Source organism: Ovis canadensis, chromosome 15, assembly GCF_042477335.2.
Source record: "Ovis canadensis isolate MfBH-ARS-UI-01 breed Bighorn chromosome 15, ARS-UI_OviCan_v2, whole genome shotgun sequence".
NCBI lineage: Eukaryota > Metazoa > Chordata > Mammalia > Artiodactyla > Bovidae > Ovis > Ovis canadensis.
The window spans coordinates 63,168,677-63,226,164 of NC_091259.1; the positions used below are offsets into that span (position 1 = coordinate 63,168,677).

Below are 57,488 nucleotides of genomic sequence, written 5' to 3' on the forward strand. Positions count from 1 at the left end.
ACACCTCAAGGGCCCCAAGGAGACTGAGTTCTATTGGTTTTTCTCCTCACTTCCCCATTGCCTAATTTACTTCTAGGATCACCCTCCAAAAGCACTGCAGACGCACAATAAAAAGAGGCTATGACAAACCTAGACAGTGTATTGAATCAGTTCTGATGAGATGGATGAAACTGGAGCCGATTATACAGAGTGAAGTAAGCCAGAAAGAAAAACACCAATACAGTATACTAACACACATATATGGAATTTAGGAAGATGGCAATGACGACCCTGTATGCAAGACAGGGAAAGAGACACAGATGTGTATAACAGACTTTTGGACTCAGAGGGAGAGGGAGAGGGTGGGATGATTTGGGAGAATAACATTCTAACATGTATACTATCATGTAAGAATTGAATCGCCAGTCTATGTCTGACGCAGGATGCGGCATGCTTGGGACTGGTGCATGGGGATGACCCAGAGAGATGTTATGGGGAGGGAGGTGGGAGGGGGGTTCATGTTTGGGAACGCATGTAAGAATTAAAGATTTTAAAATTTAAAAAATAAAAAACTAAAAAATAAAATAAAATAAAATGTAAAGCACAAACATGAAAAAAAATAAAATAAAAATAAAAAATAAAAATAAATAAATAAATAAAATAAAATACAGAGACATCACTTTGCCGACAAAGGTCCTTGAAGTAAAAGCTATGATTTTTTCCCATAGTCATGTATGGATATGAGAGTTGGACCATATAAAAGGCTGAGCACAGAAGAACTGATGTTTTCAAATTGTGCTGCTAGAGAAGATACTTACAAGTCCCTTGGACTGCAAGGAGATCAAACCAGTCAATCTTAAAGGAAGTTAACCCTGAATAATCATTGGAAGGACTGATGCTGAAAAAGGCTGAGCGCAGAACTGATGCTTTCAAATTGTGCTGCTAGAGAAGATACTTACAAGTCCCTTGGACTGCAAGGAGATCAAACCAGTCAATCTTAAAGGAAGTTAACCCTGAATAATCATTGGAAGGACTGATGCTGAAGCTGAAGCTCCAATTCTTTGGCCACTTGATTTGAAGAGCTGACTCATTGGAAAAGACCTCGATGCTGGGAAAGATTGAAGGCAGGAAGAGAAGGGGGCGGTAGAGGATGTGATGGTTAGATAGCATCACCAACTCAACAGACATGAACTTGAGCAAATTCCAGGAGATAGTGGAGGACAGAGGAGCCCAGAGTGCTTCAGTTCATGGAGCTGCAAACAATCGGACATGACTTAACGATGGAACAACAACAACAACAATAACAGCCACATTCCAAAAATTGTGTGTATCCAAGTTCTTATATCAGGATCTGCTTTTGCAGGGACTCCAAAGAAGACATCCTAGGAGTACACTGGTGCAGCTGTGCAGGGGAGAGATGATAAGGGCCTAACTAAGGAGAGGAGCTTTGAGAATGCAGAGAACTCACTGATCCCAGAGGTGTTTTAAAGATAGAATGAATGAGACCTGGCAACTGAGGACTGGGTTGGCAAAAGGGAGGAGGCAAGAGTGGCATCCAAATTTCTAATTCAATCATCACCTTTACTGTGATAAGAAATGATGAAGAAGTAAATTTGGCAAAGAAAGGTTTGAACATATTATAATTTCAAATTTTACATATATTATAGCTAATCCTCATACCACCCTTGTAAGATATTCATAAACATATTGATTTCCTATAACGTCATAAGTAAAAAAAGGATTTAAGATGTCTGGGCTTCCCTGGCAGCTCAGTTGGTAAAGAATCCACCTGCAATGCAGGAGACCCTAGTTCAATTCCTGGGTCAGGAAGATCCATGGAGAAAGGATAGGGTACCCACTTCAGTATTCTGGCCTGGAGAATTCCATGGACTGTATAGTCCATGGGGTCACAAAGAGTTGGACACAGCTGAGTGACTTTCACTTTAACTATAGGACATTATAAAAATACATGTGGGTGTATCTATAGTATTGAATACCAATGGGATGTTAAAGGCAGTTGTAAAAATGGTGATATAGAATATTTAATGCCATGGAAAGATGTTCCCAGCATTTTATTAAGCTAAAAAAATCAGCCCATAAGAGTACTTATAGATGAGTGCTAACTGTGGGAGTATGTATGTGCATGGGTATATATAGTGGATTTCAACTGCAGACCACTCATATCTACCGAAAAGGTGATAACTTTTTTTTGGACTAAATTTAATTTCTATTATGAACTCCCATTATGTGAGGTGGAAACTTAATCTCAGTCATTTCACCCAAACATACCACCCCCATCTCCTTTCACCTGTTATATATATATATAATATATTTTAATATATATTTAAGATATATTTTAAATGTATATTTTTATATATAATCTGAGAGAGATACTACCAAAAAAGATTAAAAATTATTATCTTTGGGTCATATGTATTTTTTTATGGTGCTTTACATGTCTGCTTCCTAAAATATCTAACATTAACATGTAAATTTTTTGTAATCGATGAAAAACTTATTCTGAAGAAATTATTTAAAGGGCATAACATTTTTAAAAAACTTTTAAAGTAGGTGTGGGAAGAACCAAGCACAGGAATAAAGCTGCAAGTATCTAAAGATGGACGAGTTTGCTCTGGGCAGGGCACGAGCTTTGCTTTCTGCTTCCCAGCAGCCAGTGAGTGTGAGAAGCCCATGAGATTGAAACAGACCAACTGCTCAGAAGGACTGCTATTCTTAGGCCTAAAAGCAGACAGGCATTTCTGCCAAGATCTGTTAGACACATACTCTTCATCTGCTTTTATACAGAGAGGGAACTGAAACTGAGTGGCAAGATGTCTGGCCCAGTGATGTGGCTACAAAGAGGCGGAGCTGGGATTTGAACTCATAGGAGAACCCTGCAGAGTGAGCCTTCTAAAACGTGAGCCATAGGAGAAGGAGGTCAAAAGCTACAAACTTCCAGCTACAGGATGAAAAGTCCTGGGGACATAATGTTACAGAATGGTGAATATAGTTAATAATTTGTTGTTGCTGTTTGCTGCTACCGCTGCTAAGTCGCTTCAGTCGTGTCTGACTCTGTGCGACCCCATAGATGGCAGCCCACCAGGCTCCCCCGACCCTGGGATTCTCCAGGCAAGAACACTGGAGTGGGTTGCCATTTTCTTCTCCAATGCATGAAAGTGAAAATTGAAAGGGAAGTGGCTCAGTTGTGTCCGACCCTCAGCGACCCCATGGACTGCAGCCTTCCAGGCTCCTCCGTCCATGGGATTTTCCAGGCAAGAGTACTGGAGTGGGATGCCATTGCCTTCTCCTTGTTGCTGTTTAGTCACTTGCTAATAAGTAGTGTCCCCCTCTTTTGCAATCCCATGGAACCCTGCCAGGCTCCTCTGTCCATAAGATTTTTCCAGGCAAGAATACTGGAGTGAGTGGCCATTTCCTTCTCCAGAGGATCTTCCCAACCCAGAGACTGAACCTGCATGTCCTGCATAGACAGGTGGATTCTTTACTGCTGTATTGCAAATTTGAAAGTTGCTAAGAGAGTAAATCTTAAAAGTTCTCATCATAACAAAAAAACAAAACTTATTGTTACCTAAAAACTTATTGTGATTATCATTTATTTTGCAATATATAGATATGTCAAGTCATTACATTGTACAGTTACAACTAATACAGTGTCATATGTCAATTATATCTCAATAAGATAAACCACATCAAATTGTGTCATTCTTAGGCTCAACACCTCCAAGCGCTCCTTTTTTTTTTTTTTGATGTGGACCATTTTAAAAATTTTATTGAATTTGTTACAATATTGCTTCTGCCTTATGCTTTGGTTTTTTTTGGTCATGAGGCTTGTGAGATCTTAGCTCCCCGACCAGGGGTCAAACCCACACCCTCTGCACTGGAAGGCAAAGTCTGATTTTTTTTCAATAATTGTATGTATTTATGTATGTTTGGCTGTGCTGGGTCTTTGTTGCTGTGTACAGACTTTCTCTAGTTGTGGCAAGCAGGGGCTACTCTGTAGTTAAGATGTGCAGGCTTCTCATTGCGGTGGTTTCTCTTATTGCTGAGCACAGGCCCTAGGGCATACAGGCTTCAGTAGTTGCAGCACAGGCTCAGTAGTTGCAGTGCATGGGCTTAGCTGCTCCAAGGCATGTGGGCCCCTCCCAGATCAGGGGTCGAACCTGTGTCTTCTTCATTGGCAGGCAGATTCTTTACCACTGAGCCACCAGGCTGGCCCTGGAGAAATCTTAACCATTGGGCCACCAGGGAAGTCCCTCCAAGGGCTCCTTAACTCATTCAGGGCAAACAAAGTCCTCACAATGGCCTCTTAAGCCTTAGCAAAGTAGCCCAGTAACTGCCCTGCCCTCGTATTCCTGTTCGCCTTCTCCACCCCTTCTAGCCAGGTAAGGCCCTGCCTTATGGCCTTTGCCCCAGCTGTTCCCCTGGCCAGGAACACACCGCCCATGGAATTATCTATATGGCCAGCTCTCTCACCTCCTTCAGGCACTGGCTCAAATGTCCTCCTCTAAGGAGTCCTACATCAACCACCCAATTTAAAATTGTAACCCATTCCCCTCCTCGCACCCCACATGCCCCCTTGCACTGCACAATGTTTATCCATAATGCTTGTTACCATCGAACACTCACTACACTTGCTCTTTGTCACCTGCTCCCTCTGCTAGAAGGCAAGCTCTGCAAGGACAGGATTTGTGACTTTGGTTAACTGGTGTTCCTTGGTGCTACCGACAGTAGAAGCCAACCACTTGTTGATGCTCAAGTGAATGCTCCTCACATTGCTCGGCACATAGTAAGTGCTCAGAGAGTGTGGCTCTGTCTTGGGGGGGTCAGGGGTGGGGCCACTTCCTACACGTGTTGTGTTGGGTCAGGCACTGCGGATGGGAATAACGTGGCCCTCAGGGACTTGCCATTCTGATGCGGAACATGTGCCAATAGCATAAGGGGAAGAGCAAGATAAATGTTTTAAAATGTCAAGATAAGGGAGAATTTTCATGTGAGTTTTCTCACTAAATGCTCGTAAGACCCACAGCCAAGTATGAACAGCCTTGCTTTACATCTGAATAAACTGAGGCTCCATGAGTCAGGTAACCTGCCTGAAGTCAGCTTAGTGAGTGAATCATTTGGACTCTGGGAGATCTTGGAGGGTTGTAGCAGAGGCTCCAGCTGAAGGGTAGAGTGGGATAATAGAAAGAAAAGACTGGACTGCATATCCCAGGGTGGTGGCCTGGGGGTGTGGGCAGCCAGAATTAGGTAGGGGCTGTTATGTCTGGCTTGCCATGCTGGCCCATGCTTAAGTGGAGCAAGGGTTCAGGGACCCACCTGGAGATAGGGTGTGCCAGGCCCACTATCAAGCTGGGGTGAAGTGTGTAGCCACGGAAACGGCCTCTCCCCTGGACTCAGTCCTCATGGCCAGCACTGGCTCCCTGACCCCGGCCCCCCTTGGGTCTGCTCTCCATTGCAGCTTCCCTTGGTTTGGCGTTCTGGCTCCTCGGTAGCCACCTCGGCCGCTTGGCCAAGAGCCTGTAAAAGCAACTTCCAGGCCCCTTCACTCAATCTGCTTTGAGCCTGATGTCCACTGGGTCCTTTGCCCAGGCTTCTTAGCTGTTTAGGCTTAAATAGGGCAACTGGCCACATATGTAATGATAAGAATTGATCCTTCTCTATTGAATTTTAAAATGTATTGATTTTGTGAATTTATGGCTGTGCTGGGTCTTTGTTACTGCCCTTGTGCTTTCTGAAGCTGCAGCGAGCAGGGGCTGCTCTAGTTGTGGTGCACAGGCTTCTCGTTGAGGTGGCTTCTCACTGCAGAGCACAGGCTCCGGGGCCCTGGGGCTCAGGAGCTGTGGCTTGTGGGCTCCAGAGCAAGCGCTTCACAAGGTGCGGCACTTGGGGCTAGTTGCCCCGAAGCATGTGGACTCTTCCAGGACTAGGAATCAAACCTGTGACCCCCTGCGTTGGGAAGTGGATTCTTAACCACTGGACCACCAAGGAAGTCCTTGATTTTTTTCTTTTAATTCTTGTGCTGTGATTGTTATAATTTATATAAGAGCTAAGATTTATTGAGCACTAACTATGTACTTTTAAATTCCTTATTTAGAAGGAGGTGGGAGGGGGTTCTGGATGGGGAACACATATGTGCCCATGGCTGATTCATGTCGATGTCTGGCAAAAACCACTACAATATTGTAGAGTAATTAGCTTCCTATTAAACTAACTAAATTAATTTTCAATAAATAAATAAATAAATTGCTTATTTAATTTTATTCTCATAATAACCTTATAAGATAGGAATTACCCCTCCCTTTTCCTGAGGACCCATGATTTATGCAAAGCCACTATTGATCAGTGCCTGAGATTAAATCATTCACTCCCTCACCTTTTCATTTATTTACTCTTTAACTCATTTTGAGCATCTCATCCTGCTCCCCACCCCCAACCCTGCTCCCAGCCTATGTCAGTCTGAGAAAGTATAGGTGGCATTTGACACAGATCTGATTTTTTTTATCAGGCATTCAGAGTCCACCTCTAGTAGTTTATTGTGAGCCTTCAGTGTTGGGTTTTATCCATGGCTTAGCATTCAATTCCTATAACAGTGCAGGAGGGAATCTTTTGTCCCATTTTACAAGAAAGAAAACAGAGGCTTACAAAGGGGAAGCGGTTTGTGTCTGACTACCCCACTGTGAGGGGCAGAGCCCAGGATCCAATGGGCAGAATCTCACAGGTTCAATTCCCACCTCAGGGTTCACATTCCAGCCTCACATATGCTCCTGGTTCTCTCACATCCCCCTGGCTAGGTCCTGGGATCTGATCCCTCTCAACTGAAGCAGCCCTGAGATCCAATAGCCCAGCTCCCAGCAGGCTCTGCGGGAGGACGCTGGCAGAGAAAAGCGGCCCCCTTGGGGAAGCCCCCTTGTTTGGGGGCTGCTCCCTGGCCAGGACACCTCAGGCATCAGGGAGAGGAGGGGGCCCCGGGTGCCTCACACAGGGTCGGGGTGAGGTGTCTCCAGGCTGGAAAAGGCGCGAGCGGCCCTCCCCATGGGTCATGGTTATGCCCCCTCCTGCTTCCCCTCAGGAAGACCGTGCTAGGATGCTGTGGGCCCAACATGCTCCCCCTACTGTGCTGGGGTGACTGCCTGACAGAGGGGCAGTGTGGGAACTCAGGCTGGCCAAGGTTTTGGGAGAAACTGAGACCACCCCTAACCTGACCTGCCTCTTGAGAAATCTGTATGCAGGTCAGGAAGCAACAGTTAGAACTGGACATGGAACAACAGACTGGTTCCAAATAGGAAAAGGAGTACATCAAGGCTGGATATTATCACCTTGCTTATTTAACTTCTATGCAGAGTACATCATGAGAAACGCTGGGCTGGAAGAAGCACAAGCTGGAATCAAGATTGCCAAGAGAAATGTCGATAACCTCAGATATGCAGATGACACTACCCTTATGGCAGAAAGTGAAGAGGAACTAAAAAGCCTCTTGATGAAAGTGAAAGAGGAGAGTGGAAAAGTTGGCTTAAAGCTCTATATTCAGAAAATGAAGATCATGGCATCTGGTCCATGGGGAAATAGATGGGGAAACAGTGGAAACAGTGTCAGACTTTATTTTTTGGAGCTCCAAAATCACTGCAGATGGTGATTGCAGCCATGAAATTAAAAGACACTCACTCCTTGGAAGGAAAGTTATGACCAACCTAGACAGCATATTCAAAAGCAGAGACATTACTTTGCCAACTAAGGTCCGTCTAGTCAAGGCTAGGGTTTTTCCAGTGGTCATGTATGGATATGAGAGTTGGACTGTGAAGAAAGCTGAGCACCAAAGAATTGACGCTTTTAAACTGTGGTGTTGGAGAAGACTCTTGAGAGTCCCTTGGACAGTAAGGAGATCCAACCAGTCCATTCTGAAGGAGATCAACCCTGGGATTTCTTTGGAAGGAATGACGCTAAAGCTGAAACTCCAGTACTTTGGCCACCTCATGCAAAGAGTTGACTCACTGGAAAAGACTCTGATGCTGGGAGGGATTGGGGGCAGGAGGAGAAGGGGACGACAGAGGATGAGATGGTTGGATGGCATCACCGACTTGATGGATGTGAATTTGAGTGGTGATGGACAGGGAGGCCTGGCGTGCTGCAATTCATGGGGTTGCAGAGTAGGACACGACTGAGTGACTGAACTGAACTGAACTGAACTGAGACCACCCCTCAGCAGGGTTAAGGGGACTGTGGAAGGCGAGGATCCTCTCGGATGGGAAAGGGGTCTGGAGAGAAGCTGGAGAGGAGAATGCAGAAAAAGCAAGGAGCGAGGAAGAGAAAGGGAAACATAGACGCAAAGAGCAAGCAGCTGCTGCTGCTGCTGCTGCTAAGTCGCTTCAGTCGTGTCCAACTCTGTGCGACCCCATAGACGGCAGCCCACTAGGCTTCCCCATCCCTGGGATTCTCCAGGCAAGAACGCTGGAGTGGGTTGCCATTTCCTTCTCCAATGCATGAAAGTGAAAAGTGAAAGTGAAGTCGCTCAGTCGTGTCTGACTCTAGCGACCCTATGGACTGCAGCCTACCAGGCTCCATCCATGGGATTTTCCAGGCAAAAGTACTGGAGTGGGGTGCCATTGCCTTCTCCGAAGAGCAAGCAGAGAGAGAGAGAAAGGCAGAAGGAGAAAAAAAGACAAAGCCAGAGGCACAGAGGCCAAAAGATAGCCATGGAGAAGGAAACAGGAGAGGGATAAGTGATAGAGGGGAGAACAGCACACACAGAGAGAGAGAGCTGCCTGAGCAAGAGGGATTCCCCCCAGCCCCCAAGTGTGGGGGCAGAGAGAGGCCTCGGCAGCTCCTCAGCTGGAGCTAGCCAACTGGACTCCAGGAAGGAGGCAGGAAAGTCTGCATCTGGAAGCACTCAGAGTCCCTCCAGGAGGAGGGTGTGGGGAGGGAGTCAGACATGAGCCACATCTGGAAAAAGAAAGCAGCAGAATTTTGCAAAGGCTGAGTTGGCAGTGGGCAGGGAAGTTACACAGACTGGATTATCTGGTCTGGGATTTCTCAGTGGGCAGAGAGGACAGAGGTCCCACCCCATCCATCCCATCTGTCTTGGGCTCTGCAGGAGGACTGGGTGGGTCCGGTTGTCAGAGAGAAGCCAGCCCCGCCTCTTTGTGGAAGGAAAACAGGCCCAGGGTGGAGGGTGGGGGCTGGGAACATCTGGCCTGAGGTCACAGTTTCCAGGTCTTCTATACAGGCAGCCCCTCTCCCTCATTCATCCATGTAGCCATTCATGATTCAGCAGGCATTAACTGAACACCTGCTGTGGGCTAAGATGTACTGTGCCTGGTCCTGGGGTTCTCTGATGATTAGCAGAGGCCCCTGCCCCTCAGGCTTCCCTGGTGGCTCAGACAGTAAAGAGCCTGCCTGCAATATGGGAGGCCCGAGGTCAGTCCCTGGGTTGGGAAGATCCCGTGGAGAAGGAAATGACAACCCAACTCCAGTATCCTTTCCTGGAGAATTTCATAGACAGAGGGGCCTGGTGGGCTATGGTCCTAGGGGTCATCAAGAGTCTGAGCAACTGAGCGACTAACCCTTGAATTTCTGCTCCCCAGAGCTCACAGTCTGAAGGGGGAAGCAAGCCTGGCAACACAGTGGGCTAGATGCTGGGATAAAGGGAAGCTGTGTGGTGTGCAAGCCGGTCTGGGGATCCAAGGGCAGCTCCCTGTGGGGGCCTATCAGGGCATACTGAGAGGTGAGGAGCCATCCACAAGGAGAGGGGAGGGAGAGTGTGCCAGGCATAGGAAATTGAGCGAAAAAAGTACAGATGCACCAGGGTCACAGGCTCAGCTCCCTGTGTGCTCCAGTGCACAAGGAAGCTGTAATTATTTTGTTTGTTACTAATCCGACTTTCCTCCCAAACCACTCCTGCCTTGGTCAGTGGGAAAACATTACATAACGTCATCTAATGTGACTTCAAGTTCAGTCTGATCTGATCATTAAACAGTCTCTTTTTGGTAATAATCAGTCTGCCTTGTATGAAAACATTCTATCCCTCAGGTAGTTTTCACCTCCACCTGCCTCCCCAGCTGTGTGAGGAGGTATGGGTGTGCAGGCTAAGTCGCTTCAATCATGTCCGACTCTTTGCAATCCTATGGACTGTAGCCCTCCAGGCTCCTCTGTCCCACGGGATTTCCCAGGCAAGATTACTGCAGTGGGTTGCCATGTCCTCCTCCAGGGAATCTTCCCCATCCAGGGATCAAACCTGTGTCTCCTGCGGCTCCTGCATTGCAGGTGGATTTACTTTACTGCTGGGCCGCCGGTGAAGCCCATGTGGTGAGGAGGAGGACTCAATGCGAGCAACCAGGCAGCTATAGGATTGTCAAGAAGAGGCAGTCACCATCAGTACTGCCTGCTTCTCCAGGGCAAAGCTGGGTTCCTTAAGGGAGGTCTCCAGCCCAGGTCATGCGCCCACTGGTGGCCCTGCCTCATCCGGCTCCACCTTGGCTTGTGGTACCTGCAGAACCACAGTCTCAGCCTTGTTCTCCCTCTAGCCCCCTGCCTGGTACTCTATCCTTCCAGGCCTTTTAGTTCACTGGGTCTTAACTCAGTCTCCAGGTCCCTTGGAGTTCAGGACAGCCCGGGGAAGCACATGCTCAAGCCGTACTCTAAGTTCAAGTTTACGAGTGCGCGAGCCTGTTGCTGCTATTGCATAGAATGAATGCACCATCTCCTATCCTTGTGCATTTCCCTCCAATTTTTCACTATTATGAACAACCCTATAATAAATATCTTTGTGCCGTCCTCTCTGTGCACACGTGCTGGTGTTTCACTGGGGTAGATTGCAACAGGTGAAGCGTTGGGTCCAATACACCAAGATGGTGTACTTTTATAGTCTGATAGAGTCTGTCCACTGGGCTCCAGAAAGGCTACACCAGCTTACACTGCCAACAACTCTCATCAACTTTGGATATCATCAATATTTTTCAAAATTTGTCACCTTTATAGGTGAAAATGAATTTCCAGGTCAGCATTCATTTTGAACCGAGTGAGACTGCTACTGGGGCTGGAGAGGGGGATCTGGGAGGAGTTAGAGAAAGGAGGATGGAAGGCATGTGGAGCGGGAAGGGCTTAGACCTGTCACTGGACACAGTCAGCTGGACACAGGTGGGGGACCCTTGAGAAGGAGGAGCCCTCAGAGGCAATGAGAAGACGGAGCCTAGGGAAGAGGGAAGAGGCAGCTAGGTGAGGGAAGCCGATCACTGGCATCAGGTGGGGTGTCTGAAGAAGGAGGCTGTGTCTAGAGCACTCAAGAAGATAAGAGGGCCAGCCGGCCAAGGCCGAGTGAGAGGTATTTGGCAAGGAGCTCACGGGGGACCTGTGGAGAGCGTGGTCTGTGGCGTGGTGTGTGTGCTAGACTGCACCAGGACAAAGCCGGGGAGAGATTAGGGACAGTAAAGCACTCGGCTCTGCCTCTGTAAGCATGAGACTGGTCCTACTGAAGTCCACCCACCTGCAGGCCGGGCCCCACCTCCTGCGAGAAGCGGAAGCCATCCTGCTTCTCCCTCTGTCCTCCCCTCTCCCCAGCACCCTCTCAATTCCCAGGGTCAGTGGGAGCTGCCCTGCTGCTCCAATTAATAGGGTTTCTCACGGCCAGCTTTGTGGAGGAAGGGTATGAAGTAGAAGGTGATGATTCGAGATGAAAAATCTGAAAGGCCAGGCAATTCTCCAAACAATTCCACTCTTTATCTGAAAGTTAAAGGTTATTAGAAGGTATAGAAGTGGGAATAGCTTCACGGGGAAAGAACGAGAACAAAGAATTCCCTATGTGTTGTTCCTGACACAGAGCAACTTTGGTCAATGTCCAGGTTCTCTCTTACCTGGGGATACTCTCCTCTTTGCTTTCCCCAGATGTGGCACCCTCATGCCAACCCTGCAGAGATGGGACCTCCTCCCCAGCACCAATGATGACAGCCACAAAAGAACATTGGGTCAGGCCCAAATGCTTCTCTCACAGTAGCTCTGTTAACCCCCATAACAATCTGATGAAGAGAGTAAAGGGTATCAGTACCCCCATTCTACAGGTGGGAAAACTGAGACTCCGGGAAGTGAAATGATGAGCCGAAGATCACCCAGCCAGGAGGCTGCAGACACTAACTCCAAAACCTCTGTGTGCTTCTAAATTCCACCTGGTCAGGCTCCCCTAAACCAGGCTCTTCGAATCTTGGAGTCATGTTAACTGCCTGCTCTGTCCTTGAGGCAAGCCCAGGCCTGACCCCTTTCCTCCCCACTTCTTGAGGCAGAGGTTCTGTTGTGCTTAGGGAACAATGTGGCAACATGATAGAATGGAGATTTTTTTACTGGCTGCATGACCTTGGGCAAGTCATTCTCCCTCCGGGGCAATCACTTTTGCTTCTATAAAGTAGGCGTAATAATCTAACCTGCTCGGACCATGGTGACGAGGAACTCAGTTGTACATGAAGACGTCTCTCATCCCAGAGAGTTCCATTCCTTCTTTCCTCCAGTTTCCATTACTTGGCCTTCCCTCAACCATTCCCTGCCACAGAGCTGGTCCTCTGCATGAATCTATCCTGTGATGGTCTTTCTGTGAGGTCTGAGCAAGGACTCATGTTTGCTTTGTGAGACACAGAATGTCTCCTTGGCTCCTGACACTTGACTCTTCCTAACCTTTCAGCCTGAGGAGACCCTCACCCCAAGATGCTGATGGAACCTGCAAAAAAAAAAAAAAAATAGGGCTGGAGTCTCTTAGTCAACTCCAGGCTAACTGCTGGGCTCTTCATCTGAAACACACACCTTGACTTGAAGGCTGATGGGCCAGTAGCACTTGCTGGGTCTTTTTTCAATGTTCTCTTGCTCAATTTAAGGAGGTTTCTCATGTGGGCACACATTCTCGCACAGAAGCCTCGTTCACACTCTTAACACACACGGTCAAGCCTACAGTCACACATACTCTTTGCCAAGGAGTCGCCTACTACCAATTGAGCAGTGGCAGGAGGGGGTGATTGCTGTCACAGCGGTGGGCAAGGATGAAGAATTTCAGCCCTCACTCCAAAAAGGGTGAGATGCTTTTAGCTGGAAAGGGCTTTGAGCCAATACAGAGGAGAAAACCTCAACGATACAGGCTTGAGCTGGAGAGAGGGATGGCCTACCTCAGGCATGCTCACGAGTGCAGAAGTGTAGAAGCAGAAATTCTGCTGTGGGTGGACACAGCTCGGGTCAGTCCCGGGTTCTCACAGACACTTGAGGGCTTTCCCCTTCCCCTCCTACCAGGGCACTAGAGTTCTGGAAGTAGGTAGGATTCATAGTGACATGCAAGGATAAGGGCACCTGTCCTTGGTCACTTTCGTTCCACAGTAGCAGTCCCCGCAGCCCCTCATTTCCACTAGTGGCTCTGGTCACCAGCGCCTCTCCCCACTGGCATCCGCTGAAGGGTCCACATTCCCATCTGAACAACGACCATCGTAAATCTGGGCAAAAGGGTCTCCTGCCTGGGTCGTGCACTCTAGAGCCTCCTGCGTATCACAGAGATCAAAATGCAGAATGTCTAGTCTGGTAAGAAATGATTTTGGAACCCTGCTAACTGAGCAAACAAAAAGACCAGACATGGAAGTAAGAGACAAACTGCCCCCATCCCTGGCAGGCCAGGCCCCAGGGCCACAAATGCATCACTGGGTGAGCGTCGAGCATTCCTGTGTCAGAGAGAAGGAGAGGCAGACCCCTCCTCCCACTCTCACACACCCTGGTGGACTCTCAGTTTGCCCCCAGCATGCCTAGACCCCCTGGATCAGCACTACTGGCACCATTAACTTCACAGCAAGCCTGAGTACCCCTCAGAGGGGCTTTGATGTGGTAATTAAATCAGGACCAATGGGAGAGATGGTAATTGAGTGCAAGGAAGTGAGGTGGCAGCTTCAAGGTCTTGAGGGGAAACAGAAGTACAGAGGCATTCACATGGGGCCTGGCCAGAGCTCCAGGGACAGCAAGGGGAAGGGGACAGGAACCCCAGCTTCTTCCCAGACTCACCAAAACTCAGAGCTGGAGGTCCCATCAGCCTCTGTATAGCTGGGAAGGCAGGTCCAGGGAGAAGCTTCACTCCTTCAAGAGCACACAGCTGAGCTGGAGTAGCAGCCAGGCCTTCAGTAAGTGGGCTCTGCCTTCCTCCCCAAGCACCATAAGAGCCCTAGAAGTTCTAGGCAGTGACTTGCTCCCCTGTGGCCGGGCTTTGTTTCTTCATCGTAGCATAGCAATGTTAATGAGGCCGAGTCTTGGTCCTAAGCAAGGCCCTTCATTTCTGACTGCAGCCCCCATCCGCAAAAGACGAGTACAGTCTTACGAATACTTGGTCAAACTAGCGAGTCCAGCACATATGCTTCCTGCTGGTTCGTCTCCGTCCATCTCACCTGACCCATCTCCCCGTATCCCCTGACCCACACAAGAGAGCAGGCAGCCCAGGTCACATCGCAGTTTGTGATCCATTCAAGGGCAGGATCTGGGTTCCTCTCCTCCCTGTGTTCTAATATCCAGCGTGGAGCTTCTCACAGAGGCCTACACAGCACTTGGTGAATGAATGAATCACGTCTCTTTTGCCTGGAATAATCTTCTCCTATGTGGCAGGGCACGGCACCAGGAGAGACGTGCAGGACAGAGAGTTGCATGGTGTGCAAGGTGTCCTCCCTTTGACCCTCCAGCTCTGTTTTCCACCTTTCCAAGCACCCTGCCCTGGGCCCCAGACCTGAAGGGACTGCATGAGCAGCTCCAGTGTCCTATGGCTTCCAGCTGGGCCAGCTGATGGGGAGCCCAGCAGGAGGGGGAGGAAGAGCAAGGGAGGAAGCTTCTGGGGGCCTTACTCCTCACTGCAGGAGCCTCAGATGGGCCGGTACATCTCTTGACAAAGGGCGTGGCTTCTATCAGGTCCCCTCTTCCCAGGTCCCACTAACATTTCATCCCACATCTCCTCAGGCTCCGACACTAACCATCCCACTGTTCCTAACTCTCAGGCACAACAGGGTCCTGAATACTTTCCCTTCACTCCATCTTTATAAATAGTCCTTTTATGAAGCCCACCTTGAATGATCCTGGCTTTACATGTGAATCTCTTTTCTACTGGCACCTTGTCTGATACAAATGGGTAACTGGGGAGATGATTGGATGGATCGATGGATGAATAGATGGATGGATGGAACTAGTATAATGTAGTCATTAAAAGCCCAAGTCTTGGATTTCCCTGGTAGTCCAATGGTTAAGAATCCACCTGCCAATGCAGGGGATACGGGTTCAATCCCAAGGGTCCAGGAAGATGCCACATGCCTCGGAGCAACTAAACCCACGTGCTACAGTGACTGAAGCTCACATGCCCTAGAGCCTGTGCTCCCCCACAAGAGAAACTACCATAATGAGGAGCCCACTGGCCTCAACTAGAGAGCAGCCCCTGCTCGCCAAAACTAAAGAAAGCCTGTGTGCAGCAATGAAGACCCAGCGCAGCCAAAAATTAAATAAATAATTTTCTTTCTCAAAGTCCAAGTCTTGTAGCCTGGATTTGTATCCTAACTCACAACCATTTACTAGATGTCTGAACTTGGACAAGTTATATAATAGCTCTAAGATTTTGTTTACTCAGCTGCAAAGTAGGAATAAAAGCAGTCACTTACAGGGCTGTTGTGAGGTTTGAGTATGATAATAAATGCAGAGAGCTGAGCATCTTGCTTGGCACATAGTTGGTGCTCAATAAATGGTCACTCTTGCTACCATGGTTGGCGGGTCAGGTGGTAAGAAGAGGGCTCATATGCTGCCCTCGGCTTGAGCCACCTGAAGTTCACGGACAAGGTCAAGGCAGGTTTTGGTGTACAGCACCTGTGAGTTCTCTCCCTGGCTGGCTGTGGGCACTCCTAACTCGGTTCTCCCTCCTGCCCTCAGAGCTGGGTGGGCAGACAGCTGTCTTTTCCAGGTGTGCCCATGACTTGGTCTTCTTCCTCTGGAGCTGGGAGCATGGCTGAGTCCTCAGTGACCTTAATGACTATGGCAGTTCAGAGGAAGCCTCTCGACACTGCAGTCCCTTGCAAGCTTCCCACTCCCACCTTCAGGAGGCCCAAGAAAGGTCAACAGCTGCAGGTCTTTCTGTTAAGGAGCACCCCAGGGTACGAGTCCCCCAGTGAGGCTGACAGGGTCCCCAGAGCAAGGCCTGCCTGAAGCAGGGAGCACTCTTCCCCATCAGGGAGACTCCTACCCGAGAGGAATAGTTCTGGAACCCCTTCCCACTCACTTGGAGACTGCAATGCCCACCCACAGAGAGCCCACACATGTTCCCTCCCACCCCAACAGTCAGCGAAAGTTCACGGTGGTCCCCTCTGAGCCAAGGCACCCCAGGCATGGGGAGGGCAGAAGAGGCAGGCGTGGTCCCAGCCCGCCCTGCACACAAGACACATCCAGAGGCGGTCACAGCCGAAATGGGTGCATTCCAGCCCTCCCTTCAGAGATGTGGACAGAGTCCCAGAGAGGGAGGGCCCTGCCACCCAGCACTTGGGAGCAGGGCCTGTTGCAGCTGGGTTTCCCAACCACCAGGCCAGTGTCTTTCCACCTCTTGAGTCAGTATGAGTTGCAGGGAAGGAAACAAAGTGGTTTGTGGCTCAAGGTCAGGAAATTGAAGGGCTTTAGAAACTGACCTGAGTTCAAGGCCTGGCCCCACTACTGATTTGCTGGGCTGTGTTATCGGGTCGCCTAATCTCTCTCAGTTTCAATTTCCTCAGCTTTGAAATCAGGATAATAACTCCTTCCTTGCAGAGGATTCCCGTGAGACTATAGAAAGAACATCCCAGGTTGTGCCGGAATAATGTCTTAGGTGGAACTGTAAGAAATTGCCAGTTTTTCAAGTAAGAGTTTCACCTCATAATTATCGTTTTGTTAGTATTGGCATCATCAACTCTGTGCATCTTGTACAGGTTATTTTATCTCTCGGCTTCCTCTCCACCAAAAATCTGACATGACATACCAGGCTGTTGAAACCTGGCACACAGTAGGCGCTCATTAAATTTCCTCCCTCTCCTTCCCCTTTTCATGCAGTTACTTCTTTCGTGGGAGGCTACACAGGAAGCTGTCCTCCTTTCTGAGTATATAGTCCCATGGGGCTAAGGATGAAGCTGTGACTGCGACATGGGAGGAGAGTCAAGATCTAAAATCATCTTCTCAGAAAAGTTTAAACAGTTAAAACAAAACAAGAAACACACACACCAGGTCATTTTTAAAAAGTGGCACCACGCAACCTACCAAGTTATGATGGCCTTGGGGACAGGAGATCAGAGCTTTGTGGCTGGAGCTTCTCTCTCCTCTTCTCCCTCAGCCCAACCCTCTCCCAGTCTCCCCGAGGAGGACTTAGCCAGAAAGTCAGTTCACTGTGTTCTAGGTCACAGCTGAGCAAACAACCAAAATGTCCTTTTGGCAGCTGGATGCCACTTGGATCCAGCAGAATTGAAGATTCCAGATTGAGAAGGTCCCAGCGTCTCTGAGTCCAGCCTCCTGCCTCGATAGGCGTAGCTATCGCACTCTGCACTCTGAGGGCAAAGGCTGGTGTTCTCCCAGGATGGAGATGCTCCCCCTCTTCTAAAGTCCCCTGCAAGACTCTCTCAGGCCAGCCAGGAGCTCCTTCGGTTTGTCCCGTCACAGCCAGCGCTTGCTTCCATGACCCGTTAACCACAGCTCCTGACAGCGTCACTGGTTGGCTTCATATGTGCTGGTAAAGGGGACCCAGGTACAAACAGAATGGCCCCTGGACACTCCCCATTTGTCTCACTGGATTGTTTAGCATCAGCCTCCCCACCAGTCTGATCCCAGATGAGGCTGGACCCAGGTAAGCCTGGGATTGTGAAATTGTTAGTCACTCAATCATGTCTGACTCTTGGCGACCTCATGGACTATAGCCCACCAGGCTCCTCTGTCCATGGTATTCTCTAGGCAAGAATGCTGGAGTAGTTTGCCACTCCCTTCTCCAGGGGATCTTCCCAGCCGGGGGATCAAACCCACATTTCCCACATGGCAGATTGATTCTTTACCATCTGAGCCACCAATGGTTCAATGTTTAATGAATGGATAAATGAATAAATGAATAGCTATGTTCCACAGGTGGAGAAGGCAATGGCACCCCACTCCAGTACTCTTGCCTGGAAAATCCCATGGATGGAGGAGCCTGGTGGGCTGCAGTCCATGGGGTTGCTAAGAGTCAGACACGACTGAGCGACTTCACTTTCACTTTTCACTTTCATGCATTGGAGAAGGAAATGGCAACCCACTCCAGTGTTCTTGTCTGGAGAATCCCAGGGACAAGGGAGCCTGGTGGGCTGCCGTCTATGGGGTTGCAGAGTCGGACACGACTAAAGCGACTTAGCAGCAGCATGCTCCACAGAACAAGATGCTCACTGCTTCACAGGGAACCCATGTCTCTGGAGGAACAGGTTGGAGGTGGTGAACAGCTGGCGCTCTAGATCTCCTTCTGCCTCCGGGGAGGCACCATCTATTGGAGAGGCCATGAGCCTTCCCACACACGCCTGGCCTCCAAACCAGTTTGCTGGGGGATCCCCGGGTCTGGAAATTCCCTGGTGCCTGGCTCTGGGCTTTCTTGTTCCACCCTCCCTCCCCACGAGTCTGGACATTCTCAGCACCATTTCTTGGAAGGAGATCTTGGCTTGTGAACACAAGTTCTGGAATTCAGTACAGGAAGTGGCCATATAAACAAGGGGGTAGGACCCTGACCCAAGAGCCAAGATCTGCAGTTTCTGGTTCCCACTTGAGCAATCACAGGCATGGGCTGGAAGATCAGACAGACCTGTTTTTGACTCTAGCTCTACTGTTTAGGAGCTGTCATATTTTTGGCAAGTCATTCACCTCCCTGAGCCCTGGTTTCCTCTTTTTAAGAAGGGATTATAGTATCTGCCTCAGCAGATTCCTATGAGGATTATATGAGGAGCCAGTAGGGCTGATATTCAGCTGACCTGCAAAGATTCTAACTTACTGCTTGGTAAACAGTTGCTACTCAGAGCCCCCTGAGTGCCCCTCCCACCCAGCACATCATCAACCACTGTCCCCATGATTCAGCAACTAAAGGATTAACATCTGGCCCACTAGAGAGTCTCCAAGGCCCTGGTGACCCTTCTAATTGGTTGGTGCCCATGTTAAACTAATGGGTGTGAGTAAATGCTTTGTAAACTGCCAGATGCTGGTTAATCCACAGATGTCTTATGGGCAAGGCATGCTCCCCACTCCCAGCCTGAGCTGAGTCCTATTAAATCCATCCCAGGAATTGGCTCCACCTCTGCCCAGATGCTCCAGGCAGCCTCCATACCCAGTCTGTATTCAATCCGGCAACTGTCTGACTCCCCTGATCAACCCCTCATCATTCCTCTGTGAAGTTGGCACAACGTCCGCACTGGCCTCTGGACTCTGACGTCTCCCTCCCTTTCATTCTCACACTGAGCAGAGCCACTTCCAAAAGCAGGGGTCTCTCTTTGACCCCTAGATGAGATGTCTGCTGTCACTGACCTCCCTCACTGATGGCTATCCCGGGCATGGTTCCGGGGGAGGAGGTTCTGAGATGTATATTGGCTAGCAGGAGGTTTACTGGGGATTGATGTCCAGATCAATACCTATCGGGGGAAGGGGCATTGTAAATGAAGCAGAACTGAGCAGAGGGACAAGTTAGACTGTTATTCAGACCCCATGAATGTCTCAGCCCACTCTCAGGAGCTTTGGAGCCGGAATGACTTTTCACAGGTGTGCCAAACTGGGGCCAGGAGCCCTTTAAACCTCCAAATGGACCAGTCATTGGATACAGGCTGGTCCTGGGAAGGGAAGTGACATTAGATAAGGAGGGTTTCATCAGCCTAACATGATGGTGGAAACGCGAGTCTCAGTCTCGGGGGCGAGCTGTCAGCCATCAGAATGGTGAGTGAATACTCCAGTCTGAGGGGGAAGGTGCCAGCATTTGGGGAGTGCAACACAGCACCCCCTACAAAGGTGCACTGAGTCAAGTAGATCCTCGGGAATGCTTTTATACACGATGAAAAGAATCACCCTCTGCTGCCTTCAGGACGAATTTGGGATGTCTATTTAGGACACTAGGCTCTTCATGGTCTGCTCCTGACATCCTTTCCACCCCACTCTCTTTTCTCACCCCTCCCCACTTGCTCCCACCTTCTAACCATACTGTGCTTCTTGCAGTTTCCCAAGCTCAACATGCTATTTCACACCTCTCTGCTTTTGCACATGGTATTTCATTTGCCTGGAATGCCTTGAAGTAGAAAAAGAAATCCTTTTCTGTCCTTCCAGCCCATCCCTACTCCTCCATTGAGACTGGTGAAACTCTGCCTCCCCGAGAAAACTTCTACTAACTTCCTCCAAACCTCATGCCCCCAGTGTGCCCAGGGTGCAGGAGTCAGACACAGATTTGCATGAGATCTTGGTCCAAGGTCAGATCCACAGGGCCAGGTACCACCAGAGCCCTCAGTTATTCCAGATGCATTTTGGCACCCAAGTAGGAGAGTCTCTGGGAATGGCAGCCAGTAAGTGCCAAGCCTGGGAAGAGGGAAGAGAAAAGTAGCAGCGTGTTGAGAGAGGGCCCCGCAGCGTCTCACACTGCCCAACGTAACCGTGTTATTCTTCCCTTCACCACCATCATCACTATTATCATGCTGTCATCAAGGCCACACGGTTGAGCACTTACAACATACCAGGCTCTGAGCCAAGTGTTTTACAGATGCATTTTTCTTTAATCCTTATTGTATCCTCACTATTAATAACCCCCAGTAGTAGATACTATTATTATCATACTTTACAGATATGGAAATTGAAGTTCAGGAAAGTTAAGGGTTCTGCCCAAGGTCACGCAGCTCATTAATGGCCTGTCTGACCCTAGGACATTATTCGTCTCACCAGCAAGCTGCTGACCACACTGACCTCATTCTTTCCTGCCCCTCCCATCTAACCACTGTCTGCGGAAACTCTTTCCCTATATGAACCGAGGTCCCACTGAGAAGACAGCCATAGGGTAAGCCCAGCTGTCGCCCCTGGAGATGTGGGAGGGGTCTTGGGAAGGGCTGGGGGAACACATTCAGAATCACGTGTGCCCTTCTAGATCAGACCAAGACAGCATTTGATTCAGCTGCAGTTATGAGTGTTGCTTAGAGAGCTTGTTCCCCTCCTCCTGTCTGTGAACACGGAATCTGAAGCCCTGAAGGGGAAGAGTCCCATCCAAGGTCACTCTGCATGCCAGGGGCCAGCCAGGGTATAGCCTGGACTGACTCAAGGCTCCCAGACCAGAGCCCTATCAGGCTACCGCAACAAAGGCCACTTTTAACGGGGAATTTAAGAGGACAAGAGAGAGCCCCTACTCACCCACACAAACGTGTACCTCCTAAGGCTGCAGGCAATACCTAGAATTCCTCCACCGTGATGAGCCTCCTGACTCTCCACTCAGGTCCAAAATCTCCAGGCCAGCTGGGAGCCTCCCACCCCACTCCCTTTCCTTAGAAAATGGACTAGCAGCCAGGGTCTGATTCTGGTTCTAACAGACCCCAAACTCAGTCATAACAGGGACAGATGGACAAATAAGAGGCAGCAAAGCCTAGAAAGAGGCTTTTAGCCAGATTCATTCTAATCAGGCTCAAAGTATGCTGACCATGTGAACTTTTAGGGAAGATACTTGGTTGCTCTGGGCCTCAGTTTTCCCATCTATGAAATGGGAATAAGCATTACCACCTGTCAGCATTGTTGTGATGATTTGATGAGCTAGTTACTGAGGGTGGTTGATGAGGCACTGAGGCCTGGTACCCAGGAGATGTAGATGACAGCCAGGATTATTATTGAACCCGGGGCTGAACAGAGCTGATGGATCCGTATCTCTGCAGTCCTTGCTGGAGAAACAGAGAAATTTCTTGGCCTGGTACCTGAGACACCCAGCCTGCCTTTTCACTTCTCACTCACTGGTGCTTTTCTCCAGTGGTCCCAGCATTCTCTTTCATGCTCTAAGCTTTTACTGAAATTACAAGTTTGTTTACTGGTCTGTCTCCCCAGCTTGACAACGACAGCCTAGAGGACCATGAGCATTTCCAATTCCTCCATGTCTCTGGAATCCAGCACAAGGCCTGGTCAGGTGCCCAGGGCCGAGTCTGTTGAATTGTATGGAGTTTCGTAGCCTCCGTTTGGGTGATGCCGAAAGGAAGACAAAGAGTATGAGGAGGGCCCTTCTGCTAGAACTGTCCGAGGCAGAAGGAAGCCGCAGGAGATGTGGTGACTTAGGGAAGCACTCAAGCGCACTTGGGCGAGTATATGCCAGTGGTGCGATAGCCAAGAACCAACTGATCCAGAGAATCTATGAGCCTCGGGAGGATGTCTGTGCAGGAAATCCTCTCCCCTGATGACCGATCCCCTCAGCATACAGATGAGAAGACTGAGGCCCCCAAAGGGAGCGGACTTGCCCAAGGTGAGCCGGCACCAAATCCAGGACGAGGAGGGGTAGGTCTCCAGCCTCTTGGAAAACAAAGCAGGCACTGTTATAACCTGTCTCACAAAAGATGAGTTTATGTTCCCTCTCAGTTGCTCAGCTGTGTCCCCACGGACAACACCCCGCCAGGCACCTCTGTCCATGGGATTTTCCCAGCAAGAATACTTGAGTAGGATGCCATTTCCTTCTCCAGGGACAAAAGAGGAGACCAAGGTCTAAAAAGAGGGAGAAACTTGCTGGGGTCACCAAGAAAGTCTGTGATAGATCATCTCTCTGGCTTCCGGGCTCCCCCAGGACTGGCTATGCCCAGAGGCTTCTCTGGAGAGCAGGAGTCAGGAGCCTGATCCCCACCCCTAGCGAGACTGAAATGAGTCAGGCTTCCTGGGGCCACTGAGGAGGTCTCCTGACTGGAAAAGCCACCACATTGTCCCCAACCCTGCTCCATCTATCAAAATCCAAAACTCCAGGGAGGGAGGCCTGGAAAGCACTTTATTATCCAACCACTGTGAATTTGAGCAGGAAACTGGGCTCAGAAAGGGGAGCAGCTGTTCCAAGACCCCACCACCACCCCACACCACCCCACCCCCACACACCACCTGTCTTTGATGGGCAAGCCTTGACCCCAAGCCTATTCTTTCTCAAGAGAGAGACAGAGAGAGGCTGAGACAGACACCAGCTCAGCGGGGAGAATGTGCTTACCTGGAAGTCAGGCAGTAGGGAGGAAACAGCCACAATTCCTTGGCTAGCAGTGGCAGCCCTACCTTGCAATAGGTGGGAAGGAAGCCTTGAGAACTGGGAGGAGAAACAGCTTGGATTTACACATCCCCCAGCTGTGCTTTCAAACTGTGGTACTGGAGAAGACTCTTGGGAGTCCCTTGGACAGCAAGGAGATCAACCAGTCAATCCTAAAGGAAATCAATCCTGAGTATTCTTTGAAAGGACTGATGCTGAAGCTCCAATACTTTGGCCATCTGATGCGAAGAGCTGACTCATTGGAAAAGACCCTGATGCTGGGAAGGTTGAGGGCAGGAAGAAAAGGGGGCGACAAAGGATGAGATGGTTGGATGGCATCACCGATTCAATGGACATGAGTTTGAGCAAACTCTGTGAGACAGTGAAGGACAGAGAAGACTGGTGTGCTGCAGTCCATGGGGTCGAAAAAAATCGGAAAAGACTTAGCAACTGAACAGCAACTGCTGTGCTCCCAACAGACTCCGCTGTTTCCTCGGGTGCCCCTCCCTGCCCCCAGCATCCAGGGTCCCAGTGCTCCTCCACCTTGCCTGTCTCCACACCAGATGCCTCTAACTCCATGTGACCTCTCTTGCCTTTGTGTCTTTGCGTGTGCTGTTATTGCCTGGAAGGCTGTTCCCTCCTTGTCTCTCTAACTCTGACTGTCTTATTTCTTTAGCAGAGGCTGCTCTGAGAGCCTACCCAAGTCCTCCTATGTGGCCCTTCCTTCTCCCTGAAGTGGATCGATGTCCCCTGCTCCAGCTTCTCCCAGCCCAGGCACCTCCTGGAAGTGCAAGTCACACCCTGGTCACAGCCTGTGTCTGCCTCCCTATAAAGGCTGGAAGCCTCTAGAAAACAGATTGCGGCTCTGACTGGAGCAGCCCCCACAAATGCAGAAAAGAGCTGACCACAAATGATCACCTCATTCATTCCTTCCACACATAATGAGTGAACACTACGCGCCAGGCACTGTTTTAGGTGCGGGAGATAGAGCAGGGAACAACACAGACAAAATCCCTGCTGCGTGACTATCATTCTATGAGGGGTGGGGAGGGGGAGCGGCAGGCGACAGTGAAAATATCATAGTCCAAAGAAGCCCGGGTGGTGGTAGGTGTTATGAAGCTCACCAGGCTCCGTGGTCCGTAGAACTCTCCAGGCAAGAGTACTGGAGTGGGCAGCCATTCCCTTCTTCAGGGTATCTTCCCAACCCAGGGATCAAATTCAAGTCTCCTGCGTTGGAGGCAGATTGTTTATTGTCTGAGCCAGCAGGGAAGCCCGTTATAAAGAAAGTAAAAGTGTTTATTGATGGGGAACTTCAGATACGGAGACAGGAGTTCCAGACAGGTACAGTGGGCTGGGGGAGGTAAATTCCAGACCCACCCAGCTGTAAGACCCCACACCCCACCCCACCCTATTACACTCCCTCTCCAGTGCTGCTAGGGGCTGGGGGGAGGAGGCATGTAGGAAGGAAGGCTTGGGCCCCCGTGGAAGTGCCAGACATCTCTCCCACCCACAGACACATTTCCTGGCTCTCCAGGAATTCAATTCAGCCACAGTTACTGAGCAGTTAGTTATGAAAAAGTCACAATAGCCATCATTTATTGTGAGAGCTCCAGGGGCAGAGCTAGCCGCCCTCTCTCACGAAGCCTCTTGGCGCACTGGTGAGGTGGACCCTTGTCCAGGGTCACAGCGCTGGTTCTGGACCTGGCTGGGATCTGAGCCCTGGGCCGTGACTCCTGGGTCATGTGTTTCCCACACACCCCACAGACCCCCAGAGGCTTGGAGGGCAAGCGAGTCATCCCCATGGTGCAAGGAGCCAGGGGTTGAGTCTGGATTCCAAGGTCCTAATTCCAACAAGGGTTTGTTGAGTTGGGAAGGACCCCTTAACACTTCTGGGCCTCAGTTTCTCTTTGTGTCAAGAGGAGCCATTAGCCCAGCCCACCTGAAGAGGTTGCTATGAACAGCAGATGAAATACAATATGCAAGTATTTGGGGAAATGCAATGCAACGCAACAGTCAGCTCCTTCACCCTGAGAACACCCCCAAGCCACCTTCCCTACCCCTCCAACCCTGCCCTGGTGTTGGGTAGGGCCTAAACCAAACTGGCCATCAACACACAGCAGGTTTGCAGCTGAACCTTGCCAGGGGCAAAAACCTCTATGAACTCTGATCACCTCATAGCCTGGCAGCCAGAAGGCCAGTGTCAAGGCCAGGGGTGGGGCTGAGAGCAGGACTGCTAGTCTGCGGTCAGGTAAGGGCCAAGTCAAGAGTCAGGTGTCCTGCAGGTTCATGCTGAAGTAGGATGACTCAGGAACGCCACCACCCCCTCTCCTGAAAGAGCCAGCTACCCTTCCCATGCACTGAGGGGAGGCAAAGGGAGCACCTGCTAAAAGCCTACTATGTGCTTGGGCTTTCTCAGGCAGTACCTAATTCAATGTACGATTGAAGCACAGAATAGCTCGATGTTGCGTAGTGAGTGTACTCATTTGCTATAGCTGCCCTGACAAAGCATACAGACTGAATGGTTTAAACCATAGAAATTTGCTTTCTCACGGTCCTGCAGGCTAGAAGTCTGAGGTCAAGGTGTGGGCAGGGTTGGTTCTTGGGCACTCTTCTCCTTGGTCTGTAGGTGACCATCTTTATGTTCACGTGGCGCTCCTCTTCTATACGTGTCTGTGTCCAAATTTCCTCTTCTAAGAAGGGCACCAGTCATGTTGGAAATGAATTTGCCCTAATGACCTCATTTTAATTTAATTACTTCTCTAAAGACCATATCTCTGAATACAGGCATTCAGAGGTACTGGGAGTTAGGACTTGAATGTACGGATTGAAGGGGAACTCATTTCAGCCTGTAATGATGGATAAGTGACAGAACCAGACTGAATTTGGGTCTTTCTGGCTTGAAAATCCACCTCTTTCTATCATACCACATTATCCTTCTTCCTCTCTCCCGAATCCGAGGTTGATTTCTCATCAGTCTGCCAAAAGGCAAGCTAGCGCGCTCTCAGTCTCTAAGTGCTTTGCTCCCTTGACTGCATTTAATACAATGCTGTGAGGTGGGCACCTTGGAGAAACTGAAGCTGAGAGAACAGAAGTGGCTTGATGGCACTCAGAGAGTTCATGGCTGAGACAGGGCATGAACTCTTGTGTCTGATCTGCTCTACCCCACCATACTGCTGCTCACCCGGGGCAATAGTCACACTGCTTGACCACTGTATGGCCACAGAGCAATATGGCAGCATGGATAAGTGGAGGTTGGCAATCCTGGCTAGGACAGGGGCTGCCAGGCACTAACCCCTGAGTTGTTGGAGTGTCCGGCAGACTAGGGAGCACTAGAAGAAATGAAGGGAAATGGCTATTTACAAAGCAAGTAGAAGTATATCCATCTTTTCACAGTCAGTGAAACAGTCCCAGTGCACACAATCTGAATGCCAGGCCTATTCTCTACCATCAGTCATTCCTTTGGTTAGTTCAGTTCAGTTCAGTCACTCAGTCATGTCCAGCTCTTTGTGATCCCATGGACTGCAGCATACCAGGCTTCCCTGTCCATCAGCAACTCCTGGAGCTTACTCAAACTCATGTTCATCGAGTTGGTGACACCATCTAACCATCCCATCCTCTGTTGTCCCTTTCTCCTCCCACCTTCAATCTTTTCCAGCATCAGAGTCTTTTCCATTGAGTCAGTTCTTTGCATCAGGTGGCCAAAGTATTGGAGTTTCAGCGTCAGCATCAGTCCTTCCAATGAATATTCAGGACTGATTTCCTTTAGGATGGACTAGTTGGATCTCCTTGCAGTCCAAGGGACTCTCAGGAGTCTTCTCCAACACCACAGTTCAAAAGCATCAATTCTTTGGTGCCCAGCTTTCTTTATAGTCCAACTCTCACATCCATACATGACTACTGGAAAAACCATAGCTTTGACTAGATGGTCATTTGTTGGCAAAGTAATATTTCTGCTTTTTAATATGCTGTCTAGGTTGGTCATAGCTTTTCTTCCAAGGAGCAAGCATCTTTTAATTTCATGGCTGCAGTCACCATCTGCAGTGATTTTAGAGCCCAAGTAAATTAAGTCTCACACTGTTTCCATTGTTTCCCCATTTGCCACGAAGTGATTGGACTGGATGCCATGATCTTAGTTTTCTGAATGTTGAGTTTTAAGCCAACTTTTTCACTCTCCTCTTTCACTTTCATCAAGAGGCTCTTTAGTTCTTTGCTTTCTGCCATAAGAGTGGTATCATCTGCATATCTGAGTTTGTTGGTACTTCCCCTGGCAATCTTGATTCCAGCTTGTGCATCATCCAGCAAGGTATTTCTCATGATGTACTCTGCATATAAATTAAATAGGAGGGGTGACAATATACAGCCTTGACGTACTCCTTTCCCGATTTGGAACCAGTCTATTGTTCCATGTCCACTTCTAACTGTTGCTTCTTGACCTGCATACAGATTTCTCAAGAGGCAAGTCAGGTGGTCTGGTATTCCCATCTCTTGAAGAATTTTCCACAGTTTGTTGTCATCCACACAGTCAAAAGCTTTGGCTTAGCCAATAAAGCAGAAGTAGATGTTTTTCTGGAACTCTCTTGCTTTTTCGATGATCCAGCGGATGTTGGCAATTTATCTCTGGTTCCTCTGCCTTTTGTAAATCCAGCTTGAACATCTGGAAGTTCATGTTTCATGTACTGTTGAAGGCTGGCTTAGAGGATTTCAAGCATTACTTCACTAGCGTGTGAGATGAGTGCAATTGCGCAGTAGTTTGAACATTCTTTGGCTTTGGTAAGGACCATCACTAAAAATCAAGGTGGAAAACTGCCTGGAATGCCTCCTGACCTAGAAGGTGCTTGACAAGAAGGCGTTTCCTTCCTTTGAAAACAAAAGCCATATCTAAGGAGTCATAGCTCAGAGAAGAGGGTCCAGGGCTGGAAGGGACCTGGATGGAAGGGGCCTGAGAAGTTGCACCGTCCAAGGCCCTTACTGGGCAGATGGGAGACTGGTGCCAGGGACAAGGATCTCTAGTGTGTGCAGTGAACTGGGCCAGAGGCAGGGCTGGCACCCCAATCTCCAGCTTTCCTGATCACATGTGCCCAAGTGCCCTGACCCCACTAGAACCAGCTTTCCACACCCACCCATGACCTCAACCCATGGGAGCTGCATGTAAGTTCAACAGCCTCTTATCTTCTGGTTTCCACCAGAGATAAGAAACCTAGAACAGGGCACCAGAGTTCCTGCAGTGTCATAACCTGCCCTGACCCAAGCCGAGCTAAATAAGCCTGGCAACCATCCCTAGAAGACATGCCTCATCCACTTGCCTGTCCCAGGCCAGGCCAGCTGACCATGCTGTTGAACTTGGGGGCTCAATGAGCCCCTATCCACGAGTGAGAGGGCAGGGGCCTCAGGGCACATGCGGAACTTCCTCCACCCTGAACCCCCACATAAGTGCAGTGGTCAAGAACATGGAATGTGGAACCAGAGGGCCTGAATTTAAGTCTGGCTCTACCACTTACTAAGTCCGTGAATCAAATAAGTTATTTAACTTTCGTATGTCTCAGGTGGACTTATCCGGTGGTCCAGTGGTAAAGAATCCACCTGCCAATGCAGGAGGCCTGCCTGCGCTCGACTCCTGGGTCAGGAAGATCCCCTGGAGAAGGAAATAGTAACCCACTCCAGTATCACTACCTGGAAAATCCCATGGACAAAGGAGACTGGCAGGGTTACAGTCCATGAGGTCACAAAAGAGTCAGGCATGACTTAGCAACTAAACAACAACAACGTGCCTCAGTTTCCCTTTCTGTAAAATAGGAATGATAACATTAGTGCCTTCCTCATAGAGTTGCAAGGATTAAATGAGTTAAGATCTGTATCTTGCCCCTTGAAAGTCTCAGTAAGTTGTTAAGTCTAAGTTTTATTTAGCAGAGCCACCAACACAGGCACCAACAGCACAAAAACTAACTTTAAATCGCAGCTCTGCCTCTTTCTCACAGCACGGCCATGGACAACCTCTCTGAGCCCCAGTCTGTAAAGCAAGGGCTTTAGTCCCACTTTCCAGGGTTCCTATGAGCATCAAAGGTAACCACACTAGGGAACCTGGCAACAGTATGCGTGTGTGCGTGATCAGTCACTCAGTGGTGTCCGACCCTTTTGCGACCCTATGGACTGTAGCCTGCCAGGCTCCTCTGTTCATGGAATTCCCAGGCAAGAATACTGGAGCAGGTTGCCATTTCCTCCTCCAGGGGATCTTCCTGACCTAGGGATCAAACCTGCGTCTCCTGTATCTCCTGCATTGGCAGGATTCTTTACCACTGAGCAACCTAAGAAATAGTCTACAGACGTTTAATTCCTGTGACTACCCCCAGTAATGAAAATGAAAACATGTTAACAGACAAATATCCTTTTAGCGTTTGGGTAGGGGACTCACCCTGAAGCTCCAAAGAATAGGACTTGGAGCCTGTTGTGATGGGGAGGAGGCCCCCATCTCTGCCATGGACAAGTCACTGATCCTGGCTGCTCACCAAAGGCCGAAGCATTCCTCTCTTGTGCAATTGTTTCCTGGATATTTGCTCTGGAAGCACAGAGCCTGCCGCTGATGAACTCCCTTCACCTGCCCAGGAAGGTGCCTGGGTTCAGTCATGCATCGGCCGTGGGCACGCACCATTATGTAAGAGCGCCCTGGGTCCTGCCCTGCCCTTTCACCCTCTTCTCTCCCAACCCTCTCTCTTCCTTCACCTCTTCTCTGCTTCCTGCCTCTTCACACTCAGATCATCCTGCTTCCCCACTCAAGCCCTGGTTTTATGGATAGACCTGGACCTCCCAGCTCCTAGGCCTTTATGACAGACACTCAGGATTTCATCTTCAGGTTTAAGGGGAGAGGTTACTAAGAATAGAGGAAACAGCCAGAGCAGACCTTTGGAGGATGGAAAGCACTGCAGTGTCTGGGGGCCTGTGGCTGGTGCAGGTGACGATCATCTGTATGTGGGTGGGCAGACATGCAGTGGGAAGGAGCCTGGATGCGCAGGCAGAGCCCCCTCTTGACCTCCCAAGAACACTAAGAGACTGAGGGGAACAGAGGTGATGGGGCAAAGCCCTAATGATCAGTGTGTGCTTCCCTGGAACCAGAGCCCCCTCAGAGGGCCCAGTGTGGTGGCCCTGTGTAGGGCGTACACAGGGCACCTCTCAGCAGGTGAGCTAGAGCTGGCTCACCTGCTCTGAGGGAGGTTCTGGCAGGTGTGAGCCTGGAGGGGTGTGGCTGAGTGCTCCAGGCTTGCAAGTCTCCAGCCTGAGGTTTAAATCTCCATCTAGCCACTCGCAAGCCATCCAACCCCTCCCTTTTTCTAAGCCTCAGTTTTCCCAGCTCTAAACTCGAATGAACGATCACACCTACTTTGTTGTGCGTGTTCACAGAGGTGATGTGGGCAATCGTGACATTTAGCCCAGTGCCTGACACACAGCAGGAGTTTCATACATATAAGTCCCCTCCCTTGCCCTCCACTCCTTTACCCTCTGCTCTAAGCTCTGCAGGCAGGTATGTGATCTGAGCACCCCAAATTAATCAACAATACTTTACCAACCACCTCCCTCTAAGATGTTTATTGTAAGAGATGATTATTTTATTGACCATAATAAACACTTGGGCTTCCCAGATGGCACAGTGGTAAAGAATTCACCTCCCAACGCAGAAGACACAAGAGACACAGTTTCAGTCCCTGGGCTGGGAAGATCCCCTGGAGTAGGAAATGGCAACCCACGCCAGTATTCTTGCTTGGAAAATTCCACGGACAGAGGAGCCTGGCGGGCTACAGTCCACTGGGTCACAAAGAGCTGGACGTGACGGAGCACAGACACACAACACGCAATAAACACTTCCTGCTGCTGCTGCTGCTAAGTCGCTTCGGTCGTGGCCGACTCTGTGCGACCCCAGAGACGGCAGCCCACCAGGCTCCCCCGTCCCTGGGATTCTCCAGGCAAGAACACTGGAGTGGGTTGCCGTTTCCTTCTCCAATGCACTGAGCAATATTATATGTCTGGAATCATGTGAACCACTTTACATAAGTGAATCCACTGGATCCCTTCCACTACCTTGCAAGGCAATAATTTCCTTTATTTTACAGAAAAGGAAGTGGAGTCTTTAAGGGCTAAAAGGAAGCAGCAGAGGCCAAATTCCATCCCAGGTCTGTATGTCTAAGAGTTGCGCTCTTCCCCACTTTTTCTGGCTGTTCCCACTGAACTCTGTGGTCCATCGTTTTCCCAGCAGCCTCCCTGCTCAGTCCACTTTCCAGGGCAGGAGGCAGTGAGTGCCTAAGGGAGGCAGCGTGACGCAGCTGAAACAGTGCGGGCCTCAGAATCAGAGAATCTGGCTGGAGTTCTGGCTCTTCCATCTGTGAGCTGAGTGACAAGCTGTTTTAACTAGCTAAGCCTCAGTTTCCTCATTCAAACGACAGAGGTAAGATGATGTAATGGAGGTGTGCACTCAGCCCAGAGCCTAAACTAAATGCCCCTTTCCTTCTCTCCATCTCACACAGGGGTATGAGAACCATTTTGTGCACATGACCTTACTGTGGTCACGGAAGGAATAATTAACCAGAACTCTCTGCTCAGCTGGCAGACCCAGAATGTAATGATCTGGAACCATCTGAAGAATGAATCTGGAACACTGCCATCTGCAGAAACCCTAAGCATGGTTCCTATTGTTCTAGACCAAAGTGAATGCCTCCAGATAGTCTAGAACTAGAGAGATTGGGAATCTAAGAAGGACATTCCCTGATGACTCAGAGCCCAAAGGAGTAGCTTCTAGCTGTGGCCCTGCTCTAACACGCTGTGTGACCCTGGACAAGTTCCCACCCTCTCTGAGCTTCAGTTTCCTCATCTGTAAAATCCAGACTTCGAAGGTAGTTCAGCCTGACTTGATTATAGAGAATTGCTCCTGAAGGATGTTTGTCCTCTCCCCCAGGGCCTAACGCTGGGTACTGATGCATGCCAGTCAAAGGTAGGGTTTGTCCTGAGTCCCGAGGAAAATAAGCCCCAAAGCACAGATAGTTTAAGTAAAATAATCCAACCAGGTCTCCCCGTGAAAAGCCCAGGACAGCTGTTTGGTTGCAAAGAAACTCAATCAGATTAGAGGGAGCAATATGTGCACACTCATAGTCACGTGCATGGTTTCACGGCTTAAAACCCACAGACTGGACTGGCAGGGACTCTTATCAGCACTTTATAAAAAATGAAACCAAAAATCAGAGAAAGGGCTTTATCAACTTGCTTGATATTGCAGCTGGGAAGCGGTGGAACTGAATATCCTTTGGTCCCACAAATCTGTATACTATAAGCCTATATGGACACTATATGGACACTATATGTCCATGATTCCAACATCCTCCGACTCTGTAACAGTTTCTGTCCCCAATGCTGGTTACTGTTCCTAACACTGTGGTGGTTCTTTTATGTTTCCAACATTCATTCAGTCAAAAAACGCATTCTTTTACAAATTCTCATGGAGTGTCTATGTTATGCCAGAGGCATAGCAACCACCACAGCGGAGTCCCTAGACTCACAGGGCTTACCATCTGGAGGCAGAGAGGAGAAGCATGAGCCCATTATGAGCCTGTGAGGTGAGAAGCGTGATGGAAGAGGCAGAGGATACTGCAGACCCTCTTAGAGCAGCTCAGAGAAGGCCTCCTGAAGAGCTGCCCAGCTAAGCTGCACACGGAGACAGCGGTGCACATTAACCAGAGTTCTAGTTCTAGAGAATGGGAGGTACAAAGTTTGGAACAGGGGTAGGGGCACCTTGGCCAAGGAACCAAAGGTGGTTGCTACGTCTGGAACATGAAGACACAGGAGAAATGTGAGGCAGGAGAGGTAAGCTGGGGTCAGATTACGCAGGATTCTTTATATCATGCTGCTGCTGCTGCTAAGTCGCTTCAGTCGTGTCCGACTCTGTGCGACCCCATAGACGGCAGCCCGCTAGGCTCCTCGGTCCCTGGGATTCTCCAGGCAAGAACACCGGAGTGGGTTGCCATTTCCTTCTCCAATACATGAAAATGAGAAGTGAAAGTGAAGTCGCTCAGTCATGCCCAACTCTTAGTGACCCCATGGACTGCAGCCTACCAGGCTCCTCCGTCCATAGGATTTTCCAGGCAAGAGTACTGGAGTGGGTTGCCATTTCCTTCTCCAGATTTTGTTTTTAATCAATAGATACACAGAAAGGAAGGAAGGGAGGGAAGGAGAGAGGAGAGAAAGGATAGGAAAAGAAAGAGAAAAATCTGAAAGCCTCTTCAAAGAACTTGTTTGCTTATGGATTAGAAAGATGATAAGGTTTTCTGAGAGTCAGTTTCTGTGGGGGTAGAATTCTGCAGCTCTGTTTGTCCTGGGATAGATGGTAATAAACTGAGCACACACTCCTTTGCACGCGATAACGTAATTATGTAATGCAAGCCTGATAACAAGTTCCCCAGAGTTCACTGGCCCTCAAGGACTAGACTAGCCAGAAAGGCTGCTGAATGGTGGTGTAGATGAGCCCTCTTCCCCTGTAGAGGGTGCTGTGACAGGGGGTCAAGGAGACAACAGTCCTCCGACTTTATCAGGGGGAAATGGCCCGGCAGATACGTTGTTGTTAGCGAGCTGTTCTTGCCCAGGTCAGCTGGTGACAAAGCCAGGCCTGGAATCCCATGTCCTGACCTCCAGTCCGAGGTTCTTTGCCTGCAGAGTGTGGTGGTAAGAGACAGTCTGTTTCTTGTCAGGAAGACTGGACAAAAGGGAAAGGTGGGGAGGGCCCAGATGATTGATAGGACTGACAGGCTAAAAAGAGAGAGAGACAGGGCCAGAGGAGGGAACGGGGAAGAGGGGAATGACGTGGGGGGATGGGGAGGGACGGAAGGTCTCTGGAAGCTTTGGCCCCAAGGATTGTCACCTTGGCCAACCCATAGGGCCCCATGCCCTGCAACTTGCTCTCCTTCTCTCAGAACTGTCCCTGGCCAGGCCCTCTCAGGTGCTGTAGCCCAACAGTACTCAACCACTTGTTCTATACTCTTCCCTCTGGCCTTTGCTCCCACAGGGGGAATGCCCTTAACTTGCTCCCTAATCCCATATTCCTGATGTCTCTAAACTCAGCAGGGTTCTCTCAAGCATCACCTTCCTGATGACATGTTTCCTCATTGCTCCGACTAGAGCCTGGCCCCTCTCTGTTTTGAATGCTCTGCACAGGTTTCTACCGGCATCCAAAACTCTTTAGGACCTCAGACACGTCTTTGGGACCCACTCCAAATGTGAGCTCCCGGAGCCCAGCGCCAGATCTGACATATGTCAGAGGTTCAAGAGGTGAAGACTTGTTAGATGGATGATGGGTGGATGGGTGGAGAGTAAAATCATTAGGAAAGATGAATGGAAGGATGGTCTGGGAGAAGAGGAAGCACGCAGTTGCAAAGAGGTTAAAGGAACTCTTAACTGGGAGTCTAGAAGCCTTGTTGTTCATTAGCTCTGTGACCTGGGACGAGTCACTCCACCTCTCTGGACCTCAGTCTCCCGCCTGTACCCTGACAGAGGTGACAGGGCACGATGCCTGATATCTGATCCCCAAGGGCCCTCCAGCTGCCTTGCTGGCTCCATGGTGGCAGATGCATCGCATTCTGTCTGAACACTCAGGTCCACTCAGCTCCTGGATACAGGGATGGGGGCCAAGGTTCTGGGGTCAGAAGAAGCCTGGAAGCCATGATACAAAAGGGCAGCACCTGAGGTGTGGACCCAGCCTCTTGGCAGGAGACCACCTCTGGCAGCAACTCAGGAAACAATTTGTTCCTGACCTGCTACCACCAACACCACCAAACAGCAATTTGGAGGCTGAGGACTTGGCAGACTTGACCCATAGCCATCTGCTCTTTGCAAGCCATGGTCTCCTTGCCCAGAGGATTAACCAGAGACCCAGGGCTCCAGTTGAGGGAGCCTCCTTCTCTACTGTGTCCCCTCTCTTCACTCAAGGTCAAAGCCACCTCCCATTTTTTTCTCTGCAGTGGGAGAAAAAACCATTGTACCTGCCAAGCTTCTTACACCTCCCACTGTGTTCTCCTAGGCCATGCAATCAGGCTCCTGCCTCAGTTTCCTTGTCCAGTTTTACATGTGTTTTTCTTATGAATTAATAAATCATAATATTAGTTACCCACAGTCATCCAATGCTCACTAGAGTCAGTCACTATTCTACACGGATTAATTCACTTAATGTTTGCAACAACCTTTGAGCTAGGGACTATTTTACAGATAAGAAAAATAAGGCAGAGAGAAGTTTTAAGAATTTGCCCAGTCTGAAGCTGGGATGCATACTAAGCAGTTTGGCTTCAAAATCTGTGCCTTGCTAGAATGAATGAATTAATGAGTAAATGAACAATCCTGTTCCTGACAGAGGTATCCTCACTGTACTATGGAAGCACAGAGGTAGGGCCTCCAATGGTAAAGTTAAGGGTTGGGAAGATCAGGGGAGGCTTCCTGGAGGAAGTGATCACCTGAGATGAATTTTGGATGATAAGAAAGAGACAGGGATAGGGCAAGGGGCACTTCCAAAGGTGGGGCAAAGACATGAAGGCAGCAAGGAACTGACAGAATGCAGAGAACCACAACAGCTAAAGATGCTAGGGTATCAAGTCGCAGCAAGAAGCAGGACTAGCAAGGGGGGCTGCACAGAGGCGCAAACCAAGTGCTTCCAGGCTCAAAGGAAAGAAACTGTGGGAAATGGAAATGTCTTTGTGGAGGAGGCAGCAGAGCTTGGAAGCTAGCGAAGACTGCAGCTGGTAGATAGGCTGAGAAAGTCATTCCAGGCAGGGGACAAAGTATGGAGGTGGGAGAGTGGGAGAGAAATATTTAGGGAAGCATCTGATTTGGCAGGAGGGGAGGAATGTTCGTCGTACAGTGACTGCTGAACACCGGCAAAGCCCATGCACCGAATCTGGCCCCATGGAGGAATGGCTGGAGTTGTTTTAAAGAGCCACTTGTAGGTTCTATCTGTGTGACCCTGGATGAGTCACTTCAGAGTCTCAGTTTCCACATCTGTAAGATGGAGGTGATACGAGACTATTCAAAATTTTTTCTAGGAGGTTTCAAAATGAGACTGTGAAAAGACATTATAAACCCTAAGGCACTCTGCCATGTCCCCCAATCCCTATACTGAGCCACCATAGGTGCTTTTAAAAAACACAATGTATGGAACTTCCCAGGTGGTCCAGTGGTCAAGAATCGCCTATCAATGCAGGGGACACAGGTTTAATTTCCTGCTCTGGGAAGACCCCACATGCCGCAGGGCCGCTAAGCCTGCACACCACAACTACTGAGCTGGTGCCCCGGAGCCGACGTGCCTGCGCTCTGCAACAAGAGAAGCCAGCATGATGAGAAGCCTGCACACCGCAAGGAAGAGTAGCCCCTGCTCTCCGCAACTAGAGAAAGCCCCTACTGCTGCTGCTGCTTCTGCTGCTAAGTCACTTCAGTCGTATCCGACTCTGTGCAGCCCACCAGGCTCCCCCATCCCTGGGATTCTCCAGGCAAGAGTACTAGATTGGGGTGCCATTGCCTTCTCCGAGAGAAAGCTCCTGCGCATCAAAGACCCAGCGCAGCCAAAAATTAAAAATAAATGAATGAATTCATTTTAAAAAACACAACATACAACAGACTAACCCAGAGCTACAGAATCAGGAGGTTGAACTGGCATTATTTTTCTTCCAGCTCTTCTTTTCCATTATTTCTTCACAAGGTCTTGGTGCTCCGTTGACTTTCGATCTGCCAGCTTCTGACAACTGCAAAGAAGAAAACACAGCAAGAAGAATAGCCAGAGATCCTGGAGCTTCACGGGCTTCTCTGGTCGCTTAGTTGGTAAAGAATCCACCTGCAACGCGGGAGACATGGGTTCGATCCCTAGGTTGGGAAGATCCCTTGGAGAAGAAAATGGCAGCTCACTCCAGTATTCTTGCCTGGAAAATCCCAAGGACAGAGGAGCCTGGTGTGCTGCAGTCCATGGGGTTGCAAAGAGTCGAACACAACTGAGCGACTAAGCACTAGGCACAGGAGCTTCATGGAAATATATTGGATTTGGATGGTTTTTCTGGTCAGGGCTTGACAGATTTGATAAAAGAGAAAAAAAGAAAGACCTTTTAGCATTCTCAAAATGTGGAAATAAGCAAGGTAGCCAAAGGGGCTAACGGGGCCTTTGATCTCTAATCTGGAGAGTTCTGAGAGAAAAGAGATCCTCAGCCAACACCCCAATTGAAGTATGTCTGGTCAAGAAAAATACACAAAACCCTACAACTTACAACATATTTATATATGTATTAATCCATTTGATCCACTCCATATCTCTGTAAGGTTGTTGTTCAGTTGCTCAGTCGTGTTTGACTCTTTGTGACCCCATGAACTGCAGCACGCCAGGCTTCCCTGTGCTTCACCATCTCCTGGAGATTGCTCAAACTCATGTCCATTGAGTCGGTGATGCCATCCAACCATCTCATCTTCTGTCATCCCTTTCTCCTCCTGCCTAGAGTCTTTTCTAATGAGTTGGCTCTTTGCATCAGGTGGCCAAAGTATCGAAGTTTCAACTTCAGCATCAGTCCTTCCAGTGAATATTCAGGGTTGATTTCCTTTAAGATTAATTGGTTTGATCTCCTTGAAGTCCAAGGGACTCTCAAGAGTTTTCTCCAACCACAGTTCAAAAGCATCAATTCTTCAGTGCTCAGCCTTCTTTATAGTCCAACTCTCACATCCATACATGACTACTAGAAAAACCATAGTTTTGACTTTGTTGGCAAAGTAATGTCTCTGCTTTTTAATACTCTGTCTAGGTTTGTCAAAGCTTTTCTTCTAAGGAGGAAGTATTTTAATTTCATAGCTGCAGTCACCTTCTGCAGTAATTTTGGAGCCTAAGAAAATAAAGTGTCATTATTTCCACTGTTTCCCCATCTATTTGCCATGAAGTGATGGGACTAGCTGCCGTGATCTTTGCTTTCTGAACGTTGAGTTTTAAGGCAGCTTTTTCACTCTCCTCTTTCACCCTCATCAAGAGGCACTTTAGTTCCTGTGAGGTATGGTTTCTTACTTATTCTCATCTTACAGGTTAGGAATCTAAGGCTCAGGGGGAAAGAGTGACTAGCCCAGGGTCAATAGGTAGCCGGGAACAGAGCAATGATTTCCACATGGGACTCTTAGGTGCCAAGGCCTCTCTACCATACCACATCCTGCTTCTTGTGTTGATTGTAAGGTAGTAGAAAGAACACTAGAGTCCTAAATATTGTTCCAGCTCTGCAGAAAACATACTGTGTAACCCAAGACAGATCTCTTACCCTCTCTGGGTCTCATCACTATCAATCTAGGGCAGTTGTTACAGGGATTAAATGATGTAATAACCGTAAAAGTATCCAGCACAGTCCCTGGCATGGGATAACAGACAAGACTGTTGCAGCAAAAACGGTAATGAGTGAACAGCCTTTTGTACATACCAGCCAAACAGAACTGCAAGAGTTAAAGAGTCTTGGTTATTCTTTAGCTGTTACTACTAACAAACACTTGTAGCTGGACTTGTCCTTCACAAAACTACTTACTCTCTGACTCTTTATAAATTATACTCTACAGCTGGCACTCTTCTCCCCCTATACTCCCTTGTAGGATTCTGCACCTCCAAAGGAAGAAGCTCACAGTCAATTACTTCAGGGACACCAGAGCAGATGGTTGAGCTACCTGATGCCAGCATTTGGCTGTAAACTTGCAGGGGAAAAAAATCATATACAAGACTTTGGTGAGGATATAAAATCTCTCCCTGTTCCCCATAGAAGCAGGGCACAGGTCTTGAGGCACTAGCCTGCTGTGTACTCCCCTTTGCCAGATGAAGCCATTTCTCTATTTCTTCCAAACTCTGCACACATTTTTATTCAGCCCTGGGTGACAGGGGGTCAAAATTTTGGCAACCATGTGACCACAAGAAGGGGAAGAGAATGGGGAAAGTGATAGTGCATATGTGCAAAGGGTATAGAAGGAGGGACCAAATTCACCAGGCATTGGGTTTCTGGAGGAGGGAAATTTGGACAGAGATTTGAAGAATTCAGAGGCCCTTCCTTCCCTTCCCTCTCTCCCTCTAGTTTCATGTGACTTAGAGGACTGGAGCTTGGGATGTGTAAAAGGGGAGTGACCAGAAGTGAAAAGCTAGGATCCAGGGGAGCATATTACACGGGCCTTGAAAATGAAGCCAAGGAGTTTGACTTTTGCCATTGTAAGATTTTAAAGGGGCAAGCATCCTGATCCATTTTGCAGATTTGCAGTTTAAAAAGGTCATTTTTACTGCAGCGAGAACAGCAGACAGGAGGAGGAGCCTGAAGGCCAAAGGACCATTGTGGGGGAAGGAGGGAGAGCTGGTGGAGATGCCCAATCCAAAGTCTCCAGAGGCCACCTCCCACTGAGAAAAGATCAAGCAAGGGAAATGATGAATGTAGCAGTACACTGAAACTGCCGCCAGCTGCCAGCCAAGGTGTGAAAGGTGGTTTGTTATGCTTCTGTTAAGTGAGAGGCCCTCTGTGGTTAGAGCCTGCAGACAAAGGACAGTGGGAGTTAGAGTTAGTGTTTATCTCCATTGTCAGATGCTGAGCAGGAGCCTCACCCCAGAACTCCACCTTAAGGGAGGGGAGGATGCAAGTTCTCCAGCACAAAGGTTGAGGGGGAGGGGTCCTTTGAAAGATGCTCCCTCTCCTCCCCCATGGCCAGCGGGTGAGCTAGATGAGCAGAGGGTCAAGTGACCATTCCCCTGGCTTCTCCCCTCCCAAGGCAGCTCATCTTTCCAGATTACACACACCATTCCTGATCAGAGACAACTTGGTTTACTAATAATGGTAATAATCCACAATGGCACTTCCTATCAGCTAGCCTAAAGCCTTACTAAGTTACTGTTTACTCCTCACAACAGCTCTATTAGAGCTGCAGAAACTCAGAGAGTAACTTCCCTAAAATAACCCAGAGCTGGTAAATGCCAGGGCTGGAACCTGAACCCTGTTCAAGCCGGGGGCCCTCACCAGGCACGAACTGGCAGGTCTCTCCCACCTCCAGGCCAGGAAGAAGTAGGAGCAGGAAGGTCTGACCCTTCTTGACGGCCCCAGGATGCACAGAGAACCACTAGGAGATGCACGGTTGAATGTCAACAGCATCCTTATTAAGCACGACTGTGAGGAGACTGGGTGCAAAGAGACAATTTCAAAGACAATGTGATGAGACGTCTGAGCTGGTGGCCTCCCAGGTCCAGAAGCTGGGATTCTAATGAGGGGAGGACAGTGAGAGGCAGAAAGGAGGGAGGGGAGCTTTCCCTGTCCCAGAATGGTAGGACTAGGCTCCCAGCCTTCTTCCTGCACCTCCCTAACTGCCAGGGGCCCCAGGCCTCGCCATCCCAGGGGAGCAGAGTCGCCACCAGCACCACCACCACCACGCAACCACACAGGCTAGTGCCAGTGAGGGCCTGCAAGAGCACTTTGTCCTCAGGGAAGCCGATTTGTTTTTGCTGCTCTGAGGCCCGGGGTAGTGGCCTCTACTCCTCCCTCCCCGCCGCCTTACTTGTCTCTCTCCTTCCCCAGGCAGACAAGCAGACACAGACTCAGAAGCCCAAGCAAATTTTTTTTAATTAAAAAAAAAAAAAAGTAATAAAAGGGACAAAAAGACTGGGTGTGCAAGTCTGGGCTACTGTAAAGGGAACACTGCCCAATCTCTACACAGTAGGAAAGCTCCTGGGAGGTCCAGGGTTCAAGGCCAAAACCTCCCCCAGTCCCCAGGCCATATACTTCTGGGGTGCCTGAAAACTAACACCTCCTTCAACCCCAGAGTGTCTGGGTGTGCAGGGAGACTCAAATTCAAGGCCCCCAACCAAACACACACACTCCTTGTAGGGAATGCATCCAATAGGCAATTTCTTCCCCCTAACTCTCAAGTGAAAAAGGTTTCTTGGATGCTTTTCTGCACTTTTCACCATAAGGAAGGGTGAGAGAAGATGGGCTGCAGAGGGAGGAATAGATTTAAACTGCTCCGTTTCCCTTCTTAGAAATCTAACCAGAAGTCGATGATTCCCTCCAGGAAAAGAAAAAAAAATATTCTGTTTCCCTCTCTCTCTCCTCTCTTGCCAGCTTTTCTGCCTAAGCCTGACTGTCTCTCTGTCGATTCGTCTTTCAGACACACACACACACACACACACACACACACACTCCGGCGACCTCCAGATGTTCCCCACCGTGCGGCCATCTGCTAAGGCTCAGGCGCTCCGGGGAAGCGGGAAGGAGCCCCGGGATGCAGAAAGCTAGGAGCAAGGCCGACTAGAGTGGGTGGGAGCTGCATGCGCACTTTTGAGACGCTCCCTAGGGTGGAACCCGGGCTAGGCACGGGCTCTGCCGGCGGGCGGGGGCGCGGAGTGGGGAGCGCTCCGGGAAAGGCCAGCACTTTAGCGACGCTCCCTAAGTCGCGGGCGGCCGGCCGGAGCCGCCACTGGGCGCCGGGCGGGCGGGGGAGCGCCCTACGGCGGGCGGGGGCCGGGGGGCGGGCCGCGCCGCGCCGAGAAAAGCGCCGGCCGGAGGGCCCGCGGCCGGGCCGCCTGGGTGAGCGTGCCGAGGCGGCTGCGGCGCAGGCTTCCAGGTGGGTACGGGTCTCCGGGCAGAGCGGGAGTTCGCGCTGCGGGCGGAGGACCGGAGGCCCCTACCCCAGCCTCGCCGCTCCATCCGGCGGGCGAGCCGCGCTGGCCGCAGGGGCGGGGCCGGGGCCCCTCAACTTTTCCCGGACCCAGGGCGTCGGCAGCGGCCGCGTGACGCGCGGGGCTCGGCTAGAGTGAGGAACCCGGACCTAGAAGGGGGGCTTCCAGGAGACAAAGGCTCTGACCCGGGGCCGTGGGCGTCGGCCGGCGCCTCTGGGGTCTTTGTGCGGACACGTGCGTTTGTGGGTCTTTGTGAATTTGATCCGGGGACATGCAACTGCCCGTGCCTTTGTGTGTCCGTGATTTGGGGAAGGGGGCAAGGACCCGGGATGGGGGCCCGCGTTTGCTTGTGGATGTGGGTGGGCGCATCGTTTTGTCCGCGTACGTGGTCTGTGCCTGTCGACGTGTCTGGGTTGGGTGTCCGCGGAGTATGTGCGCGCCGAGAGCCAGACACCGCCCCAACTCCTCGCTCCCCTCAGTCCACCCGGGCCGACTTAGCTTCAAACTTTTCTCTGCGTTCCTCCTCCCCGCTGCATCCCGGGCCGGGGGGCGAGGGGGCGCTGGCAGTCCTCCCTTCCTACACCTCAGGGGTCTTTAGAGCCGAGAGGGGATGGAATAGGATTGGTGGGTGGGGGGATCGGCAGCGCCTGAAGACCGATCCGAGCCAAGGCTGGGCAGAGCGTGCCGGACACCCCAGGCGAAGCGGCTGAGAGAAGAGAGGTAACAGCGGGTCCTGGCCCCCCGACTTGGGGGCTGAAGAGAGGAGAGGAACGGGCACCGGTGTGCCCCGCCCCACGCTTCTCGGAGAGAGTGTATGTGACCGAGAGAGACTTGTCTTTTCGGCGGAGAGGCCAGCCCCTGGGTACCCCCGTCCCTCTCCCCCTCCCCCTCCCCCCGCTCCTCCTCTTTGAGATCCGCACTCGGTTTGCATACCGCCCCTGGGGTGAGGGGGTTGAACCCTCCAATCCCAAAGGTGGAAAGGTGATGACGGCTCCCGGGACCTCCAGCTGGGCTGCTGGCAGTAGGAACCTTGCACACTCTAGTTTCAAATGGGACATCCACTGGCCCACAGTATGGCACTAGGCAAGTTGCTTAACCTTTCTGAGTCGCAGTCACCCTGTCCTGGATGGGGTGAAAACTGTCTGGCGAGGGAGAGCCTGCGGTGGGGATGAGCAGCGCAGCCAGGGCCGGCCAGAGTGCAGTGCCCACCCACACTTGCCTGGCGGAGGAGGTGACTCAGGAGCTTCTGATCCTCCTGCCTGCTCTACCCTTCGATAAGTCCAGACTTGCAGAGTTCAGGTCTGATCTGAGAGGGAGGGCTCAGGCTGCCGGGAGCCTGCTCTTTGATCCTGGGTGGCAAAGATAAACCCAACAACCCCCCTCCCTCCCCTACCCCTTGCCAGTCTTTAACCTAGAATTTTGCTAGGTCCTGCAGATGTGAAGGGTGGGTACAAGCCACTCACCTTGGAAGGAGGCAACTGTGGGCGCTTTCCTTTCCCTCTTTGGGCCTCAGTTTCCCTGCTGGAAAAGGGGTTGCTGACAGCCTCGTTCTTCCGTTCTTATTGTGGCTGACTGGTTGAGACCCTAGAACCTGGAAACACTTTGATATTTAACTTTCATTCTGAGTTGGCACTAATTTACACTTTTGAAGAGGGAGAGGGGAGATGGCTGTGAAGTTATGTAGAGATTAAGGCCTTCCTGGAGTCCCTGAAGTCCAGGAAGGCTGAAAGGCAGCACAATGGGGAAGTGGGGGGAATACACTGGGAAAAGAGGCAGAAAGTGCCTCCCCCCTAGGGAACTGTACTGCATGACTCTGTGTGTCCTGAAACAGCACAGGGGTGGTCAGCATTGTGGACTGCCAGATGCAAGATTGGGGAAGAAGGGATGGAATTCAACCTGAGGCTGGAAGGGATTGCAGGGGCCACAGATGAGGGCCTTGAATGCCATACCTAGGAGCGGAGATCTAGGCAGTGGAGAGCTGCTGGAGGGTTTTTTAAGCTGGCATGATAGGGTGGAGTTGGTAATTCTCAGAAACTGTCCTCTGGCTTGTGGGTGGTGCTGGAGCCTGGGAAGCCAGTCTGGAGGCTTGAGTGCTCCAGCCTCTTAGAATCAGAAGGAGATTTTCACTTGTTTCATTGCTTCCTAGCTCTGTGACCCTGGGCAAGTGACTACCTCTCTGATTCTCAGTCACCTCATCTTTCAAATGAGGATAGTAATTCTGGTCTCAGTAATTCTGACTGTTATGGATGTTAAATATGATGACAAACTACCTGTGCTAATACAATGAGAAGAAGTTTTTGGCCTGTATTACATCTGTGCAGACATCTGTTGAGCTGCACTAACAGTAGAAGACAGAGCCAGTATCTACTATGGGTCCTAAACCTTAGTTCACCACCTGGCAAAAGCCCTAAGTATCCTGCAAGCTTGGACCAACTGGTACCCTCCTAGCAGAGGGAAGCTTTTTGCTCAGGGCATTTCTCCCATCTGGCTTATCCACTTCACATGGCCAGGTCCACGCAGGAGTGGAGCTGGACCATCAGATTTGGAGGTAGCCACACATCACAAAGTGTGTTGAACCTTGACAGGGGTGGCCCAGGAGGAGAGTGACCTTTACTGGATGAAGGGTGAGTTAGACTGGGAAAACCTCACTGAGGAGGTGACTTTTGAATCCAATGAGTGAGAATTTGTATGGAGGACAAAGAAAAGGGTGTCTCTATCATCTTCACTGAAGTGCAAAGACGTGGAGCCCAAGGAGAAAGACAGGCCCTTAAACAGGCAAGCTCTCTTGGCAGGAGAGGTTTTAAAGCAGGAGTGGTGGTGGGGTCCTGATCTGTCTGGATGGCATTCTGGTGCCCAGCAAGGCTGGCAGTTGGAGGCAGAGGGCCAGGAATGAGGCTGTTGCAGCAGTCCTGGCCAGGAGGCCTCCTGAACCTGACCGGGGCAAGGCCAAAGGGAGAGGGAGGGGAAGACAGTGAGCCACCCACCCAGGGGTAGCTGCTAAGTCTCAGGTCCTCATTCTGTCACCGGTGACACACCTGCTTCAGCCTCCTTCAGCCTCTGCGATATTTCCACGCTCCCTTATCAACTCACTGGCAGAGCACGTGTAGCCCAAGTGAAGCCCCAGAGGGTGCACTGAGAATCCAGGAAGAGTCCGTGTTGGAGTCTTCTCTGTCCTCTGCCCCTGCCTTGCTTTCAGATCTGCTGGTGTCACTGCCCCTTTTTCTCTCCTGGTCTCTGAAATCACCCACTGGTCGGGGGGTGGGGCAGGAACCCACATGCAGTGAGCACCAGTGTGTGCCAGGCCTGGAGCTGAGTCTTCCCTTTACTTCATGTGATCATCAGGGACCTTGTGGGAAGAGCACCAGGTTTCTCACCAGGTTGCAGATGAAGACTTGGCAGGGAGAGGACACACACAGGCCTCCTAGCAGGTGAGGTTCGGTGGGGTGGAGCCCAGTGTGCCTGACTGCAAAAGCCATTTCCTCCACCCCATACTGCCTGCCCGTGTGCCTACACATGGCTCAGACCAAAGGGAACTTGCCAAGCTTCAGAATGGAGAAAATAGTATTGGGAGCCTTGTCCATCTCTCTGTAGATTTTTCTCCAGGGATGACGTCATGGAGGAGCGTAGGTACCGGGTGTCAGAACACCTGGATACTGAGTCCAGCCTCTGACCTCACTGGCTCTGTGACTCTGGGCAGATCACCGCACTTTTCTGGGTCTCTAGGCAGGTATACAGTAGATACCATGCCATCCAACCTGCTGATCTTGTAGCGTGACTGAGCAGATGAGAGTTGAGGAGGCAGTGGAAAGACTGAGAGGTGGCCTTTGGTGAGGCGGCAATATTCTAAACGCCTGGTGTATCTTCATATAGTACCTACTCTGTGCCAGGCCTAGCAATCAGCTTCCAAGACTGAAAAGTGAATCTAACCCCATGCCTGCCCACAGGAGCAGAGATAGGTAAATGTAATTATAGTCCAGCACAATCCACATGTGCCCATTTGTAAGTTGAGGCACAGCCATATAAGGAGCATTGGATTTGGTTTGAGACTGGTTCCTGTTCTGCCCCACTCAATGTCAGTCTTCTTGTCTGCAGAACAGGGACAGTAGTCCCTATGGTCAAGGGTGGTGGGGAGGCATAAACAAGCCACTGCTGTAGAAGTGCGTGGTGAGCTGATGTGTTTGCATAGATGTGTGGCATTAGTGGAGAAGGCAATGGCACCCCACTCCAGTACTCTTGCCTGGAAAATCCCATGGGAGAAGCTTGGTAGGCTGCAGTCCCTGGGGTCACTAAGAGTTGGACACGACTGAGCAACTTCACTTTCACTTTTCACTTTCATGCATTGGAGAAGGAAATGGCAACCCACTCCAGTGTTCTTGTCTGGAGAATCCCAGAGATGGGGTAGCCTGGTGGGCTGCCGTCTGTGGGATCGCACAGAGTTGGACACAACTGAAGCGACTTAGCAGCAGCAGCAGTGGCATTAGTGCCTCTTTTGGGAGAGACAACCCTCAAGGCTCCGGGAGTTTGGCCCTAGGCATTCTTTTTGCCTTGTGTTTCCAGAACTGACTTAAGCAGTTGGGGGCCAGGACACTGATGGAATTTCCACCTGGGGATTTCAGTGGCGTCAACTTGCGTACGGTCACGATGAAGGGTGGGACGTGACTCAGCACTGAGCAGCCAGTGGAGACAAACCCATCCTGGGTGGATGCTCAGCCCCGTGCCCAGCTCGTCCCTTTACAAGAGGCTCCCCCTTAAAGACGTGGTGAGGAGCTGGTGAATCTGTGGGCCAGAGATGCTGGGGTGCCGGTGACTGGGACCAGGAGGACACGAGCTGGAACCCCTAGCCCCAGATAGGCCTCAGAGGAGAAAGGAGATGGGGGCCTTGCCAGCAGACACCAGCGCAGTGACCACAGGCTGTTAGCACAAGTAGTCAAAGCCCTGCTGGGTGCCTGGCCCCTCTTAGGGCAGCTGGGAGGAGAGGGAAAGAACAACAAATAACATGGTCGTGGCTTTCAGAAAGCTTAATAAATCATCCCCGTCCTTGTCTACTATGCATTCAGTACTCAGCTTGTAGCAGTCACACCAAATGTTTCACTCGCTATCCCCTAATGCTTCCACCAACCCTGTGTTGTCACCCGTGTTGAGGACACTGAGCCTCAGCAAGGTTGAGACATGCCCGAGGCCAGTAGGTACAGAGCTGAATTCACAGCCAGCTCTGTGTCCTGCAGTTGACTGGGCCCTCCATTCATCCAGCAAGTTTGCCATGCCTGCCAGGCCTGGCTCCGGCCCCAGGTGGGGGAAGGGTTAACAGGTGAAGAAGGCAGGGTCATCGCCCCAAGATGCTTCACACTTCAAGTCAGGAAACAGGCAGGTCAATAAAGGCAGAGAATTTACCTAGTGTGTGTCTGAAGGTGTGTTGACAGTACGGAGCGGAGTGAGAGGCCCCGGGAAGCCAGGAGAGGAGGGGGAGTGGCCCAGGGGCCTGCGTGGACAGAACAGGCTTTGTTGCACTGGCAGGGCTGGGGCAGGCCTGGGGGATTCGGCTGTCCTGGCAGTGGTATGAGGCATCCAGACCCAGGTCCCAGGTTTCCTTGCCATCACAGTCCCTCTCTGGGCCTCAGTTACCGTGATCTCGGAGGGGCCTTCCAGCTCTTCCAGCCCTGGAATCCTCTTGAGTTTGGGGAAGTGTGCGCTAAGGCTGAGACTTGTTCTGAGGCCACCAACATAGGTTCACATCAAGATGGAACTTTCAACCCAAAGAGGGAGGACCATGCGGGCAGATCTGCACAAAGGTGCAGATACCTGTGTGCCAGAGAGAACTTGGTTTCTGTAGATAAAGTGGAAGTCAGGAGGTTTCCAAGAAGGGGCATGATCTAGCCAGAGCTGCTTGAGAGGCTCTCCTAGCAGGGTCTGGGGTGTTGCAGTGGGGAGACCTGCCTGGGGACCTCTTAGGGTCCCACCACTGACACTGTAACTTTCCTTAGAGTCCCGATGGACCCATCAAGGAATCACTCATGGCCCCTGCCCAGCGGACCTCATGCCGCTAAGCCTTTGTCCAGCTGCCCTTATGTTCTGTAACTTGGATCATCAGATTACTTTGATCTGCAGGTTAGGGTTTGGAGAGTAAGTGAAGTATCCTCTATTCGCCTTCCATGGTGAATACCTGCCTGCCTTTCCTTGTCGAGTGTAGATCACAGGGTCTCGAGAGAAGGAAGGAGGCAGAATAAGTTCCACAAGACAAGAAAACTGAGGCTCCAAGAAAGAAAACTCTTAAAGTTCACACAGTTAGTAGCAGGGCTGGGACTAGAGTCCTGGTCTCCTGGATCTAAGGCAGGTGCTAGTGATCTTGATACGAGTTGGTCTCCTGTCCCCGTTGCTGGTTTGTAAGCCTCATGGGGACAGAGGCCCTGGGATCTCCTGCCCTGACCCCAGCATGCACCTCACAGGGCCTAACAGACTGCCTTGCCCTCTGCAATTTAGTGCTGTGGTTGATTGTGTCTGCAGTGGATATGGGTAGAGGTGGAATGAAAAGACACAGTCTTTCAATTATATGGCTTCCACCCCCTTGGGGCCCCATTTCTCTATAGGGATGTTGGTCTTCTGAGTCTCATCTTCACAGCCATCTTCTCTGCGGCTAATGGAACCATCATTAGTATCCCAGAATCACAGCTGAAGGAACTGGTCCAGAGAGGTTGTGACTTGCTCAGTTCTACTGCAAGTTGATGTCGAGAGTCTTCTCAGTCCCTATGCAGGCCTTTCCTCTCCGTATGAGCTGAGGCTAGCGGTTTTTGTGAAGAGGAACTCACATTAGTCATCCCTTCCCAGGCCCAGCAGCCCTATTGAGAAACAGCATAGCTTGGCTTCCCAGGAAGAACTGCTTTCCTGGAGGGCAGTAGTAAGACCTTTGTCATGTTTGATAGTGTCTGCTGGAGGAAGAGAAATCCCCACCCCAGCCACTCCCTGTCTGTGGAGGAGGGCAGGGGAGCCCCCACTGTACCCTCCCCCGTGCGGAGGTACCTCCCCCACAAGTACATTTCATCCCCTTGACAGGCCTGTGAGATGGCTATTAACACCTGTATTTGACACATGAGGAGGCTGAGGCTTGGAGATTGTGGCTAGCCAAGGTCAGAGAAAGCAGAGATGGCCATGAGTCTTCATTACTCAGTCTGTTATATATATATATATATATAGTTATTATGAGAGGAAATAAGAGGGGGGAAAGGAGATTAAGACATAGTGAAACCACCCAAAGTTCTGCCATCTAAAGGAAGACCGTTAACGGGTTGACAGATTTTCTTCTAGACTTTCTAAAATTATGATTTAGGGTTGTTTTTTTTTTTCTTTAATGTATAGTTTTCTTAGCATGCACTTTACCCTCATGATCCTTAGCATTATGGCATCAGCCCCCTCCTACATGAGGCTGCAGACTCTTCTGAGCACTATTTTTACTGACTCCATAAGATCCCTAGGAGAGTTCCACAGGCATCTTGAGGGGACTGGGAAGTGCTGGGCCTGGAGTCAGAAGGGCAGAGCCTGAGCATCCGCTGCTGTCACCTCACTGAGACCCAGGGACAAGATGAGGGATCTCAGCTTTCTCATCTAGAAAGTGAGGGATTACACGCCCTGCTCTGCAGCCCTCACAGCTCAAATAAGCAAAAGTCTTTTGGAAAATATCAAGGGCTGTGCCCTTGGCAGGGGTTTTCCTTATCTTCCCTCAGTTTCCTCCTGGGAAAGTTCTGCCCTGCCTTTGGCTCCTGGGCCTTTTGCTCCAAGCAGCAAAACCAGACCTCAGCATCTCTGAGTCACTCACACAAAGAAACTCCTCCTTACGTTACCCAAAAGGGGACATGACCTCTGAGCAGAGCAGGGGTGCCAACCCTCAAAGACCACTAGCCCACGTCTCTACCTTTACCCCCTGCTGGCTCCAAAGTTGAGAGACCTTCCATAAATTTCTCTTTTCTTTTTTTCTTCTCCCAGGAAAAGATAAGGAAAACCCCTACCAAGGGCACAGCCCTTGATATTTTCCAAAAGACCTTTGCTTATTTGACCTTGTGAGGGCTGCAGAGCAGGGCGTGTAATCCCTCACTTTCCAGATGAGAAAGCTGAGATCCTTCATCTTGTCCCTGGGTCCCCAGTGAGGTGATAGCAGCTGATCCTCAGGCTCTGACCTTCTGATTCCAGGCCCAGGGCTTCCCAGTCCCAGCCGTGTGGGACAACCCTGAGAGACCTCTGGGCTCTGCTGTGACCTCAGGAACACCCAAGAGCCACTGAGTCTTAGGAAGCTGGGCACTGACGGTCACAGCGGCCAACAGGAGCTGGAGCCTGGCCGTGGGACCCTGGACGCTTAGCTCTTTCCCCAGCAACACACAGAAGTGCATGTTCCACCTGAACCTAGCCAGTTACAAGGCTACAAAGGCCTGAGTTCACATGCTGGTCTCTGGCACCTGGCACCTTCCTTTGCCATCCTCAGTTTCCTCCACTGTAACACGGACATAAGACTGACCTCCTGGAGTGACCGAGAATGACCTAAGGGGACATGTGACTGGCACGTAGTGAGGACAGGCTAAGTTACTGTCAGCACTTTCCACTCAATGTCCAGGCCTGGCCCAGAACAGGGGCCCACGGAGAGGTGTCCACAGTGCAGGCTCAGCAGGGACCTTGTCGGGGTGTCCTGGGAGCATCACAAGCAGTTTTCCAGGCGGGTCTCCATCCACACTCCTGCTCCTCTGTGGCCCGGTGACGACCACCCAGCACATGTGCACAGCGCCTCACAGTTTGCATTGCACTGTGTGTGACTTGCATCAGTGTGTATGCGGCGGGCAGAAATGACTGCCTTGTGGTACAGAGGACAAAGCCGAGGGCTGGAGAGGCCCCTCGTGGCGGGGGAGGCGGGGTAGGGGAGCCCTGCCTGAGCTGAGTTACATAAGCAGGAGCTCATGAGGGGCCGTTTGGCACTTGAGAGGCACATTGTATAATCACCTTTGGGAATGAAGGGTAATCTTAGGCCTTTTTGTGTGCATTTGGTGTTTGTTTAAACCCCAGGAAGGGGTGGGTGTGAGCAGATCAACTTAGCAGGGAAGGTGAGGCCCTAGGTAGTAATGAACTCCTGCTGTGAGAAGCTCACCCGCGGAACAAAAGGGGTGTGAAGCAACTTAATATTTTCCTTTTGGTTCCAGACATTGGAACACTCTGTCCAGCCTCAATTGGGACCGAGCCCAGGATGCACCTGGGCTGGGTTTAATCCTCAAATTGGACTCTACGAAAGAAAGGGGTGGGAGAGGAGGGGCCTGCAGAGGGAGGCCCAGGGAGAAGAGCCTAAGTGCAGATCAAGCGGCTGCCCCTTTAAAGTTTCATGTAGAACTGGTAATGCGATCCTGCTGCTCCCCCATCCACCCTCCCTAAAGGCCAGGGGGAGGAAGGTGGGGGGGGCGGTGGGGCAGGGGTGCAGAGCGGGGAGCTGGGCCACTCCAGCTGAAGGATCTGCTGGCGTGAGGCTCGGTGTCTTCTGTCTCTGGGCTGAGTAGCTGCTCTTCTAGGGGGAGAGGGTGATCGCAGACTGTCCAGTTAGAAGCTTTCTTTCACTGCTCAGCCTTCTCTCTCACCCTCCAGGAGCTACAGATGTGTGTGGGGATGAGTATTGAAGGTGGCAGTGTACAGGTGGTGCTTGGCATCAATGGCAGCTGCTGTTACAGTTATCCAGGGAGAGACGATGAAGCCAGGGGAGGGGCAGTGGCTTGCATTGTAGCCCCCGTCGGTGGGAAGAGGCCCTCTTGGATCGCATCTCTCCTGCCAGTCCTGGAGGCAGCAGAGGAAAGTAGAATTAGGACTGAGCAGGCCTGGGTTCTAATCCTGCCCTGCTTTTTACGAATGGGTTTTGGGTAAAACCCTTTTTGTCTCTGAGCCTCTATTTCTTTATCTGTATAATAGGGGGCACAGCCCAGCTGCCTGCCGTGGGTTAAAGGAAGGGCCAGAAAAGTGTAATCACTCTAACAGCTTGGGGGTCAAGGTGGGCAAGGGGAAGGGACTCAGCAGAGTGGTCCCCAGGGCCCATCTGGAAGTCTAGACGCAGGGTCCCCTGTTGGAATGAAGGATCTTGTCCCTAGAGGCCAGGCCAGGGGAGAGGGCTTATGACTGTGAACCCAGCCATCGTTACCCACAAAAGGAGTGAGGAGGGGACAGTCGCAGCAGGCCCCCCTTGCAGGAGAGGCCTCGGTCTGGGAAGCTGGAGCAGGGGTCTCAGGCACAGCTCAGCACGACAGTGAGCCAGGCCCTTTGAGCGCCGTTCAGATCCGCTCCCACTCACGCGTGGCCGTGCATGGCTTTCTGAACCTGAGTCAGTTCCCTCTTCGTGAAGTGCTGACAAGATTGCTGCTGTGTGGCTTCTGTGGCTGTGAGGGCTGAGTGAGGCTGTGCGGGGAGCCGGCGAGCACAGCACCAAGCCCGCAGCACAGGCTCCACAGAGGTGTGGGGAGCACTCCCCAAAAGCACCTGCCCTTCACATCCCACGGCAGGACAGTGAACACGCATGGAAGACTCAGGCTCCCACCTTCACCCCAGAATAGGCCCACTGTCACCTGCCAGTCTTATTCAAGAAAGGGTTCGCACACTTGCAGTTTAAAACCCAGCCATCTAGCCTAACTCGCCATATCATACAGATGGGGAGACTGAGGCCAGAGAGGAACAGGGACTAGGAATTATTTGAGGAAGGGGTATTCAGGGAAAGCGTCTAGGGGCACTGAGGGGCATGTGGCTATTTTCAGCTGTGCCTACACTCATTGGCTGGTGTCTTCCAGGGTGGGCGAGAATCATCTGGAATGGGGTGTGTGCGTGCATGCTTATAGTCAGTTCAGTTGTGTCCGATTCCTTGTGACACTTTGGACTGTAACCCTCCAGGCTCCTCTGTCCATGGGATTCTCCAGGCAAGAATAGTGGAGTTGGTTGCCATGCCCTTCTCCAGGGGATTCCCCACCCAGGGATTGCTCCTGAATCTCTTACGTCTCCTGCATTAACAGGCAGGTTCTTCACCACTAATGCTGCCTGGGAAGCCCCTGGAACGGGGTACCCACTGCTGACCCTCACCTGTGGCTCTCTTTCCAGCCCCACCATGCCGTGGCCCCTGCTGCCGCTCCTGCTGCTGCTGCTGCTGCTGCTGGCTGTGAGCGGGGCCCAGACCACCCGGCCCTGCTTCCCCGGGTGCCAGTGCGAGGTGGAGACCTTCGGCCTCTTTGACAGCTTCAGCCTGACACGGGTGGATTGCAGCGGCCTGGGCCCCCATATCGTGCCCGTGCCCATCCCCCTGGACACAGCCCACCTGGACCTGTCCTCAAATCGGCTGGAGACGGTGAACGAGTCCGTGTTGGCAGGGCCGGGCTACACCACGCTGTCTGGCCTGGATCTCAGCCACAACCTGCTCACCAGCCTCTCGCCCACGGCCTTCTCCCGCCTCCGCTACCTGGAGTCGCTCGACCTCAGCCACAACGGCCTGGCCGCCCTGCCCGCCGAGAGCTTCACCAGCTCACCCCTGAGCGACGTGAACCTGAGCCACAACCGGCTCCGCGAGGTCTCCGTGTCTGCCTTCGCCACCCACAGCCAGGGCAGGGCGCTGCACCTGGACCTCTCCCACAACCTCCTCCATCGCCTGCTGCCCCATTCCTCGCAGGCTGGCCGGCCAGCGCCCACCATTCAGAGCCTCAACCTGGCCTGGAACCGGCTCCGCTCTGTGCCCGACCTCCAGGGCCTGCCCCTGCGCTACCTGAGCCTGGATGGGAACCCGCTGGCAGCCATCAGCCCCGGCACCTTTGAGGGGTTGGCGGGCCTCACTCACCTGTCGCTGGGCAGCCTGCAGGGTCTCCCCAGGCTGGCGCCCCACGGCTTCCACGAGCTGCAGGGCCTGCAGGTCCTGGACTTGTCCAGCAACCCCAGGCTCCAGTGGGCAGGGCCTGAGGTGTTCTCAGGCCTGGGCTCCCTGCAGGAGCTGGACCTGTCGGGCACGGGCCTGGTGCCCCTGCCCGAGAAGCTGCTCGTCCACCTCCCTGCACTGCAGAGCATCAGCGTGGGCCAGGGCGTGCAGTGCCGGCGCCTGGTGCGGGAGGGCACCTACCCACGGCAGCCTGGCTTCACCCCCAAGGTGGCCCTGCACTGCATAGACACCCAGGAGTTAGGTGCCAGGGGCTCCAATACCTTGTGACGAATAGTGTGGCCTGGGGCCGTGTAACAGACTGTGCCCTGGGTTTCCTCAGGTCCTGGGTAATTTATATTCTAATGTGCCAATGCCCATAGGGACTCTCCATTCCTGTGTGGCAGCATCATTGAAAGAGAGGCTTTTTTTTTAAAAAAAAAAAAAGAGGCTTTGAACCTGGGACCCACACCCAGGAGGAAAGTTTTGCCCGTCTGTCTATGTTGCTCCCCAGACCATAAGCGGAGGGTCTTTGATGCCAAACCAGACAGCAGCCCCCTGCTGTCCTTCCCCACTTGTCCCCAAAGTGCCTTCCCTGAGGCCTGGACCAACCTGACCTGTGACAGGAGAGGGGCGGGAGGGAGGTCCAGCCCCTCGGACGTGGGTTCTTCTATGACATAAATCTCTCTCTGTTCTGGCCATGTGAGGCCTACCTCATTCTTTTTTATTCCCCTAGAACTCTGGATAGGACTTCAGTTATAGAAAGGATGGGAGAAAAATGTCAAGCTCACTTCCTCACGTGACAGATGGGGAAACTGAGGCCTAGAGAAGGAAAGATGGTGTTCAGAGGTCTTCCAGCAGCAGAGGCGTGAGTGAATCAGTGTCTTGCCTGCCTGCCCACAGGGCCCATTTGCGCTTTTCTCTCTTCTCTAAATCATGTCCCCCCTCCCCTTTCTGGGCTCCCCCTTGTTTCCAAGACTCACATCCTCCGATTTGCGCCCTTTCCCTGTCATCCCCGGGAGGGCAGGCCAGGGCCTCGAGGGTGGCGCTCTGGGTCCAGTAACTAGCTGTGGCACAGGCTAAGTCAGTTCACCTCGGAGCCTCTGGAAGCCTCAGGGGTGCCAGTCCCAGTTTCCCACTCGGGTGGCATCCCCCAGCATCCAGAACGGAAATGTGCTCCTTGACCCCTGAGGTCCTGCCTCTAGCTGGTTCCCCAGGAGCTGATGCAGTCCTGGAGCCCCACCAGCTCCAAGGGGCCTCCTGGATCAGCCCCTACTGGCCTTGTGCCCGACAGCCCAGCTCAGCCTACTGCGAACGCAGCCAAGGAGGCAGGGTAGCCCCCACCCATGTTTATGCTTCCCCACCAGGGTGGCATCTCAGCTTCCCAGCCCTGGGCTCTTTCCTTAGTATCAGTTTCATAAAAGTTGTTGCCTTTTTAATGGACTATCACTTAGCACCACCCCCACCCCCCATCCAGGTCCCTGCTGGCAGGGGATTGGAAATATGTCATTTTTAAAGAAGGAGGACATTGCATTTGTTCACTTTTGTAACACTGTGTCCTGGGGATGAGCTGGGAGAAGAGGCGTTGGGTAGAAGTCAAGCCGTACGTCGCCATGTGGGCATCCGTGGGGCCGGTCCCTCAGAGACGCCCACAGGACAATGAGAGCTCTGTCCTCCCCCACGAGCCACACCCAACACCTTGGTTTAATAAACACTACAAAGAGTCTTCCTCTTGCCATCATTTGACCAGCATCCATTGACATTCCCCAGATGGGTCTCTGGGGCCACAAGGATGAATCAAGCCAAGCTTGTTCCCTCTGAAAAGCCCAATAACCTCCTAGGATTAGGGGAGTGAGGGAGGGAGTTCCTTGGGGTGGAACCTTTCAGTGCAACTTACCCTCTGTCTACCTTCCTTACCTCCTCTCTCCCTGCCTCCCCAGCCCCAGCTGTCAGGCCCTAGCATGCCTCTGCCTTTGCTCAGGGTGTTACTCTGGGACCAGGCCCTTGCCACCCCACCCCAGCTTCTCTGCTCCTTCCCGGTCTAATAGACCCAGTTTCTGCCTCGTCTCCTTAGAAGCTTTCCCCAAGGTCTCCACCACCCCTCCCGCCACCTCCCTCTAAGCTCCAGCAGTCTGTGTTCCTTCTTGGCGTCTGAATGCTGTGGTACCCTCTCCTGCTCACACACACGTCCTGTGACAGGGAACCCACTTCCAGCTCATCTGAATGGCACTGCTGTCAGCAAGTTCTTCTGACTGGCCAAGATCTGCAGCAATGTATCTGTAACGGTCGCCGCCACCACCAAGCTCGCCCTGTCTGTTCTGGGAGTCAAGTTCCTGGGACGGGAGGGGACAGGGCACACAGAAGAGCAGCACCGGGAGCTGCGCAGGCCCTGGGGTGGGGTCAGGGAGGCTTCCTGGAGGAGGCTCACCCGTGGAGTCACGAACAAGCGGACCTGGACGGGGCTGGCTCTCAGGAAGGGCCGTCAGTGAGCAGTGGCACAGACTCCCTGGACATTCACGCTGTGTGTGTGGTTGGGGTGCTTGCCCATCACGAGGCTTAAGCCCCCAGGGCTTGGACTCCCTGAGCCAGAGGCTGGCCACCACCAACATGGGAAAGGCCTGAAGCGAGGGGGACAGGAAAGGATCCGAGTGAGATTGCAGCCTTCACAGTCCTGACTGGTACTTCATCCTCCCACATTCCTTGGGGCAGGAAAGACCTCAAATACAAGGGTGGAGGGAGGGATCCCTAAGACTTTCACCCCGTGGGTCTTAAAAGCCCCATTTGAAGAAAGCGTCCTTGGGGGAGGGCTATGGAACATAGGGGTCTTATAGTTAGTGGCGCTGAAATTGGAGGAAAGGTAGCCGGGGCTCCTGCAAGTCACCTGGCCCTGAGCTGCAGCTTCTACATCTGCAAAATGGGGCGGGGAGGGAAGCGCCGGCAGGAGGGTGGGCTCCTCCTTCCCAGTGGGGGCATCTCCTTGCACACCTCCAGCGCCTGCGTGGCCTCACAGAACCAGGCGTTCCCGCGACCCCTCCGGTGGCGCTCAGCCCGCAGCGCCACCTCGTGGTCGCGCATGGCCAGGCACCCCAGATCCGAGGGGTCGCCAAGCGAGGCGTAGAGCCGCTGGAGGCCAAAGTAGCCCAGTGCAGTTTGCGCAGTCATCCCTACTGCCGTCATCCCGCCACGCCCAGCTCTCTTGGAATCCTGGGGCAGAGAACGAGGTCATTGGAACCTTACAGAGTCATAGAGATTAGTGCAAACATTCTGTTTTGGAGTTCCCCAAAAAGGGTTAAAACTGTGTGATTTCGGCCAAGTCTCTTTTCTTCTCTGAGCCTGGAAAATGGGGATGAAAATATCTCCCTGCACAGGACTGTATGAAGAGGAAAGGAAGTAACATTTGTAAACAATCAGGTGCAGTGCCTGGCAGAAAATACAGACTCCAGAAATGCTTGTTTTCTCATTCAACCATAGATTGTAGAACCACGTGGTCGTAGACTCATATTTTGATATCTGATTTAGAACTGAAGGATTTCATAAAGCTTTAGGATGGTAGACCTGCAGAGCCATAGTGTGGCCCACGGGACCTTTGCTCTGTGCACCTAGGCAGAATAGACCCTCAACACACATGCCAGCTGAGTTGCAGAGGTGGGGAAACAGCTGAGCACAGTTTGTCATCATAGCACAGGCCACAAACATTTCACTGCACTTCATTAATAATTCAGTTGTGATTTACTGGGCAC

General features: G+C 51.3%; 1 protein-coding gene and 1 long non-coding RNA gene across 9 annotated transcripts; one reads left to right on the forward strand and one right to left on the reverse strand.

The window, feature by feature from the left end:
- Positions 1-20,711: 20,711 nt before the first annotated feature.
- Positions 20,712-24,436, reverse strand: LOC138421335 (uncharacterized). Its single transcript, XR_011249462.1, has 2 exons — positions 24,322-24,436; positions 20,712-22,491 (listed from the first exon to the last, which is right to left on the reverse strand). It is a non-coding gene; the product is annotated as an uncharacterized lncRNA (long non-coding RNA).
- Positions 24,437-32,959: 8,523 nt separating this feature from the next.
- TSKU (tsukushi, small leucine rich proteoglycan) lies at positions 32,960-55,474 on the forward strand. 8 transcript variants are annotated; one of them, XM_069555194.1, is made up of 3 exons: positions 41,690-41,800; positions 52,950-53,979; positions 54,485-55,474. In XM_069555194.1, the coding sequence occupies exons 2-3, from the start codon at positions 52,957-52,959 to the stop codon at positions 54,494-54,496; spliced, it is 1,035 nt and encodes a 344-aa protein (XP_069411295.1). In that variant the 5' UTR covers positions 41,690-41,800; positions 52,950-52,956; the 3' UTR covers positions 54,497-55,474. The 8 variants fall into 8 exon arrangements, with proteins under 8 accessions (XP_069411292.1, XP_069411295.1, XP_069411290.1 ...); XM_069555186.1 differs by adding an exon at positions 45,198-45,283 and having other exon boundaries at positions 41,719-41,800; positions 52,950-55,474; XM_069555188.1 differs by lacking the exon at positions 41,690-41,800 and adding exons at positions 41,941-42,089; positions 45,198-45,283 and having other exon boundaries at positions 52,950-55,474.
- The last annotated feature ends 2,014 nt before the right edge of the window (positions 55,475-57,488 follow it).

What these genes read in the sequence shown, in the direction of transcription:
- TSKU (XM_069555186.1), top strand. Translation starts at nt 45,240, where the DNA reads ATGAAGACTTGGCAGGGAGAGGACACACACAGGCCTCCTAGCAG. An exon ending in ACACACAGGCCTCCTAGCAG is followed by an intron (nt 45,284 to 52,949) that starts GTGAGGTTCGGT and finishes CTCTCTTTCCAG; the next exon opens with CCCCACCATGCCGTGGCCCC.